Raw genomic sequence first — 72,089 nt, 5'->3', positions numbered from 1 at the left:
TCTATAGCTGAAGTATTTTGGCTCATGCTAATTAGAAATATTTCATCAGCAAGTTTTGCTAGATCTTGCGTAGTAAAGCCTTTGGTAGTTAACCCAAATTCATCATAGCAGTTCCATTCTTTTTTCAAGTAGAGCCCTTTGTTACGTAAAAGCAAAGGAAATTCTTTTTCTCGATATGGGGCAGGCAACTTTTTAGTATTGATAAATGTATCGAATCTTCGTTTACTACGAGGAGGACTTATTAGAACTGGATCAATTTTTTTTGGAATATCAGTTGAGGCAATAACAACAATATTTTGTTTGATGGTGGTTTCTTTTTCACCATCAATCGGATTATATGGATCCCCAAGGAGTTCTACCAATAATGCAATAAGATAAAAGTAATCATTCAGTTCATGAATGCTTGGAATCCATATGACGCAAGGAGACATCAATTTTGCCAATTTGAGTGCAAATACGAATTGGATTACTCTTCTCGCAAAATACTCTGGAGGGTTAGGATTCAAAAATCGATCATACAAAAACTTATGAGGTTTTTTATCATAGTACTCCTTCTCAGCTACGTCTTTTGGCCTGCCTGACCAGCCGAGAGACCTGAGGATATTTTCATGCTCAAGGTATGATTGTTTAGCTGAAGATGTATACTTGGGTTCATAGCGAGACAGAAGTTTTTGCTGCCTCAAAAAACTTTTAGGAGATATTCTTATTAAAGGTAAATAAGAATCTGCTGCCAAATTTTTAGCCAAGTAGGATCGTCCAGTTTCCTTAGGATTTTGGTATTTGGATTTCTCAAAATTTCCACATGTGTTTAATCTGTCTTCTTATGATATTCGGAGGAAAAACGTCACCAAGTTTGTTTGCATTTTTGATTTTTTTTCTAATATCTGGGAACAACCAGAATTGGAATTTGTAATATCGACTTTTCTTGTAATAGTTTTTTTTAGTTGCCGCGCAAAATTTATCGACAGTCATCTTTTTCTTTTTGGGTTTGGAAGAATCACAATTCTTTTTTTTCTTTTTGGAAGAAAAAAAATTTTTCCAAGAAGAATCATTTTTCTTCTTCTTCCTCTTCTTCTTCTTCTTGCAAAAATTGGGATTTTGAAAATTAGTAATAGCTTGATAATCCGGTTCCGGTATATATTGAATTGCGGGTCCATGATTATTCTCTTTCATATGATCCAGATAACTATATGCCAAAATATCATATCTGTGACGTTTGATCCGGTTCTTAAGTCGTGCCATAAAAGTGGCAAAGCGCTTCTCTCCCAAAAACGATGCAAATTCAGTCCATCCCAACCGGTTGCCAATAACATGTTTACGTTTTTTATTTCTGTGTGGAGCTATTCTGTAGCCAGCACACCATTTTAACCATTGCTTCCAATGGTTAATCGTTAACTCTCCAGGATGCTTGCAATCCAATATTCCTTGTGAGCCCAAAAATTCTTTCACATTTTTTTTTATAAAAGGGGACGATGCTCTTGATTCTATCAGATCTTTGACATATAACCCTTTCATATTTCTTATTTCTTTCCATATTTGATGAAAAACGTACGCTTGGGAAATTTCTTTTCCTTGGCATTTGGATTCGACGTTTTTGCTAATTGGATGATTGCTATTGAATAGTTTTTTAATTGTTTCAAAACTTCTACTCAATTGCATGCAAAATTCCAAATTTGAATCGATCATATTGAACATACTTATTTTGAGATCAATAAGGAGCAATTTCACCCTAAAATGAATAACTTTCATAAAAAATGGCAATTTCTTCCTGATGAAGCGAAGACTTTTCTTTTGTAAACACGAACGCCAAATTTTGATTTGAACCCACTCTTTTTTCAATTTGGATTTTATGTTAGGAGAAGGTTGATCCATTCTCTGTTTAAAATAAGCTTTCAATTTATTATAAATATCTAGATTGAAGCGATACTCCTCATTCATTTGGTTGATTCGATCATTCATTGTGATTGTCCAATCATCTGGATCTGGAAGATCCAAATTTTGTTCCATCTGAATTGAAAATGGTTCATCTTCTACTATTTCTAAAGAAAATTGAATATTAGACGTAGGCCTAGTCCGAATAGTTTTTATTTCTTTCCTAGTATATAGGTTGATTTTTTGCTGAAACTTTTCCTTTATCGCGTTTACCGTCTCTTCTATTTCTTTTAGAAATTTTACTATCTTTTGTATTTCATTTTGTATTTCATTTATCAATTCGCAGATAGAATTTATCAATTCGCGGATAGGTTCGATAATAGGTTTTGCCCGATCGGACGTATAATTCCAAATGCATTTGCCAATAGGTTCCCAAAAAGAAGGTACGTTTGGTGGATTACCAAAAGGTGATTCAATTTCTGTACCATAGATAGTTAAGTATCCTGTTGTTTTTTTTTCAGTCTCAACAGAATTAGGTTCATGCCAAGGTTTTAAGCGAAAAGGATATAAAATCTTGATTTGAATACCTTCTTTGATGTAATCTTTTAGGAACTTTTTCGGGACATCCGGGTCCGTCAATTCATATCCATCATAATTACATTTGAGATATGATTCCTTTTCCATGATTTTACAATCTTGCTCCCATTCAGAAACTTGAAACAGTAAAATACGACCAATATTTTTAGCCATTATCAAAGTAGGCAAATACAATCATTTCCTTAAATACGTATGAGTAAACAAGAGAGCAGCTCTGACATAGTGAACCACTTCCCCGTCGAAGGTTTGCTGTGTTCGGCGGCGACGATCTTCTTTTCGTCTTTCGCGTCTTTCCAAAAATTGTTCGCGAATTCTTAAGGATCTCGGAGTTCTTCTCTTTTTTTCGTCCTTCTTAGGCACAGGTTTGTGATGTGATGACTTTTGAGTCATTGATTTTAGTCTCCCGAAAAGAATCGACTCTGGTCTCGGTATCCAATGGTTGATTGCTAAAACTTTTCGTCGTTGAAAACGGACAGCTCCTTTTACCAAATCTCGACGAAAATCTCCTTCATAAGGATAACTAAAGACGTATATATCTTTGGATACAAGATCCTCTTCTTCATCCCCCCCATTGTCCGCTTCTTCTTGTTCAAGAGTTTCTTCTTCAAGATCTTTTTGTTTTAAAGGTTTAAACAACCCTTTTTTTGTTGTTTCTAAGGCCTCATTCTTTAGTTCTTCCTCCTCTTCTTTCTTCTCTTCTTCCGTTTCCTTGAGCTTCTCAAGGGGCTTTATAATTATTAACTGCCGAGCTTTTTTTGGGCGAACTTCGAGACAATCTTTGACAGCCATAGGGTCGTGAACTCCAGATACTAGGGTAGAGGGCAATTTAGGAACAACAAACCTGTTAAAATCTCGAATTCGAGGTTCGTAATCATCAAGACGGGTTTTTTCCTGTTCTATTAATTTGCTATAAAGAACATAAAGTTCATGAAAATCTGCGAAATCCCTCATATCTTGCTCAGATTATTCTTTTTCAAAGAAATATTCATCAAGATGAATATTTGATTTATCGCTCTTATGTTCTTTATCCTTAGTATGTTCCTTATTAGAAGAAGGTGGATCCTCTTCTAAAATATCTGCGAAATCCTTCAGAATATCCTTCTCTGATATTTCAATATCCATAGATAATCGATAGTTTGATAATTCGTCCGAATTAATCAAAAAAAGTCGCTCATAAAGCAAAGCCTGCTCGGTAGGAAGAACACTAAGAAGCAATTCCCATTTGGTACCCGTAGTTTCAAGAAAAATATGCAACAAATAATTTGTTAACAATTTTTTCTCACAAGAAGCAATGTCTTTTTCTATTCTTTCCTTTAAAGGCGCCGGGACCAATGTGTTGAAAACATATTCTAATGAAGAGAAATTTTTAGGATAAATTTGATCATATTTCTTCTTTAAGTCCTCCAAAGTAGATTCATCTAACCATTTTCTTCTGTTCTGTTCTTCTAATAAGACCATACGAATTTTATCTATCCACCATTTTGAAATAAGTTTGATTCGCGGTTGAATGATTCTTTCTTTATTTTCTGGTCGAATTAAAGAAAATCGAAGAAGTCGGTTGGTAGAATCATCGTTCTTATTGGTGGAATCATGGTTCTTAGTGGTAGAACCCTGGTTCTTAGATTCTGACAGTTTCTCTTTTTGCTCTTTCAAGTATTCCTCCGAATAAAGCATCCAAGGCGACTTAAATTGAAATTGATTCATTGACCCACGGAATGGCCCGCTAAGTAAAGGATCATCAACTTCTGAAAGACGCTTTTTATCTTTTGTTTTTTTAAATCTGATTCTCTTTTCAAGAATTTTGACAATAGGAGATCCATTGCTTAGAGCTCTCACCCTATTTTCAAGCTCTTCGCCTAAAGAAGTTTTCCTCTCCCATTTTTTTTCTATCCATTCATCAAGGTGATCCTGATTTGAATCAAGACTTTGATCACCCAAGTTTGCCATTTTGGCAAAAAAAGAGATACTTGGCGGAGCTGTGAAAGAAATTTTTTGATGGCCATCACTGAGACAAACATCAAAGAAATATTCAGCAACTTGGCTCCTCACAGGGCCACGCAGAATATAATCTCCTATACTCACGTATCGAAGGGGGTCGTTAAACCGATTAGAATCCAACACTATTAATGGCCACCTTTTGATTATAAAAGGTAATATTTTTTTTTTGTCAGCATGCAATTTCAATTGATCAGATAAAAAATTCACTAGCGGTCTAAAAGAAGAAGGCAAAGGAATGGACGGCTTCTTAACATTCTCCTCATTTTTTTGAATATTAATAGGGGTCTTAGGCGGTGTCTTAGGCTTGTGTTTCTTATGTTTTTTTTTTTTGTTAGATTTACCGCTAAAAGAGCCTTTCTTACCAGATAAGTCTAATGATAGTTCTTCAAGTTCTTCTCGAGGACCGTGAATGAACGTCCTTGAATCGTTCCATTTTGTAGCAACGAGAAAAGGATTCCTCCCGCAGCATGCCACCATGGCATAGCCGAAGAAAATAATTTGAAAACTGAAGGCGAAAAATTCTCCCCTTCTATCCCTTTTTAAGGGAACATCATTTTCCACCCGTGAACAAAAAATTTTCGTCATTTTTACAAAAAGAATTTTTCCGCTCAACCATTCGGCTGCGGTACTCAGCAGAAATAAAAAGTTTCCGCTATATCTGAATAGCATCAGATTGATTAATCGGGTATAGATAGATTTACCAAAAAGGGCGGGGTTTAGCAGTTGTAAAGCGACTCCAATAAAGAATTCTACTGCCGAATTTTGAAGCCAAGGGTGTTTCCGAAAAAAAGCTCTTTGAAAAATAACAAAAAATAAAACGGGAAAAAGCATGGTTGTCATCAAATGGGGTTTCCAAATACTCACATAAATAGGCGCTACGTATATGGATGAGAAGACCACCAGTTGTGCCACAAAAGAACCACTAAGAATCAAATTCCCTGCAGGAACAATTTTTCTGTTGTCGATGACTTTGTTTTGAATTAACAAAGATCGAATAAAATACATCTGGGCCGGGCCAATTGGCAATGTTGCTAAAAAACCATAATAAACTCCAAATAATAGAACCGGAGTGGATCTTTCAACCCACGGTATGATGTAATTAAGCATAGTCTCTTTTCCTCCTGCCGTTAGACTATATTAGTTATTTATAATAGAACTTTTTTTTTATTCATTCATGAGACTATGATTTTAACGTTATTAACATAACATTCGGATCATTTTTTTATTTAATATGACAATTTTTCTATAGAATTAGATTACTAACCTATTTCTATTTCATGGAATATTTAGAAACTGTCTTAGATAGATCATTAGATAACACTCCAAATCTATATACAGAGATTAACGACAACATCGAATCTACTCCGTAACTGTATTACATAGATCAATATATTACCATAGATCATTTTTTGTATATGATAGCACTATAAGTATATGGTTACTTATCTCATATATGTGTCCTACCTGCCGAATCTTCTTCTATAAGTATATCATTACTTTACTAAGTATTATAAGTATATCATTACTTTACTAAGTATTATAAGTATATCATTACTTTACTAAGTATTATAAGTTTACTAAGTATTATAAGTATATCATTACTTTACTAAGTATTATAAGTATATCATTACTTATCTTATATATGTGTCCTACCTGCCGAATCTCCTTAATTAAATCAGATGGTTTTATTTTTTATTTTTCACTTTATTTTTAACTCTTTCATAACTGAACTTAAAAAAAAAAAAAAATAAGAAAAATGAATGATTTACAATTTATATACTATATTGCATACTATAATAACCACTGAGTAAGGATTCCTCGCGAAGTTAAGGATTAGTTATTCTTTATATCAATCGAATATATTCAATCTTATACATACACGAGGAAGGTAATAAAAAAAAGAGAATCAAATGATTCTGCAAATTTTTTTATCACTTAGGAGCTGTGCGAGAAGAAAGTCTCATGCACGGTTCTGAATGAGAGAAGGGAGAATTCCTCTTTTCGACTCTAACTCCCCCACTCCAGTCGTTGCTTTTATTTCTGTTATTTCAAAAGTAGCTGCTTCAGCTTTAGTCACTAGAATTTTCGATATTATTTTTTATTTTTCATTGAACGAATGGCATCTTCTTTTGGAAATATCAGCTATTCTTAGCATGATATTAGGAAATTTAATTGCTATTACTCAAACAAGTATAAAACGTATGCTTGCATATTCATCGATAGGTCAAATTGGATATATCCTTATTGGAATAATTGATAAAGACCCAAATAACGGATATGCAAGTGTGATAACTTATATGCTACTCTATATTTTTATGAATTTAGGAACTTTTGCTTGTATTATATTATTCAGTCTACGTACAGGAATAGATAACATTCGGGATTATGCAGGATTATACGCGAAAGACCCTTTTTCAGCTTTGTCTTTATCTTTATGTCTGCTATCGCTAGGAGGGATTCCTCCATTAGCAGGTTTTTTTGGAAAACTTTATCTATTCTGGTGTGGGTGGCAAGCAGGCTCCTATTTATTGGTTTCAATAGGACTCTTTATGAGTGCTATTTCCATATATTATTATCTTAAAATAATTAAGTTATTAATGACTGAAAGAAACAAAGAAATAACTCCCTACGTGCAAAATTATAGATTATCTTCTTCAATCTCAAAAAATTATATCGAAACGAGTAGGAGTAGTAAAAAAGAAATTTATAAAGAAAGAAATCTAACAATTTGCTTTATTGTATAAAAAAAAAAAAAAAAATCAAATGAATATTTGTACCAAGTAGGCTACGGCAAGCAATTTAACCCATTCCATTGGAATGTAGGTATTCCAGTTCATATTAAAAAGCAAAAAAAGAAAATGATGAAAAAAAATTGGAACATCAATTTGAAAGAAATGGTAAGAGTAGGAGTTAATTTTGGTCATGAGACAAAAAAATGGAATCCTAAGATGGCACCTTACATTTTTAAAGAACGTCAAAATAGTCATATTATAAATTTGACTTATACCGCTCGTTTTTTTTCAGAAGCCTGTGATTTTGTGTTTGATGGAGCAAAAAGAGGAAAACAATTTATGATAGTTGGTACAAAACATCAAACAGCTGATGCAGCTAAATTAGCTGCTTTAGCAGCTCGATGTCATTATGTAAATAAAAAATGGCTCGCGGGTATGTTAACTAATTGGTTTACTACAGAAGCAAGACTTGAAAAATTCAAAAATTTAATGAAAAAAAAAATACGGGAGGATTTGATCAATTTACGAAGAAAGAAGCAGCAATACTCAGGAGAGAATTGAACAAATTACAGGAAGATCTGGGAGGTATTAGATACATGAAAAAATTACCCGATATTGTAATAATTCTCGATCAAAAAGGAGAATATACTGCTATTCGGGAATGTAGAACTTTGGGTATTCCCACAATTTGCTTAGTTGATACAGATTGTGACCCGGATCTCGTGGATATCCCAATCCCAGCCAATGATGATGGTAGAGGACCAATCCGACTGATCCTAAATAAATTAATTTTAGCAATTCGCACGGGTAAAGCATTGTAATTCTATAAAAAGTGAATAAACAAAAAAAAGAGAAGCTAAAACTAAGTTGGCTACTATTCCCAAATCTTATAGAATAGATTAAGATATATTTAGTCTAGAAATACAGAAATCTTCTTAATCAATGAAATAATCATTTCATTATTTTATTTCGTAACCTAACTGATGATAGTGAAATAATTGAGGAATCGGTCATTGAACCAAAATCATTTTTTTTTTGAAATTCATCTTTAATATAGAAAGGGTAATATGAATATTGTACAATTTCCTATTAACACGCTGAATTTTTTCTATGAGATATCCGGTGTGGAAGTAGGTCAGCATTTTTATTGGCAAATAGGGGGGTTCCAAGTTCATGCACAGGTACTTATAACTTCCTGGATTGTAATTGCTGTATTATTAAGTTCAGCTACTCTAGCTATTCAAGACCCACAAATTGTTCCAAACGGAGCTCAAAATTTTGTGGAATATGTTCTCGAATTTGTTCGGGACTTGGCTAGAACTCAGATTGGCGAAGAAGAATATGGTCCTTGGGTTTCTTTTATAGGAACCATGTTTTTATTTATCTTTGTTTCTAATTGGGCAGGTGCTCTTTTCCCCTGGGGAATTTTTAAATTACCTCATGGGGAATTAGCCGCGCCTACAAATGATATTAATACTACAGTAGCTCTAGCTTTGCTCACATCAGTAGCTTATTTTTATGCAGGTCTTACAAAGAGGGGTTTAGGCTATTTTGGTAAATATATTCAACCAACCCCAATACTTTTACCGATTAACATATTAGAAGATTTTACGAAACCTCTATCACTTAGTTTTCGGCTTTTTGGAAATATATTAGCTGACGAATTGGTAGTTGCTGTTCTTGTTTCCTTAGTACCTTTAGTGGTACCTATACCTGTAATGTTCCTAGGATTATTTACAAGTGGCATTCAAGCTCTAATCTTTGCAACTCTAGCCGCAGCTTATATAGGAGAATCCATGGAGGGTCATCATTAATTGAATTAATTGGACTTAGTCTTTTAATTCAGATTCATAATAATTTGCTCATTTATATTTATAAAACGTTAAATGTTCTTTCCATTTTGATTCCCCCTTAATTATAGTCATAAATGAAAATACTGAATCTCTAAGATCTTAGTAGAAAGATTAAGGATCACCTCACCCGTCGATAAAATCGATAGATAGAATAGATCATATTTGTAGATTCATATCTACATTAATAATATTAATAGGTTTACTAATGGGAATTAGTTTAGTAAACTATGTGTGTATCCCGGTTTCGAGCAATGACTCGAAGGGATACGTTTTATGTACATAGTTTGTCTATATATTCTATCTCTAAAGAATTAGAGGTAGAATATTTAATCTATCTAAAAAAGGATATAATATAAGGGTAGAGGATTTACCTATTTTGTATTATCAAATAATTTTTTAATACCATTTCGTCGAATCAAAATTGAGTTGTTTTCAAAGAAAAGAAATTGTTCTCTAGTTGAACGTGAACAATCAAATCAATAGAGAAAACTATCATATTATCCACCATTATTTAATCTAAGAGGAGATTACCATGAATCCTTTGATTTCTGCTGCTTCCGTTATTGCTGCTGGATTATCCGTAGGCCTTGCTTCTATTGGACCTGGCATTGGTCAAGGCACTGCTGCGGGACAAGCTGTTGAAGGTATTGCGAGACAACCGGAGGCGGAGGGTAAAATACGAGGTACCTTACTGCTAAGTTTAGCTTTTATGGAAGCTTTAACTATTTATGGATTAGTTGTAGCTCTAGCACTTTTATTTGCTAATCCATTTGTTTAATCTCGGAGACTAAAATCCGTATCCTTCGGGATTTTAAGGACCCCCCTTTATCAATTTTCTTGTTCAGCCAATAGGGGAGGGGCTGATCCAAAATAATGGACTTATACGTCACTTGTTTTGGTCAGAAAGACTTGCAACACTCGGAGAAGTAGATAGATTGAGCAAAGTTTTTTTTATTATATCCTTATTTATCGTTATGCAGGACCTGGGACTTACTAAGTACTCGAAATCTGTTTATCCAGAATGAATCGAGTCGGAGAAAAAACTTTGTAAAAGTATCCTTATCTATGAGGGGAGAGCGTATGAAATTTTAACCGGGAAAGAGCTATGATTATGGTTGCTAGGGAGAAAGACCTCATGATGGTAAGTATGGGTCCTCATCATCCATCAATGCATGGTGTTCTTCGACTTATTGTTACTCTAGATGGTGAAGATGTTATTGATTGTGAACCTATATTAGGTTATTTACATAGAGGTATGGAAAAAATTGCTGAGAACCGAACAATTGTTCAATATCTCCCCTATGTAACACGATGGGATTATTTAGCTACTATGTTCACAGAGGCGGTAACGGTTAATGCACCAGAAAAGTTGGAAAATATTCAAATACCTAAAAGGGCTAGCTATATTAGAATGATTATGCTAGAGTTAAGTCGTATAGCTTCTCATTTGTTATGGCTTGGACCTTTCATGGCTGATATTGGTGCGCAGACTCCTTTCTTTTATATTTTAAGAGAGAGGGAAATGATATATGATTTATTTGAAGCTGCCACGGGTATGCGAATGATGCATAATTATTTCCGTATTGGAGGAGTAGCTGTAGATTTACCCTACGGTTGGGTAGATAAATGCTTCGATTTTTGCTATTATTTCTTTCCAAAAGTGACCGAATATGAAAGACTTATTACACGCAATCCTATCTTTTTGAGACGAGTTGAGGGAGTAGGCATTATTAGTAGAGAAGAAGCAATAGATTGGAGTTTATCAGGACCCATGCTACGAGCTTCCGGAATCCAATGGGATCTTCGTAAAGTGGATCATTATGAATGTTATGATGAATTGGATTGGGAAATCCAATGGCAAAAAGAAGGAGATTCATTAGCTCGTTATTTGCTTCGAATCGGAGAAATGAAAGAATCTATAAAAATAATTAGACAGGCCCTAGAAATAATTCCGGGAGGTCCCTATGAGAATTTAGAGGTTCGACGTTTAAATAAGGGAAAAGATTCGAAATGGAACGATTTTGAATCTCGATTTATCAGTAAAAAACCTTCCCCTACTTTTGAGTTATCAAAACAAGAACATTACGTGAGAGTAGAAGCTCCCAAGGGGGAATTAGGAATTTTTTTTATAGGAGATGATAACATTTTTCCCTGGAGATGGAAAATCCGACCACCTGGTTTTATTAATTTGCAGATTCCTCCTCAACTGGTTAAAAGGATGAAATTAGCCGATATCATGACGACTTTGGGTAGTATAGATATCATTATGGGAGAGGTTGATCGTTAAAATGGTGATTAATATAGCAGATCTCGAAGAACAAGCTATCAATTTATTTTCTCGATTGGGATTTTCAAAAGAAATATATAGTCTTATATGGATTCTAATTGAAATAATTATACTTCTATTGGGAATTACGATAGGAGTATTAGTTATTGTATGGCTCGAAAGAAAAATATCTGCGGGAATACAACAACGCATTGGACCTGAATACGCTGGTCCTTTGGGAATTATTCAAGCTTTGACGGATGGAATAAAATTACTGCTAAAAGAGGATATTATCCCATCTAGGGGGGATATTTGGTTATTTAGTATTGGACCAGCGGTAGTGGTGATACCTATTTTTTTAGGCTATTTAGTAATTCCCTTTGGTCGCCACATTGTTTTAATTGATCTTAGTATAGGCATTTTTTTTTGGATTGCAATTTCAAGTATTGCTCCCCTTGGACTGCTTATAGCAGGATATGCATCCAATAATAAATATTCTTTTTTAGGTGGTCTCCGAGCTGCTGCTCAAGCTATTAGTTACGAAATTCCTTTAGCTTTATGTGTGTTATCTATATCTCTACGTGTGATTCGTTGGAATATGAGATTCATTTTTCCCTTTTTTAGTTATAGTTATAAAAAGAGGGAAAAACAGAACTTAATGGGATGAATATTCCGATCAAAAAACTAGATAGTCATATGGGTGAGATCAAACAGTTTACAAATCTTGCAGTAAGATGATTAAGTCCCATCCCCCATGTACAAGAGTGAGAGCATGCACAATCAGTGAAAACTGTGTGCCCCAGTTCATATATTAGTCATTGGGACCCAATAGCGGGGAGGAAAAGTATAAAAGTATGAAGTTACCGTCATTATATACTAAAAATCAAGCAAAGGTAGATGGTGAGAAACACCAAGATATAAAAAAGATTAGTGAAAAAAAAGAAACTGATATCTTATCTAGACCAAAGATATTTCCATAGAAATGGGATAACAATAAGGACTTGACATTGGTAGGGATGATCAAGTAGTACTTCCCCAGAACCCCGATCTACAATATGTTTCTATCTACTTCAAAAAATGGCTATCCAGAACGAAGTAATCCTTTAACACAGTTTTCTTTCTCTCGCAAAAAGAATACTGAAGGTTAAGATAGGTTCAAAAGCTCCTATTATTTGTAGCAGACGGAATCTCATTGGTTCAATTTATGATCTGGTGCTTTTTTTTTTTATTGTGTTCTTTATTTCTTAATGACCATTGAGAAGCCGTATGAAGTGAAAGTTTCACGTACGGTTTTGGAATAGAGATGAAAACAGTGATGTTTCTGTCGACTATAATTATCGAATAGTTCAAGTATAATTGATATAGTTGAAGCACAGTGCAGATATGGTTTTTTAGGATGGAATTTGTGGCGTCAACCTATAGGGTTTTTAGCTTTTTTCATCTCATCTCTGGCAGAATGTGAAAGATTGCCCTTTGATTTACCAGAAGCGGAAGAAGAATTGGTAGCGGGTTATCAAACTGAATATTCGGGTATCAAATTTGGTTTATTTTATGTTGCTTCTTATCTAAATCTATTAGCTTCTTCATTCTTTGTAACAGTTCTTTACTTGGGCGGGTGGAACTTATCAATTCCATTCATACCCATTCTGGAACATTTTGAATGGGATTCTATTTCTGGAATTAGCGGGGTCGTTAATATAACAATTGGGATCCTAATTATATTAGCTAAAGCCTATCTGTTCTTATTTATTTCTATCACGGCAAGATGGACCTTGCCTAGGATAAGAATGGACCAATTATTGGATCTTGGGTGGAAATTTCTTTTACCTATTGCTTTGGGTAATTTTTTACTAACAGCCTCTTTCCAACTTATTTTATTATAACTAACTCTCTTTTCTTCGTGAAGAGGGTCTTATCAATTTTGCAATATATCCAAATTTGATAGATCAAATCTATGAAGAGAAATAAATTTCTATGATTATTCGAGGAGATTTTACACATGTTCTCCATGGTAACTGGGTTTATGAATTATAGTGAACAAGCAATACAGGCTGCGAGATACATTGGGCAAGGTTTTATGGTTACCTTATATCACATGAATCGTTTACCTATTACTATTCAATATCCCTATGAAAAATGGATCCCATCAGAACGATTTTGCGGGAGGATCCACTTTGAATTTGATAAATGTATTGCTTGTGAAGTATGCGTCCGTGTATGCCCGATCAATCTACCTGTTGTGGATTGGAAAGTCGGAATAGATATGGGGAAAAAACGATTGGAAAATTATAGTGTTGATTTTGGAATTTGTATCTTTTGTGGAAATTGTGTCGAATATTGCCCCACCAATTGTCTAGCGATGACTGAAGAATATGAACTTTCGACCTATGATCGCCATGAATTAAATTATGATCACATTGCTTTAGGACGTTTACCAATATCCGTTGTTGAAGATTTAACAATTCAAACAATTCCGAGCTAAGCATATTAACTTAATATGTCTGAAGAAACTATGGACAAATTTTATGATTAAATCATTTCTACGATTATTCAGATTGAGCTTCGATTAAAGAATATCTAATAAACAAAATATTTCTAATTTTTGACAAATCAGGAATAAATAATTCTATTGGCATCCCATTAATAATGTCAGATGTATGATTGATCGGAATCAATTAATTGAGCTATAGATTAATTAATCAGTGCCCATATCAAATGAAATTACAAATCCAGTATAGCATATAGGTAAATGGGCTCACTTTTTATTTAGTGAATGGGAGGAAATAATATTCAAAGTTATTGTACACATAATGAATCGACCTGAATCTATATCTGATATTCTTTTGTTGGCTCCTCTAACGCTAAGTCTTCTATTAGGAGGTATAGGAGTAGTATTACTTACTAATATAATTTATTCCGCTCTTTCATTGGGGTTAGTTCTAATTTGTATATCTTTTTTCTATATTATACTGAACGCGGATTTCGTAGCTGTTGCACAAATCCTGATCTACATAGGAGCTGTTAATATTTTGATTCTATTTGCTGTGATGTTGATAAATAATCCAAAATATCCCAATTATGCCGCTCCCTGGACTATCGGAGATAGCGTTACTTCAATAGTTTGTACGAGTCTTTTTTCTTTACTAATTACTATTATCTTGAACATATCATGGTTCGGAATATCTCTGACTCAAAAATCAGATCAAATGTTAGAACGAGATTTAACAAACAATATTCAACGTATTGGGGCTCATTTATCCACTGATTTTTTACTTCCATTCAAACTTATTTCTCTAATTCTTCTAATTTCTCTTATAGGAGCCATTACTATAGCTCGTCGAGAAGAAACAGTTTGAAAATGAAAGCTCTCGTGCGGCATAAATATGTTGTTTTATCTTCATAGATCGTTCATGTAAATTAGAAACTACCACTTTTGTTTGTATCTGAAGAGATCAAGGTATGAGGAATTATTATGCTCGAACATGCGCTTCTTTTAGGTGCTTATTTATTCTCTATCGGTATTTATGGGCTAGTAACAAGTCGAAACATGGTTAAAGCACTTATGTGCCTTGAGCTAATACTCAATGCAGTTAATTTAAACCTAGTAACATTCTCATATTTTTTTGATAGTAGACAAGTAAAGGGGGATATCTTTTCGATCTTTGTTATAGCTATTGCTGCTGCTGAAGCAGCTATTGGATTAGCTATTGTTCTGGCAATATATCGTAACAGAAAATCAACTCGTATCGATCAATTTAATTTGTTAAAATGGTAATAAAGATCTCCTTGCATATGAAAAATTTGTATATCTATTTCTATTCAAATAGATACTAGGTTTGTCTCCCTAAAAATAGATATAAATCTTTTATTTAATAGAGATATTTTTTCTAAGATCAATCAAGAGCATAATTCATATTTAACTCATTATCCAAATGATCTGTTTAAGACCAGATTGGGTAAAAATTTTTATAAAGCAAAAAGATAGAATCCGAATCTATTCATTATATCACCGATAATACAATTATTGATTTGCTTGATATTCATAATATATCATCACTGGCCATATATTAAAAAAATCTTATTCAATGAAACACTTTTTCTACTAATGGAGTTCTTAGATTCAATGGCACATTCAGTCAAAATTTATGATACATGTATTGGTTGTACCTAGTGTGTACGAGCGTGTCCCACAGATGTATTAGAAATGATACCTTGGGAAGGATGTAAAGCTAAGCAAATTGCTTCTGCTCCAAGAACAGAAGACTGCGTAGGTTGTAAGAGGTGTGAATCGGCTTGTCCAACGGATTTTTTAAGTGTACGTGTTTATTTATGGCATGAAACAACGCGCAGTATGGGTCTAGCTTACTGATCCATCAAAAAAGAAAAATAGTTAGATTCATCCCATACATATTTTTCATTCTCCTTTTCCTCTTTCACTGATCAAAACCCATACTCAACCCAAAAATGAAAGCATGGGTTTTGATATAGAAAGTCTCTTTTCTCTTCATTATGAGTAATTTACCTTGGTTAACAATAATTGTGATTTTGCCCATATCTGCGGGGTTATTAATCCCTTTATTTCCCCATAAAGGAAATAAAATGATTCGATGGTATACTCTAGGTATTTGCTTATTAGATCTTCTTTTAATGACCTATATATTCCGTGATCATTATCATTTTGATAATTCATTAATCCAATTGGAAGAGGATTATAACTGGATAAGCCTTATTCATTTTCATTGGAAACTGGGAATTGATGGATTTTCCATTGGACTTATTTTATTAACAGGATTTATAACTACTTTAGCTACTTTAGCTGCTTGGCCAGTTACTCGAAATCCGCGATTATTATATTTCTTGATGTTGGCAATGTACAGCGGACAATTGGGATTATTTGCTTCTCGAGATATTCTTCTTTTCTTTCTCATGTGGGAGTTGGAACTAATTCCTGTGTACTTACTTTTATCCATGTGGGGGGGAAAAAGACGTCTCTATTCAGCCACAAAATTTCTTTTGTATACCGCGGGTGGTTCCATTTTTATTTTAATGGGAGCTTTAAGTATGGGTCTCTATGGATCTCATGGACCAGCATTCGATTTCGAATTATTAGCTAAAAAATATTATCCCATCACACTTGAAATGCTATTATATTTAGGATTTTTGGTCGCTTATGCAATAAAATTACCAATCTTCCCTTTACATACCTGGTTACCGGATACTCATGGGGAAGCACATTATAGTACATGTATGCTTTTGGCCGGAGTTCTATTGAAAATGGGAGGATATGGGTTGATTCGGATCAATATGGAATTGTTACCTCATGCTCATTCTTTGTTTTCGCCGTGGTTGATTATCATAGGAGCAGTGCAAATTATCTATGCAGCTCTAACTTCTATGGGTCAACGCAATTTGAAAAGAAGGATAGCCTATTCATCAATATCTCATATGGGTTTTGTAATTATAGGAATTGGTTCCATGACGTATACAGGTCTCAATGGAGCCATTTTGCAAATGATTTCTCATGGATTAATTGGCGCTGCACTTTTTTTCTTAGTAGGAACAAGTTATGATAGGATACGTACTCTTTTTCTTGATGAAATGGGAGGAATCGCTATATCAATTCCTAAAATCTTTACTATGTTCAGTAGCTTTTCAATGGCTTCTCTTGCATTGCCAGGAATGAGTGGTTTTGTAGCAGAATTTATGATATTTTTGGGCATAATTACTAATAATAATTATTCTTCGACCTTTCGGATCATTATTACTGCAATAGCGGCAATTGGAATGATATTAACTCCCATTTATTTGTTATCTATGTTACGTCGAATGTTTTATGGATATAAGGTTTTTAATGTCCCCAATCCTTATTTTAAAGATTCGGGACCACGCGAACTTTTTATTTTGATCTGCCTCTTTCTACCAATTATAGGTATTGGTCTTTACCCCGATCTAGTCCTATTTTTATATAGTGCTAAGGTGGAAGCTATTTTTTCTAAATCTTTATATTAATCAAAATCATTTATATATAGAATCTTCCAGAGGAATTGGAAACTATAAACTATATAATAGTTTCTATTTATTTCTATCTTTATGAGAAGATATTAATACGAATGAAATAGAGAAAATTGCTCTCTAGTTCGAGTTATTTCAAGTAGTTTTTATCCCCTTTGAAATAACTTGGACGAACTCCCTATTAATTCAATAACATAGAATTACTGATGACTATTCGTAAATAATCAATATTATTTATTTTATTCTATTTAAATAAATATAAAATAAGGTCTACTTATCCTTTTTCATACTTATACAAAGTGTATATGCCAGAAACCAGATTTGAACTGGTGACACAAGGATTTTCAGTCCTCTGCTCTACCAACTGAGCTATCCCGGCTGTTCCCCTGTGCATCATACTAGCACAGTAACCAAACTCCTGTCAACTAGCAAAAAGGGTAAAAGAATGACCAGAATAAACACGAACAACTCCAAATTGGATTAGTTTCTCCCGAGCAGATTCTCGCTTGGTCTGAAAGAATATTACCTAATGGAGAAAGAGTCGGACAAGTGACTGCAGAATAGATTTTAGATTATAGAACTTATGAACCAATAAGAGGTGGATTACTTTGTGAAAGGATATCGGGAGATTTTCATTCTCGAAAACGTCCTGTAATCTTTAACCGATTTTGTGCTTCGATATAATTGCTTGGAGCAAGTGCTATAGCTTGCTTCCAATATTCAGCAGCTTGATCAAACCAAGCTTCCGCAATTTCAGGATCTCCCTGTTGAATGGCCTGTTCTCCTCGGTCGGGATAGAGTAACTTCTAAAAGTTTTCTTCCCTTAGAACCGTACTTGAGAGTTTCCTACCTCATATGGCTCAATTAACTATTCTTTAGTCCTTGTACCCAAACTTCCAAAATAGGGTAGGTAAATACGTTCAGCTTAATCGAAAGAACAGAATGGGTCAATGACATGAGTTTCAAACTTCACTTTCGATAAATGATTAGGTTTTCTCTTTTCTCCCACCGTAAAAAGATGAAGTATTAGAAATAAAGAGGTCTACTTCAGATTATCCAGATAAAAATCTTTTTAAGAGGTAACTATCTATGTTCTATATAGAAATTTTTGAAGTAATACTTTCCTACCAGGAAAGTATTACTTCACGTCTTTAGGATCTGATGCTACACCGCTGCTCAATAACCTAGTAAATCAACTCTACTACATAAATAGATTCCTTATTTTTGCCCATGAGCAGATTTGATCGTATCAGCCCGAACTTTCAACAATTGATCTTTATGGTGCTTTCTCCATCAATTGAATTGATTTTATTTTATCCATGGACTATCCAGGCTATATTTACCCATTCATATTTGGGCTCCTATGAGGGGTATTCTTTTGACTACAGCTAATAAAAAACCATTGTTTTGGACGGTGCATATGTAGAAAGCCTCTTTTTTTTTCGTACTAAACGAATTCATTCTATAGTACAGATAGCCGCACGTAATGACAGATCAAGGCCGTGTTATTAAGAGCTTGTGGTAAAGACGGGTTTCGTTCTAATGCCTGGAAATAATATTCTAAAGCCTTAGTATGTTCCCCATTACTTGTGTGGATAAGACCTATATTATACAATATATAACTTCGGTCATAGGGGTCAATTTCCGGTCGCATGGCTTCATAATAATTTTGTAAAGCTTCCGCATATTCCCCTTCGGATTGAGCTGACATTCGTTACGGTCGTTCATTCAATTGAAATGATCTCCGCTTCAAAACCGTACATGAGAATTTCACCTCATACGGCTCCTCCTTTTTTTACAGAATAAGTACAGAATAAGGAAAGTAATCAATTCAATTGACAAGAAAAAATATTTTCCTTATGATTATGAATTAGCAGGAACTAGTGTATTTCCAATGAATCTCTAGCTATCCTTCTTGCAAAGATTTTTTTATTATTTAGAATCAATTAATAAAGTATTTTAGCTTAGCACTACAAACATAACCTCTAACAATTTCTTTGTCCTTAACGCATTGTATTTTACGAGAATTATTCACTCCAACAGTCTCCGATGGTTCTAGCGGTATCCGAAATACAAACGAGATGGATGTTTGTTGCCTCAACCATTCTAACTAACCCTTAATAAAAATAAAAAAAACAAAAATGTATTCTATATTCTTATTTTATTTATTATAACGAAGCATTTGTGTTGTCGATTTTAACGCGTAGTGCTTTTTCCCTTATGCACACCTATCATATAGATTTGACCATTAACATCTATGTAATAGATATAACCTTTCGCTTAATACTAGAATCTCAGAAGATCAAAGCATCTAAGGTTGCATAAATCGGGGATACACGACAGAAAGAATTGTTCTATTTAGAAAACTCACCTTCACTAAACGTCAGTTTTCACTTTTTTTTAATAAATAGAATATAAAAAAAAGTAGAAAGAAAAAAAATCAAATCACACCATCTCTGTAATAGGTAAATGCCTTTTTCTCCCCTGAGGCCATTGGGATTATCTGCAATAATATATCCGCTACAATTGTGAAAGTCTTGTCGATAAAATTGTCATTTCTCTGAGATCTAGGCATAGTCAATTTATAAATTTGATAATTTCTTTCATTCCCCATACGGAAATGATTCCATGAACAAAATTATTTGCCAATGCACAATAGCATAATAAATTTTCTTACGATCGCAAATATGTAAACTGAATAAAGAAAAATTGGGAATATTTGAAAGAGTTTATTCAAATTGATAGGAATTGATGAAAAAGAAGGAGTTGTATGCCTTTTTCGCTGGGGATTTCCCGGAAGAAATCGTCGTATTTTCCTCCGATTTCTTATGAAGGATATTCAGGCGATCAAAATGGAAGTTCAAGAAGGTATATTTCCTCGTCGTGTTATTTATATGGAAATAAAGGGCCAACAAGACATCCCCTTAACTCGTACTGAAGAAAATTTGACCTTGCGCGAAATGGAACAAAAAGCTGCCGAATTAGCCCGTTTTTTGCGCGTATCCATTGAAGGATTTTGAAATGAGGGGGAAAGACCATATAGTCATTTTATGTTCCACCAACACAAAATGTTACTTATGGAACCATAATATTTTTTGGCAGTTAGCAAAAACTCCACTCCATATTATTCTTTATCTATTAGAAAGGGACAAAAGGTTTTAATAAACATGGATATAACATCTCAAAAGAATACAATGAAGTAAATGACTATAGTTTTTACACCTTTTTTTACATATGCGCTTGAATAAATACATATAATAAATTTCCTATATGTATCAAAGAAAACAAAATTGATATTATTAGACTTAAACTTTCATTTCTTTTATTTGCCAATTGAAGCGATTCTTCGGGTCAAGAATTCAAAATGAAATTAGTCCAGATCCAAACGATTTTCAAGGATTTATCCTTTCTTTTTTACTCTACTTCTCACTCGGAACAAACCATCCCTCATCCGACCGAAAGATCTCTCGAGGTCGAATAATTATGCAAAAATTCTATGGATCTCATACCTCGTTCTATAATTCGTACTTTGTTCAGATTTTGGGCAGAGCTAACGAGCCAATCGAGTTCGTTAACGATTCACGAATTGGAAGTTGCCAAATATAAAGCATTAGCTTCTCTACAATATCTTACATGTTTAATAGTATTGCCTTGGGGAATTTCAATTTCATTACAGAACGGTTTAGAACCTTGGGTTACAAATTGGTGGAATACTGGTCAATCAAAAAAAAATTTTGATTATTTACAAGAAGAAGACACTATAAAAAAGTTTGAAAAAATAGAGGAACTCTTCCTGTTAGAAATAATGATGGAAGATTCTTCGGAAACGCATTCGCAAGATATTCGTGTAGAAATGCAGAAAAAAATGATCCAATTAGTGAAAATATATAATCAAGATTGTATCCAAATCATCTCACATCTAATAGCAAATCTAATAGGTTTGGTTTTTTTAAGTTTTTGTCTCATTCTGGGTAAGAAGAAACTTGGCATTCTAAATTCTTGGATCCAAGAAGTCTTTTATAGCCTAAGCGATACAATGAAAGCCTTTTCTATTCTTTTAGCAACCGATCTATGTATTGGGTTTCACTCGCCCCATGGTTGGGAATTGATAATCGATTGGATCTTCAAAAATTATGGATTTGCCCATAACGAACGAATAATATCTGGTCTTGTTTCAACTTTTCCAGTCATCTTAGACACAATTTTCAAATATTGGATTTTCTGTCGTTTGAATCGTACATCTCCTTCACTTGTAGTAATTTATCACTCGATGAATGAATAACAAATGGTTTCTCACCCGGGCAATACTTCTTATTTTTTGGCTTTAGGTTTAATATAGTAGCAGAATTGCAAGCAGGTAACTATCATAGTTACCTACTACCATTTATTTGAAATAAAAGAATTGTAACAAAAAATTGAACCATGCAAAATAGAAAAACTTATGATGACTGGATGAAAAAGTTGATAGCTCAATCAATTTCCGCCTTAATATTGATAGATATAATGACTCGCACATCTATTGCAAATGCATATCCCATTTTTGCACAGCAAGGTTACGAAAATCCTCGAGAAGCAACTGGGCGTATTGTATGTGCCAATTGTCATTTGGCTAAAAAACCTGTGGAGATTGAAGTTCCACAGTCCGTGCTTCCTGATACCGTTTTTGAAGCAGTTGTAAAAATACCTTATGATAAGCAAATAAAACAAGTTCTTGCTAATGGCAAGAAAGGAACTTTAAATGTAGGAGCTGTTCTTATTTTACCCGAAGGTTTCGAATTAGCTCCTCCAGATCGTATTTCTCCTGAGATTAAGGAAAAAATAGGTGATCTTTATTTTCAGAGCTATCGTCCCAATCAAAAAAATATTCTAATAATAGGTCCTATTCCTGGTCAAAAATATGGTGAAATTGTGTTTCCCATCCTTTCACCAAATCCCGCTACTAATAAAACAGCTCACTTCCTGAAATATCCCATATATGTAGGTGGTAATAGAGGAAGAGGACAAATTTATCCCGATGGGAGCAAAAGAAACAATACAGTGTACAACGCTTCAACAACCGGTAAAATAAGTAAAATTGCACGTAAAGAAAAAGGTGGATATCAAATAACTATTGATAATCCATCGGACGGTCGACAAGTGGTAGACTTTGTACCTCCGGGACCGGAACTTCTTGTTTCAGAAGGCGAATTAATCAAGGCGGATCAATCGTTAACGAATAACCCTAATGTAGGTGGATTTGGTTAGGAAAATGCAGAAATAGTACTTCAAGATCCTTTACGTGTTCAAGGTCTTTTATTATTCTTAGTATCTGTCGTTTTAGCACAGATATTTCTGGTTCTTAAAAAGAAACAATTTGAGAAAGTTCAATTGGTCGAAATGAATTTTTAGGCGCATAAAAGATTTGAATCTCTATCTTATGAATGATTAGATTAATGCAATTAATGTATAATAAATACAAAATGGCAACAATAAAATAATACTTCTCCATAATCCTTCGTTTTCCCCTTCCCTCTGTTCGAATATATTGTGAAGGATGAGGAGATATTAAATAAATATTTGCCTATTTTAATAATGAGTGATTCCGGAACAAACTTGGAGTTTTGGAGTTAATTCCCTAGTTATGCGCGATATTCAATATTAATCAATATTCATATGCATGTTATCTTTTCTCACCTTCATTTATCATATTCAAAACAAATAAACAAATAGAAGAAAGGAGAGAATCTAGTAATCTTGGCTTGCTATTTTCGCTTATTTTATAACTTATAAAAAAACTTAATAAGTAAAGATAAAATCTTACCCTTCTTTGTGTTCAAAGAAAGGTAAGATCTTATCTTTATTTTTTAAGTTTTCACTTTTCTATCTCTTTTTTATCTCTTTTCAGAGTTTTGCTTCAATTTTTATAGTATTCCTTACATTGTCTATCTCTTATCATAATATAAGGCAGTTTTTTCGCTACAAGGAGGAACCTAAGCCGGAGTAAGAACCGTAAAAAAAAAAACCTATTAAAACAATAACGAGAATACCAGCTAAAATACCTATCAACCAAAGAGGGATCCTTCCGCCCATTTTTATTATTTCCTTTCACATTTTAAAAAAGTATTCATGAGGCATAAATAATACATAGAAATATTAGAAATAATACATAGAAATATTAGATCTCACCAAATTCAATTGGGTAAGAAAAAAGATTATTACTGTTCCTAATTGAAAAAGTAATTAGAGAATAGAACAGCAAGTACAAAAATAAGTAACAACCCCCAATAGAGGCTAGTACGATTCAATTCAACATTTTGTTCATTTGGGTTTGATTGTGTCATAAATAGCTCCGTGATTTAGTTTATAATAAAGTTTATCGCTGTATGAACTGCATTGCTGATATTGATCCCAAGAAAAAAACCGTAGGTACAGCTAGCCCGTGAACGGCCAACCATCTAACTGTAAAAATTGGATAGCTTCTATCTATAGTCATTAATACCTCCTAAAAAGATCGAGATCTAGTAAATTCATCGAGTTGCTCTAATGAATCGAAACGGCCAGTTACTAATGGAACCTCTTGCCGGCTTTCTGTGAAATACTCATTTGGCCGAGGACTCCCGAATACATCATAAGCTAAACCCGTACTGACAAATAACCAACCTGCAATGAATAGAGAAGGTATAGTAATGCTATGGATAACCCAGTATCGAATACTAGTAATAATGTCAGCAAAAGCGCGTTCTCCCGTATTCCCAGACATGCTAAGCTCCCTATATTATTCTAAAATCAAGGGTAAATTGATCCCATGAAAGAAAGAGATCAGGAAATGGAAAACTACTGATATTTTCTACAATCATTGCTTGATTGTCAATATGATACCAAGGGTATATTTGAAGTATATTAAGTATAGCTAGCCTGCTTCTAACATAGCAATATAATTTTACTTAATATAGAAAAGGAGTAGGATCATTAATTAAATTACTACACAATTGGTATTTATTTTATAGGTGGGGATTTCATTTTTACTTTTTTATAACAGAATATCTTTTTATTGTATATTCCTTCTATGTTTGTTGATAACATCATTATCAGATATTCAATACTAACTTTGTATCTATTTATTGAAACTATTTTTTCTACTCCTAAAGGATAAATTGAGGTAATTGCCTGACAAAAATACGTATCAATCATTGTTTTTTTTTTTATTGATTTCTTCCATGCTTACTATAATTAGTTATTTTGGTTTTTTATTAGTTTTGCTTATTTTCACCTCAGTCTTATTCATTGGGTTAAACAGTATAGAACTTATTTGAAATAGAAAATAACCTCAATAGGAATTGAGATTCCAAGTCAATTTGAGGTACTATGTAGATTAGCTATTAACCCTTACCTATTCTTTTTCATAATAAAAAAAATATGATTGAAGTTTTGTTATCCGGAATTGTGTTAGGTCTAATTCCTATAACTTTGGCTGGATTATTTGTAACTGCATATTTACAGTACCGACGCGGCGATAAATTGGATATTTGATTTAGAACCATATTATGAACGGGTCTCCTACTGATTCTGAGGGATCAGATTCCATTAGCTTTTTCAGTCTAAGTGACAAGAAGATCGATCAGAAAAAAGAAAAAAAACACAGGATCACGCTCTGTAGGATTTGAACCTACGACATCAGGTTTTGGAGACCTGCGTTCTACCGAACTGAACTAAGAGCGCTTTTTCTTCTTTTTTTTTTTTCTTGAAAGAAAAGATTATTTCGATGTTTCATTGAATTAAATAACTATCACTCGAATTTTTACTTTTTTTATGGAAGATTTAGGATAAAAAAGGGTAGGGATGACAGGATTTGAACCTGCGACATTTTGTACCCAAAACAAATGCGCTACCAAGCTGCGCTACATCCCTTTTAATCGTGAGTATTTTTTATTCAATATTTTATATTAAAAATATTGAATTTTGTTTTCCACATTTATCTACCTTCGCACGTGAATAGACTGTATATACGGAAGATATAATGTAAAAGATGTCTATTTATTGACAGTACTTGATTACTTACTATTACATAGTTATTACTATCATTCATATCATATTGTAAAAAAAAAAAAGAATTTGTACCAAATACAAATATCTGTTTGCAGATAGTCGTAAACTACGGGTGTAGTTGACCATATGATATATCTATCATTCTTGAGAAGGAGAACTTACGAACAATGCAAGATATAAAAACATATCTTTCCACAGCGCCTGTGTTAGCTACTTTATGCTTGGTATTTTTATCCAGTTTATTAATTGAGATAAATCGTTTTTTCCCAGATGCTCTGACTTTTCCCTTTTTTTGACTTTCATTTTTTTTGCTTTCCTGCGAACCCAAAATAATAAAAATGATGTTAGATTCATTTCCTTTTCTTATTGGATAAAGAAAATTTTAGAAGGTGAGGGTGAAGTTAGGATTAAGATAAAAGTAAAAATATAGATCCAAAAGTTCCTCAAATAGTAAACTACTTGAAAATCTTAATTAAAGATTTTATTACGAGAATGAATTAAGTAATAAAATCTTTAATCATTTTTAAGACAACTTCTATCCCTTTCTCTTTCTTCTCTTTTTTTTTCCAAATTGAAAAGAAGTACATATAATACCAAAAGTAAGTTATATGGCCAAGGGTGGAAATGTAAGAATAACGATTACTTTAGAATGTACTAGTTGTACCCAAGACAGTGTTGAAAAAAAATCAACGGGTATTTCCAGATATACGACTCGAAAAAATCGCCGCAATACTCCTAATCGATTGGAATTAAAAAAATTTTGTCCTTCTTGTTACAAGCATACCATTCATGGAGAAATCAAAAAATAGATTGAATCTAACATTTCTGCCCAGAAATAGAAATATATATTGAAGATATTGATTTCTTTATCTTTGTATATATATATATTAACAAGTCACTGTCAATATTTCTTTTCGAAATATTTTGAAACAAAATAAATAGTATTTGAAAGGTTCATAAAACAAACTATGAATAAAATGAAGCCATCTTTTCGGAATACATATAAACCATATTCTCAAAATAGATCTAATAAGTTTAGAAATATATCTAAATTGAGAAGTAGATATAAATTGAGAAGTAGATCTAAATTGAGAAGTAGATCTAAATTGAGAAGTAGATCTAAATTGAGAAATAGATCTAAGTCATCTTTTTGAAATGCATCTAAGCGATTTTCTCCAAATCAGCATTCTTTTCGAAGACGTTTATCGCCAATTCAGCCTGGAGAGCAAATGGATTATAAAAATATTAGCTTAATTAGTCGATTTATTAGTGAGCAAGGAAAAATACTATCTCGTCGAAGGAATCGATTAACGTTGAAAAAACAACGCTTAATAGCTAGAGCTATTAAACAAGCTCGTATTCTATCTTTGATACCCTTTCTTTCTTTCAATTCAAAAGTAATTAGAGCTTAAGACTCCTCCATTTAATTCGAGCTGGGATATCTAACAAAGATAGTGCAGATTTTTTTCTCTTTCTATAAATAAAATGAAAACAATTTCATTATCCAAGTCATTCCGAATTCATTTTCGTACTGTCTTTAGTTTCCCGGAAAATTTCCCCGGGAGATTGGGTGTTACTATTTCATAATACAGGAATATTTTCGAGCATCATAGAGAAGCAATTATTATTTAATACAGCTATTATTATTATTATCATATCTCTGGAGTCAATAATTAATTCAGAAACTATTGAACTCAATCACCCGCTGTTCTTTATCCTCAGTTTCTCTTTGGGATTGATCCCATCAAAGTATTTTAGTTGGATCAGTGATAGATTTTAAGGTTTTGTTGTAAACCCAATCGGTTATTTCCGATTACGTACAATTAATAATTCAAACCGCACTCAAAGGTAGGGCATTTCCCATTGATATGGGGGCTCTTGCACCGGAAATAATAGTATCTCCAATCATAATCCCTCTCGGATGCAAAATATATGTCTTTTTACCATTTCTATAGTGCACAAGACAGATATATGCACTTCTATTAGGGTCACTCTCTATTGTTACAATTTTTCCCAGTATGTTTTTTTCATTCCGTCGAAAATCAATTTGACGATATAGACGCTTGTGACCTCCTCCTCTATGACGTATGGTAATAATTCCACTGTTATTACGACCTTTCCCACAACGATGCCGGCCAGAAGTCAATTTCTTTTGTGGATGAGATTGGACTTTTTCATCAAAATTTGATAGAGATTTATCACGTGTGCTCGGAATCAAAGTCCTGTACGAACGGGTGTTCATGTTTGACAATTCCAATAAGTTTCATTTTGAAGGAAAAAGTGGAATAGAATCACCTGGTTTTAGTGTAATAATAATACGTTTATAATGCATTCTATGTTTCATTATTTGTTTTCTATTTCCTCTTTTTTCTTTCTTTTGCGGAGGTCGATAACTATTGACTCCTATTACTTTAACATTGAAGAAAAGTTCAATCCAATTTTTGATCTTTGTTTTATTTGATCCCGAATCGACATTTAAAATATATTGGTTTTTCTCAAATAGATTAACACTTTTCTCTGTAAGTACGAAATCTAGACATTGAACTTCATACATAAATATTTCTCCTTTGCTATCATTTACAAATAAAAATACAAATGCCTATATCCACCTTTATTATAGTTCAATAAATAGAATTAAACTATACTTATATATGATACTCTAGTTGCATAGAAAATTATGTTTTTAAGATATTGTAACCGAACCGACTTCTATTGAAAAGAAATAAAAAACAAAATCGATAAACATTATTCAAAATGGTAACATATATATTTTTTTTCTCTCAAATGATTCTTCGTCTTCTTCCTTATAAATAAAATCATCCATCATTGTAGAATCCAATTCCTCTAATTGATTCCTTACTAGCTGTAAGTAAAGAATGTTTGTTATTAGCTTTTGTATAACAAGGCTTAGTGGTTTTAATTTAAATGAGTTATTTCTGTACCTTATATCATCTTGATATAACTTTAACTGGGACAGTTTATAGTCTTTAAGCAGATAGTAGAATTCTACCTCTATTCTTATTAAGTTAAGTCATTAATATCCTCTATTAGAGAGGAAAGGTTATATTTCAATGATCTCCAGGTCATTATTAATATGAATAAATATTTTAATATAAATAAATATTGTTCGATTTACATGTTTGTGTTTTTTTTTAGAAATATACTTGATCTGGACCTCAAGGAAGGAAGGCTCAAATATTAGCCTTCCTTATATTCAATTCATCTCATTATATTCTAATTCAACTCATCGCAACCTGAAATTCAATTCATTACTCATTTGAAAATTTTTCTAACGACAAGGTAAACTATTATAAAAACCATGAATCTACCCATTTTTCATTACCTCCTTCTCCCTAATTATTAATAAATAGATTATTAGAAAATGGAATAGAATAATATTAGCCTTCCTTATATTCAATTCATCTCGTTATATTCTAATTCAACTCATCGCAACCTGAAATTCAATTCATTACTCATTTGAAAATTTTTCTGACGACAAGGTAAACTATTATAAAAACCATGAATCTACCCATTTTTCATTACCTCCTTCTGCCTAATTATTAATAAATAGATTATTAGAAAATGGAATAGAATAAGCAATTGTTTTATATTTACTTTTGTCAAGTCAATTAAAAAAAATAAAAAAAAATAAAAAAAAAAGAAATAAAAAGAAGCAGGCTCTGGTCATCTTATCTTATACGTAAGATATATAAAAAAGCAATCTGCCGATAGAGCGCTCATAACCTTTTTTTTTTTTTTCGATCCTTATAGCTCCCTTCTTCGTGGACGAAGTCGATTTACGAATTATCTATCATCTGTATGATAGATGTATAATCATTAAGAAATTCTGTATCATTAAAATATTATTCTAATTAGAATTCTATTTTATGTCAACATAATTATGCTCATATAGAATTTTACAATATTATTCTAATTTAGAATTCTATTCTATGTCAATAGAATATGGCAAATTCATAACTAGACCATTTATTAATTTAATTCCTATTTTCTGTGCTTGTTTCAGTTTATTCAACCATTTAGTATCTTGAATTTATACATTAGAAAAATAGAAAAATCAGTATTTACTAAAACAAATAGAGACAATAGAGACAATGATTTCAATTTTGAAATCATTGTTTCTATTTTCTTTTTTTGTTTATATATATATCTTTATCTTATATTTAACAATTAATTATTCATTTATTGAAGGAGAAGGAGTATTATGATTCATTTATTGAAGAAGTTTATAACTTTATTCAAAAGACTTATAAAGTTAGTTTCTTATTTGCTTAGGTTAGTTTCTTATTTGCTTAGGTTAGTTTCTTATTTGCTTAGGGCATTGGTTTCTTTATTGAATTTGCTTATGTCATTAGTTTCTTATTTGCTTAGGGCATTTTTTACTTTATTTAAGAAGCTTATGGCATGGGTTACTTATTTATTTAAGAAGCTCATGGCATGGGTTACTTATTTATTTAAGAAGCTTATGGCATGGGTTACTTATTTATTTTAAGTAAGATTATGGCATTGGTAAGTTCAGTTTAATTATTGAGAATTATAGAATTAATAAAAGAATACATACAAAAAGAAGGTATAAAAAAACAAAAGGCAAGCAAGTGAGCTTGAGGATTTCTCTTGCTTTTGGCAGGCATCCCCTACTACTGGGGGGCCTACTGGGCTATTAGCTCAGTGGTAGAGCGCGCCCCTGATAACTGCGTCGTTGTGCCTGGGCTGTGAAGGCTATCAGCCACATGGATAGTTCAATGTGTTCATCAACGCCTGACCCAGAGATGTGGATCATCCAAGGCACATTAGCATGGCGTACTCCTTCTGTTTGAACCAGGGTTGAAAACTGACTTTTTTTTACCAGGAGGATAGATGAGGTGATTAAGGTGAGATCGAATGTAGACCAAATTTTCTATTCATTCGTGGGATCTGGGCGGTCCTGGGCAGCCATGTATTTTGGCTACTTTTTTCGAGAATCCATGCATATCTTATCAGTGTATGGAAGGCTATCTCTCGAGCACAGGCTGAAGTTCTTATTAATTAAGCCTAAATGTTAAAAAAACACCTAACAACACATCTTCACAGACCAAGAACTACGAGATCACCTTTTATTCTAGGGTGACGGAAGGATCATATCATTCGAATTCATGCTTTTTTATTTGCGTAGGATGCGCGAAATATAGTAAGTATAGGTCCGGTCGGGAGACTTTTTCTTTCTAAACCTAAAATAGTGGATAGTTAAATACTTGCTCGGTCTTCGACTCGTTCAATTACTATGAACAATTTCTGGATCAGTAGATTAGGAAATCGTTATTCGTCTCCTAATAAACGATGAGAAAAGCAGGATCGAAAAAGGATCTTGGAGTGTCTGGGATTGGGTTAGGAGGATCTTATTAATACCTCCTTTTCTCTTCTCATCCAAATTTTGACTTCTTTTCTTGCCGTTGGTGAAGAAAAAGGAAGGAGAGCAAGTACACTTGGAGAGCGCAGTACAGCGGAAAATTGTATGCTGTGTTCGGGAAGGATGAGTCGCTCCTGAATGAAGAGAGAACTTATTCTCCTCAAATCATAGGTGCGATTATTTACTTCACGGGCGAGGTCTCTGGTTCAAGCCCAGGATAGCCCACCCATTATGTGCTATGTAGTAGGATTGTTGTCTGCTTCATTTGATATCTACGGGGATATAGCTCAGTTGGTAGAGCTTCGCTCTTGCAATCGGGTCGTTGCGATTACGGGTTGGATGTCTGATTGTTTAGGCGGTAATGATAGTATTTTTACCTGAACCAGTGGCTCACTTTTTATCAGTAATGGGAGAAAGGACCGTAACATGCCACTAAAAAACTCTATTAAGACGAAGATAGACTGTCAAGAATGTAGAGAAGGTAGGGTGGGTAGTTGGTTAGATCTAGTATGGATCGTACATGGTCCATAGTTGGAGTTGGCGGCTCTCCTAGGGGTCTTTCTTATAGGATCCTCAGGGAAGAGGATCAAGTTGGCCCTTGCGAACAACTTGATGTACTATCTCCCTTCAACCCTTTTTAGCCCAAAAAACGGGGGCAGAAGGAAAAGTCATGCCATGGACCGACCCCATCATCTCCACCCCGTAGGAACTACGAGATCGCTCCAAGGATGCTTTCGTCATCCAGGGGTCACAGACCGACCACAAACCCTGATTTGAGAAGTGGAACGCATTAGCTGTCTCTTCTGATTGGGCAGGAAGGGTCGGAGAAGGGCAATCTTTTTAAGATAAGACCAAAGAGTCGGTGGAAAAAAGAAGAGCTTTTTGTTCCTGGTTCTTCCGGAGTTTTTTTTCTTAAGAACTTCAAAAATTCCTAGGGTCAACAACTTATTGCTTTTGGGAGGAGTTGCTCTTTGGAGAGCACAGTACAATGAAAATTGTGAGCTGTGTTCGGGGGGAAGGCTATTGTCGATTGTGGACCTTCTATGGTAGACTTAATCAAGAGGGTTCAATAGACAGTGGTTGACCCTGTGGCGGATGCCAGCGGTTCGAGTCCGCTTATCTCCACCCCGTGATGATTCTGCGGAGCAGATCAGTCATAATCGGCAGTTTTATCTATGATTTATTTTATTGTTCATGGACGTTGATAAGATGCTTTCATGTCTTTAATATTAGTAGCTCCTTAAGACGGCCTTGAGCGGCAAGGTTCAAAAAACTAAGGGCGTACGGTGGATACCTAGGCACCCAGAGACGAAGAAGGGCGTGTTAATCGACGGAATGCTTCGGGGAGTGGAAATTGAGCATAGATCCGGAGATTCCTGAATAGGTTAACCTTTTTAACTATCTGTTGAATCCATAGGCAGACAAGGGACAACCTGGCGAACTGAAACATCTTAGTAGCCAGAGGAAGAGAAAGCAAAAGCGATTCCCGTAGTAGCGGCGAGCGAAATGGGATCAGCCTAAACCGTTAAAACGGGGTTGTGGGAGAGCAATCTAAGCGTCATGCTGCTAGGCGAAGTCTATTTGAAATAGTGGAATACAGCACCCTAGATGGTGAAAGTCCAGTAGTCGAAAGCATCGTGACAGTTTACGCTCTAACCCGAGTAGCATGGGGCACCACATAAAAACATTCCTCCTAGAGTAGCTGTTAATATGAATAACAAAAACTCTGTTACAGCCATTTCTGTACATTGAATGTATTCCACGGATAGAGGAATACACAAAGTGGAACATAATAAAATGAGAAACCGAAATATTTTATTAAAATTGTTTGTTTGTAAATTGCCAAAAAAACTAATCGTGGGTTCTTCTCTCCATTGAAATAACAAAAAAGTTATGCTTAGCACTAAACTTGTTAAAGAGATGAAATAAAACCAAGTTGTCTTTTTCTGATCAAAAATGACATCGATTACTAGAAGAAGAAATAGGCCGAAAATCAGGATGCATTCTGGGAAAATGGAACTTCCATAGAAGAGAAGCAAATGAAATTCTTTCATAAAAATGATTTTAAGGTATAAAAAATGCATTTTTCATTTTGTCCGGATCATTAGTTACTAACTTCAATTAATATTCGAGCAACATTTTATTTAAAATCTCCTTATTATACATTATATCTATGATTTATATTTCATTCTTCTTTTCCTTTCGTTTTCGTTCCAATAAAATTTGTATCAATTTTTAGAAAGTAAGTTTTCTTTTATTGATCAAAATGGGATATTTTATTGATCAAAATGGGATAGATCTGTGGATCTATTTATACTAATTAGTGGATTAACGGTAATGCGCAAAAGCTTTATTAGATTCTGCCATAACAACTATCTATAAATAGACTAGTTACTAAAGAAAATCATACTATTAGTCATGGAGTATTCCCTACAATATTGATTGAGGATTTTTCTTTTTTCTTGTAAGAGTAAAAACAAAACAATAAGGTAAGGAACGGAAGAAGTGAAAAGAAACTATCTCTTATTAAGTTTTCAGGAATAGGAAAATATGATGATCGGAACTTGCATTAGATTCTTATTAGAATGATCGGAACTTGCATTAGATTCTTATTAGAATCTAAAAATTACTTTTTCCTATTGGACAAAAAATCGATCTGTATGATACAATGAAATTGTGGCGGGTATAGTTTAGTGGTAAAAGTGTGATTCGTTCTATCATTATATTCAACAGAGTTGAAGGATCTTTCAACTCTCATTTATATTTTTTTATATAAAAAACTCTATTTACTATATAGGTTCTAAACCTCTCCTATGAATACCCTGGGTCAGGAAAGGAATTGTGCGCATTCTCGTAATTTGAATTTGGAATGAATGATAAAATGACGATATTTTCCATTCAAGATGGCGAAACAGAATGTAGAATTTTTGAAAAGATTAGACCGATCTATCTAATCGGATCAATCAAAGATCCATGGATATCAAAATATTATTTTTCATCGTAACTAAACTAAATGTTCAACTACTAGAATAAAAAAGTTGGAGTCAAATAGCTAGGTAACAGTGACTTTGGTTTACTTTAGTCACCGTGATTTTGTTTGAGCTTGGTGAAATTTGATTTCCTCTAGGATTGCAATCAGTAGAAATAGAAAACGAAGTAATTAGAAAGATTTTTGAGCCCAATATTAAGAATTTTTCAATCTTATCTTTCTATAGGGATCATCTATCAAGTGAATAGGTATTTTCTATTTAAGGTTCTTCACCTGAAGTTAAGAGGAAAGAACTACAAATACAACTAACATAGATGTTATGGAGCAGAGCATAAATAATTTATGTATTATGTGAAAAAGCGTTTTTTTTTTTTTTTTTTTTTTATCAGACCTCCCTTTCTATCTCTCTCTCATGGAGGAGCCGAATGAAATGAAATTTTCATGTTCGGTTCTGAATTAGAGGCGTTAATCAACGTCGACTATAACCCCTAGCCTTCCAAGCTAACGATGCGGGTTCGATTCCCGCTACCCGCTCATTCATATTTCTTATTCTTATTTCATTTTTCATGCCCATGTTACCTACCTATTCTTTCTCTTTCGTTCTCGAATCTCGTTGTGAATAGAGAAAAAATCATACTTTTTTATTCCCAATCGATAAAGTAAAGGAATAATGAAAATAAAGCGTCCATCGTCTAATGGATAGGACAGAGGTCTTCTAAACCTTAGGTATAGGTTCAAATCCTATTGGACGTAATAATTCGTCGTTATGCTTTGTTAAATGTTGCAAAATGATTATTTAGCTCTTTTATACTATTTCGAGCATAATAAAAAGTTGGAGATTTTCTTGAATAGCTTCTTTTAAGAGATCTTCTGCTTGTTGCGTGAATGTCCCAGTAGAACGTATAATTTCTCCAAATTGGGGTTTCTTTTTTACTAAATACTCGCGCAGCTTAAGAATAAATTTTTTAACTTGTACGATCTCTAATACATCTAGATATCCATTCGTTCCGGTATAAATCATAGCTATTTGTTCTTCCACTGTCAAAGGATCTGATTGAGATTGCTTGAGCAACTCGCGTAATCGTTGGCCTCTTGCCAATTGATCTTGCGTAGCTTTATCAAGATCAGAAGCGAATTGTGCAAAAGATTCTAACTCTGCAAGTTGAGCTAATTCTAATTTTAATTTCCCAGCTACTTGTTTCATAGCTTTCATCTGAGCTGCGGATCCTACTCTAGATACGGAAAGACCCACATTAATGGCAGGTTGAATTCCTGCATTGAAGAGATCAGCTGACAAGAAGATTTGTCCGTCGGTAATGGAAATGATGTTAGTGGGGATATAAGCTGAGACATCTCCAGCTTGAGTCTCAACTATTGGTAAAGCAGTCAAACTACCTCCACCTAACTGCGAATTTAATTTAGCTGCTCTTTCTAATAAGCGAGAATGTAAATAGAAAACATCTCCTGGATAAGCTTCCCGGCCAGGTGGTCTTCTTAATAGAAGAGACATTTGTCGATAAGCTTGTGCTTGTTTGGAAAGATCATCATAAATGATTAATGTATGTTGTTCTTTATACATAAAGTATTCGGCTAAAGCTGCTCCTGTATAAGGAGCAAGATATTGTAATGTAGCAGGAGAATCTGCAGTTTTCGCTACCACAATGGTATACTCCATTGCGCCACGTTCTTGGAACGTATTAACTACCTGAGCTACCGAAGAAGCTTTTTGACCAATAGCGACATAAACACATATTACATTCTGATTTTTTTGATTTATAATCGTATCTGTAGCTACTGCCGTCTTACCGGTCTGTCTGTCCCCAATAATCAATTCTCGCTGACCGCGCCCTATAGGGATCATAGAATCAATAGCAATAAGACCCGTTTGAAGAGGTTCATATACAGAACGTCGTGAAATAATACCTGGAGCGGGAGATTCGATCAATCGAGATTGGGAAGATGAGATCTTCCCCTTACCATCAATAGGTCGAGCTAGCGCATTTACAACTCGACCTAAATAAGCATCACTTACTGGTATCTGAGCAATTTTTCCCGTTGCTCTCACGGAACTACCTTCTTGTATCATCAAACCATCACCCATTAATACAGCTCCAACATTATCTGATTCTAGATTTAGGGCAATACCTACTGTACCATCTACAAATTCTACTAATTCCCCTGACATTACTTTATCAAGACCATGAATACGAGCAATGCCATCTCCTACTTGAAGTACAGTGCCAATATTAACAACCTTGACTTCGTTATTATATTGTTCAATCTGTTTACGTATCATACTACTGATTTCATCGGGTCGAATAGTTACCATTAACACTAGTTAATTCTCTTTTGAAAAATAAGACCTAGTATATATATATAACGTTAATCAGTTATGTTTTTCATGCCTAGCAGCAAGTCGATATTATGCTCGATCGTACGTAAATGTAACTCACTATTCAGACGATTATTCAGAGTTCCTAGAGCTCTTTGGACAGCTTGGCGAGAAATTTGTTGTCGAACCTGTTCAATTACTCTTTGTTGTTCCAATTGAACGGTTTCATTCTTTAAATTTTCTAATTGTTTCAAATTAACAGAAGCAACATTGATAAGATCCTCTTTTTCTTGTTCTATTTGAGAGTATCCATTTTCCCGAATTTCACGCGCTCGCATTTCTACTTCCCGTAAGCGAGCCCGGGCTTGCTCAAGCTGATTAGCAGCTCCTTTACATAATTCTTCAGAACTCTGAATAGTACTCACTATTTTCTGTTTACGGTTATCTAATAAATTACTTAATGAAAGTAGATTATCTATTCATAAGTTGAACGAATAATCTCTTCCCAAACCGAACACGAATCTTTCGATTCATTCGGCTTTCCCGCTCGGCTTTTTTTACCAAGCCTACCCTTTTCGTTCATATTATGTAAATTAAAAAAAAAAAATCAATCTATCAAAGAATACAGAGGTTGCAGTCAATAGGGTAGGAATCATCAAGACACCAAACCATCCAATGTAAAGACGGTTTTCAGTGCTAGTGATCCAATCGCAAAAATGATTCCATAGGCTTGCGCTTTCGCGTCTTTCTAGAATTGCGGTCATGGTTATAACTTGGTTTATTTAATCATTAGAAGCTCCCAAGCATACACATAAGGCTTGTTATTCAACAGTATAATATGAGTCATATCTGTATGTCAACCAACATTTTGACATGGTTATAAATATTCATAAAATTCATAGTATCCTCTTCCTTCCATAAACTATATGCACATATATTGAAATGGTTTTCAATAGTATCCGTAGATATTAATACCTACGGTATTAATGCGCTCTATTGGCATTCCTTCTTTCTTTATGATTCAAGGTAATAAATATTATTACCTTGGAGTTAAATGTGATTAGACAAAACTCTTTCGATGGGTAAGAAAGACCCTTTCATTTCTTAAGGATGATTCCCGAATAGTGGGATGCTACCTATCTTGCTTGTTAAGAGCAATGGATAACATTGAATTGCATTGGATCTGCAATAAGTAGACAAAATACTTTTAGGTGCTAGATTCTGGTACTCTGGGTTGCCCGGGACTTGAACCCGGAGCTCATCGGATGGAGTGGATTATCTGCTCTTTTTAATAGGAGCAAGAAATCTCTCCCCAAACCGTGCTTGCAATTTTCATTGCACACGGCTTTCTCCATGTAGTGATTTGATCCATCATTTGGTTGGATTTCCGGTTGGAAAAGATCTATAGCATCATAAATTGATCCTGGCAATTGCTCAATAAGCATTTCATTGGTCAAAATCAGTTTTCTATTTGTTTTTTCCGCATCTTTTGCCAGAAATTAGCCAGGGGGTTTATCTGGCTAATTTCTGAATTCCAAATTCGTTCTCTCTGTGAACGAGTTTTTGAAAGGGACGAAGAAATGGATTCTCTTTCTTTTGAAAATGATTTTGTAAAGAGTTCCGAACCTAATTGTTCTCGAACTACACGTATAGTACTTTTATGTTTACAGGCCAAAGTTTTAGCACATGAAATTAAAAGTATATACTTTATATGATATAAACCATCTTGATTGATGGATCCACTGTAGTAATGAAAAAGATTTATCCAAATTTGATCGAATCGATCGAGAATATCATCATCTGATAGACTGGACGCCATTAGACACCATAAAAACCTTGCAATTCCACAAGCATAGACTACACTAGTGACAATCAATACACCTGTGCATAGCTTATAGTATTCTGCACCAAGGTCACAACACTCTATAGATGGCTTGGGCATACAAGTTGGAGATGTTAGGATCATAGCTGAGGGCCTTGATAATTTTGGTGAGGAGTTACGAGGGCTTTCTGAGATTGATACTAGTCCGAGCATGGGATTATCATCGTATATGGACATGTTATTCAGATCCAACATTGATTCTACACCATTACCCAACCAGTTACATAATCCAGTTCACTCATCATTACTAGCAATTGGAGATTGTGGTGTTGAGGGTGGTTCAATATGTGTAAAAGTTTCAGGATATGATGCTAGATTATTAGGATGTACTGATGTTTTAGGCAGTAGAGGTACATCAATAGATGATATGATGGAATCTTCTTCAAATCATCCTCCACCTCTAGAGACCTAGGTACACACACACACACACACACACCCATATATATTTTAAATAAAAATATTTGAAATTAAAAAATTCAGCTCAAATAGATAGTTAATTTAAGAACTATAATTAATCATGTAGGCATAGGTCATCGAGCACATGATTACATCTAGTGTTGGGTCAAGGCATTACATCAAAGAAATGATTTTATTGAGGCACCCAATAGTGCTTAGGTATAAGTTTGAAATAGTCTGTAAAGTTATTTATGTTTCAAACTAGATATATATGCACTCATATTTAATTTGAACATGTACATATGTGTGTGTGTTTCTAGATAGTTCTAATGTACATATATAAATATTTATAAGGTTTGGTTGATGCACCTCAACCATAGGATGTACAACAGACTTGATTAGAGGGTCATTCTGTTTGTATGCATCTTGAGGGGTCCTTCTAGTAGTAGTAGATTTATATATTAGATGCATGCATTTATATATTGGAGACTTTGTATATATTCTAGAGACTTACATGTTACACATGTGTATTTTAGTACCTCGATGGAATACATACATGTTTCACTATTTATTTGACTATTAAGTACTTTAGTAGTTGGATGGTCACATGTATATGACTTTTTATATTTTGTTACATGTATACATGTTTATTTGAGACTTACAGTTTGCATATGTATGCATTTCAATATTTAGTCTATATTATATGTACAGATGTTTATTCTTGAGACGTACATGTATGTGTATTTTTTTAAAATTTTAGTAGAACATTCTTCATCAATTAGATTATAGATTTTAAACTTTAGATTTTAGATTTTATTGTGATCATTATAAAATAATCAAATAATGTATTTCATGTGATTAATTTTGCCATGGTAATTAATATTATTATTAATGTAATTAATATTATTATTAATGTAATTAATATTAAAATGTAAAAGCTCAAATTAATTAACATGTAAAAGTGAAATTAAACACATGAAAATACTCTTGAGAATGTAGGGAGATCAAATGTAATATTCATTAATACACAAGTTACCCTAACAAAGTGCATTCTATTCCAAATGTGCAAGATTAGAGTAGTTCACTAGTTGGAATGCACATAATAAAAGGACATTTGCATTTAGATAAGGGTTATATGCATAGCAAGATTAGATGTATGCATGGGGAAATAACCATATGTGTAGTTCTATCAAGTTTGAGGCAAAATACATAAATCTAAGTACTGATACCAATGTGTAACCTATATCTACACCAAGGAGTACCAAATATACTAAATCAAGGTGAATTACACTTAATTACATCTATAAACATTATATAAACATAATTCAATAATTAGAATTAAAATATGGGTATATAATTAGAAAAGAGAGAGGAAGAGAGAGAAAGGGAAGAAATAACAATCCATTTCACACAAAGTCTCTCAATAAAGTTCATCATCTATGCATTGGTTCCTAATATTTGTTGATCATGTCACCTAACCATATGGAACCCACTTGCTCACCCTACCATGTTTGTAGAGATAGTTTCACAACCTAGATAAGGAATAAATCACATAAGGGAATATAGGTATACACTCATGCCAATTAATGAAATCATTGTAAATAGTCAATAACATATGGAGAATACTCAAGACTTGAAAAACACCCATAATGCAATACCAATGCAATAAAATCATAGTACACTAGGGTTACTACTCAATACTATAAATGGTTTGGATTAGGGAATCAAGAATGGAGTTTCATGACAAGAATGTGGAGGCCCATGTAGCATTAATTCAATGATCAAAATTTGAAAATTATTAGAATCATTATATATCTTCAATCGACTTATAGAAAGTGATAGTTACCATGCCTTCAATTAAAGTTACTAGATGACTAGTAGCAATACCTTTGATCAATGTCCTCAAATTGGATTCATTGACTTACATTCAATCAATGTCCTCAGATTACTAGGTAGTCATATTAATTATTATTAAACTTTTTACCCGATATATTTATTTATTTTTTACTTCATTTAGACTTCTAACTTATCATGATTACCCATATGTATTCTAGACTAGCATGGAGGGATACTCCACTCTATTACCCAAACACCAACTAGGCCCATCTTATTATCAAAAAAAGGCACAAAGAAAAATAATACAATAATCATAAAGATATGTAAATCCCCCATATATCCATTTGACTTCGCATGACAATATGCATACATCAAGACCTTATAAAGTCAATTTCATTATAATCATTTGTTTTAAAACAATCCTTAATCCTCCCAAATGTCATAAATCTGATGAAATTAGTTGGGCCCAAAGTGGGTCTGACTAAAAAAAAATTGTTTTCATATAACTGAATTTCCAAATTGATCTACTGAACGCCTGATTATAATTGGAATCAATCTATGTCATTGATTCAACTTTTGAAAATCACTTTACCTCTTTTTACCAACTATCAATTTAGTTCCAAGGGATCTGTTGACTGACTTTAAAAACTGATCAAAACACTTGACTAGGCTCTGAAACCATATAAATTGATTCTTTGTTCTACAATCTCTTACCTTGTCGAATCTTGTCTCATGAAGAATTCTTAGTCAAAAGATATTGATTGTCAAAGTTTCCTTCTTACAATTACTTGCATGAAAACATGTTAGAAAACCATAAATCGTGCTCGGGTTTAGCTTTGAAAATTGGGTAAACCGACATTTGGGAAAAGAAAAACTGGGGTATTGGTTCACTATCATGAGGACAATATAAATCTATAATTTGGGCTAATGATGAATAATTGGGCGTAAATGGTGAGGGATCAAAGTAGGCTACTCAAAATTTGTGTCTTGGAAACAATGGTAGAAAAGTTTTTTTTGCAAATGGAATTGACCTAGAAAAGTGTGTAGACAGATTTGTCAAGACTTGAAAATTGGCACACTTAAATTATTTTTAGAGTAGAACATAGTGGTATAATTTTTTTGATCTCATCTATCATGGATTTTGAGATATGACATCATGAACAAGGGTTCTAACAAATCTGCACTTTTTGACACTAGTAAAAAGTTACAAATTGCATTTGGAATCACATTTGAAAACTAATCCAACGGATTTGTCATAGGCTCAAAATTGAAACATAGCAAGTCTCTAACCTCTAAAATGCAATGCAAAAGGAATTTTAGCATTTTGGTCAACTGGATCAAAGTTATAGCAAGTCAAACAGGGTTTTCCAAAATTCAAAATAATTCACATCAGCATGACATCAATAAATGACCAACTTTGAGGGATGCAAAAACTAGTCAAACAGATTCAAAATGACTCAAAATCTGAAACAAAGGCTCTCTGGTATGGAAAATAAACATTTCCAAAGTGGTGATTCATGACACATTACTAGTTGCAAGATATTCAGTTGCAAACATAGCCTCTTGTCGCTATTTGACACGAGCAAAAATGTAGAATTGGAAATTGCTAAAAATGGGACTTCATGAAATGGCTCAAAATGACAATTTATCATCATGAAACACATAAACACACTAAATGCAAGGTATTAGAAACATTAAACACCTCTTAGCCCTCAAATGGACGGTCGGGTATAAATGCATCAAAAAGCACTTATAGGGCTTGATTTTTCATTGGTACTCAAAATCAAGGCTTCGATTTTCAGTCCCAACAACCACAATACTAGAAGAACTCAAGTGGTCATATACCAAGAGTACAAGAACCTCAAGATCCCATCAAGTATAAATATCTCAACTATGATAAAGGTTTTTATTCCAAACACATGCATTAGTCAATCTAACTTGAACCAAACATGGTCATAAATAAATCCAAGAACACAAGGCAATAAGATAAGATAGTTCACAGAACAATATATTAACCTTATTGCCAAGAGAATGGATCGCAATATGATCCATGGTAATTAATACTATTAAAATGTATATACATTTAAAAAAACATTAATAAACTAATAAACTAAGAGTTATGACCCTGTATAGTAAACTAACAACTTTAAATTAATTCAAATTATTATAAAATAAATCTCAAAGGTTAGTTCAACCATGATGTACACTTATAACATGTAATATCTTCTCATGATCTTCACTGTCTAGTCTCCACTTGTGATGTACACACTTATGTTTGTTTGGATGTAGACAAATCTCGATAGCAACGGCTAGGTGGTTGTATTGTAAAACCTTGTTGTCAGGTTGATAATCAACAAAGTGTATTCCATGTTGGACTATTTTGACTTGCTTCAAATATGTTCCCTCTAACACAATAGAACCTGCACCACAAATTTAAATATTTTAAAATTTGATAGATATAAGGTTACCTGTGTGTGTGTGTGTGTGTGTGTGTGTGTGTGTGTGTGTGTGTGTGTGTGTGTGTGTGCACATGTATTTATAATACCTATGGGGAACAACATTTCATCACTTTCTTTAGGATCATATAACTTTTTCATCTCTGCAATACATCGCAATAAATAATAACTGACACCTTCATGATTTTTAGGCTTAGCAATCACTGTAAAGACATCTCCTACATAACAAGTATACATACATGTGTAAAATATATATAAGATAGTTCAAATTGATAATTAAATAACAAGTTGAAATTAATTGACAATTTGATATTAATTTTTATGATACTTACCCACTTTTACCAATCCAAAGATGTGATTATAATCATCAAAAATCAATGGAATATCATCAAAATTTTCATCATCTTTAACAAATATATCGGTAACATCAAGTGGTACCAAAATCCATGCACCTGTATATCCATGTCTTTGATTGATGCATTCTTGATAGTCTTCATCAATGCAACTGTCACAAAAAAATGAGTCTTATCTTGTCTTCAATGTCCAATTGCAATTATCTATACTCATGACTAAATGTAAGGAACGTGTCTTTTCTATCCTCTTGCAACCATGCTTTTTTTTCTATTAACACCTAAAATTTCATTAACTTGAAAATATGGACAAATTAAATTTAAACTTTAATGAATTGAAACATAAAACTTAACAATAAAATTTTATAACTTGATTTCATAAAATTTAAACAGATGTACACATCTATACCTACTATCTCCCAAAAGACTCTATATGGTACCTATCAACTCATTATTGATGATGTCTCGATCTCGTCTGATGAAAAATGTATCTTACACCATTCAACAACATCATGTACATCATTTACACAAACTCCCTAATAATTCATTTGATACTTTCGCAAAGCACGTTTGATGCAAGCTCTAGCACCATAATGTTCACCTTTTCCATGGCCACTCTCAAAGAAATTCCATGTGTTTTATATTATCATTGCGATGAAATCTACATAATTCATAAAATGATCTACATGATTTGAACTGTGCAGCACATCCATCAAACCAAACATAATGTTTATCAACATTTATGTCTCTTTCTTTCAAATAAGAAAAGAACATATTGAAGCAATGTTCTACATAGTGAATGTCATGTTCTTTATCATCACTTATATAAAAATCATATTCCTTTTTAATTACTCGTGCTTGAACTATACTCTAAACACCATCCAAATCTAACTGTGCATGTCTATAACAAACATGTACCATAATAGTGACCTACTTAGAAAAGTAATAATCTCATTGAATTGCTTTCTATGAGCAAAGGAATAGTTCTCTACAAAATCAACAATTGATACAATCATTCCAAGTGGGAAATTATCTCTCAAAGTTTGAAACTGTTGTGCTTGCCACTTTGCAAAAATTACGTAATGAATCTAAGGTTGTATCAAATTCTTAAATCTATCCATAAATGTTAGAATAGGTAACTCCTCTTCAACATATTCCAACCTTTTTATCTCTTTCCCCAACTTTGTTTCATTCTTCACATACTTGTAACTTTTGCAATTCAATTTTTTTGTTACATCAATATTTTCAATTTTTAAAGGAAATAGAGCCAATTCACCACATGTTTCACATAATCCTTTTATGCAATTTATATTGGATCATATATTTTGTCACACAAGATGGAAGATATAAACTCACTTCGCCTACTAGGAGGAGTAGCATGAAAACCATATGTGTCTTCTACAAAATTTTGAAATACTTGATAGTGGAGATCAAACTCAAAATGATGATGACAACAACATGTTTCAAACACTTTGTTTGACCTTGCAAAGTATGGCTTCAATTTTTCAAACAACATTTTCCCAACTTTTACGTTAGGATGTTCACTACAAAACAACACATATAACTCACATTGTGTTGTGTCCAACCAATGTTTTGTATGATGTTCGTATTGACCAGATGCAATCCTATGCCTAATAACATCTCTACTATTTGATGAAGGATGAGTGTTATCAATCCAAAATGATATGACTAAATTTTTTGATAACTCTTCAATCCTATCAAAACAAGGTGCTCTACACATGTTGCCCAATTGCCCTCCATAGTACTATCGTACACAATTAATCTTCTCTTAACATATTCTCTCATCATTTTCCTACTAAAGCCCATTTCAGACAAAATTGAAGATATTTGTCTATTTTGGGTCATATTCTTATTTACAATAGACATCAACATCATTTTTCTTGCCATAGACTTCTTTTTAGTTCAAGATTGTTTTCCTATTTTTCTCAAACCTTGTTTAAAATTTTCAATCACATCAGTTTGCATGTTAGAAAATTTTCACTTCTTTGATGTTGTGTCTACACCTAACAATTTCAATGCCTCTTGCGACTTCTTTTGTGTAAGCAAAAGTGAAAGCAATTGAGCTTGTTCAAGTGTTTCAATGTTATTAAATTTAGTTATAATTTCTCTTATCTTCTTATTCATTGACCTTTTCTTAAACAAACTTAAGGGTTGAATAGTAGCTGCAAGTCTTCTCAATTTATCCACATCCATTTTAAGTAAATGATCTAAATTTTTATGACAAATAACCATTCTTTATAGATTGGAAAATATTTAGGAGTTCATCCATACCAATTCTTGCACCTAATCTCGACCCTTCTCTAATTTCTGTTACTAGAATTTCTATAGGGAGCAATCTTGAGCCTTCTTCAACATTGATTTATTGATACTCTACAGTGAAATACTTTGACCATTCTCCAACTTTTGTTATTTGAACCTCTATAGGGAGTGATCTTGAACCTTATTCAACATTCATTGTTTCAAATTTCGTAGGGAGTGTTCCTGACCTTTCTCCCATATGCACTTCTTCTACTTATGTTAAGCCTTCTTCAACATTTCCTTCACCTTGTTAATTGTCTGCAAACAATTTATAAATAAATCAAATTAGATTAAAAAAATAATATTGAAACATAGTTAAATTTAAGACCATAAATATATATATATATATATATATATATATATATATATATATATATATATATATATATATATATATATATATATATATATATATATAATTACATACTTTGTTTAATTCGATGATAACATGCAATAGTCTTCTGAAGATTTCTTTTTTCTGCTTTATCAAATCTCTTCCTTGCATATTTTCTTTGCCTTCCTTTCTTGCTTCCCATTCTAAAATCATTAAAAAAAAAATTTACCCCTTGCCTCAAGATAAATTTTGCACAATAACTATATAAACATGTCACCTAGTATGGCTTCACAAGTATGGCTTTTCAACTATAGCTTCACATTATTTTAAAGCTGACCTATCTGCTAGTGATGTCAGCATTTTTTAAATGTTTGCACAAACATAAACAATGTGACATGTTTGCGTGAACATGCTAAATTGAATTTTTGGTGGCTAGAAAACTTAGCTATGTATGTTTATAGTGAACATGTGTTCACAGTGAACTCATAAAACATGTTCGCTGTGAACACCATGTTCACAACGAACATTTTAAATTACAAACTTTTGACCCTCTTTTCTGGAGGAAAAAAATTTTTTTTTGGCTCTTTTGACACCCAAAATTAAAAATGACTAATCTCCTACTGTAAAATTTAAAATGTCAAGTTATGCTGCTTGGAGCAAGCTTTCCAATGACTATAATTGTAATGCATATTATATTCATTAAGACTTTCATATATGAGTTTAACTCAATATAGGTTCATTACCGATTGAACATCAACTAACTTTGACACTTTGGGAAAATTAGTAAATTAGGTCAAGAAGTTTTGAAAAAGATCTAGGAAATAGGTTATTGAGATAGCTTTCTATTAAAAAAAAAATAGATTTATGATAAATTGTGTTCAAGTTATCTGCGTCGAAACAAACGTATGTCTAAATTATGATTGGTGTCACTTCAAAACTTCATAAACTATACAATATTCAACCAAATTGAACCAAACCAAATGCATCCTCTAGATATTGATGTTATAAGTCTAACACCAAAAGAATTACCTCATTATCTTTTCTAGAAAATAAGTTATGTGTGTCAAATGAACTGTTACTCTTTAAAAATATTGAATTTTAACATGTACCACTTTTCAGTGGAGAAGAAAAAATTGACATAAATATTTTTTTTTTAAAATTAAAAAATATGGTTACAAAGTAGGAACAGAGTACTACAACTCACTAGTTTATGTCATCTTAAAATTATTCATAGTTTTAAAGATATAGTCACTCAAACATGAGGTTTGTTTCAAAAATATTGATTTCAATGTCAAAATTGGTCAAAAAGTGGAACCCATTATTATGGGATCACCCTGTCTTGATAGGATTTGACAATACTGGAGTGCCATGTTTGGTATGTTTTCTAAACAAAGTACTCTTGTCAAATTTTGTAGAGAAATTGGCACCATATTTGATAAGGTTTAGGAATATTTTAGCTTTATTGATCCTAATGTATTTTTCCAGCATCTCCAAGTTATATGGGTATGATAGAAACTCTTGAACATCATCAAGAAGGTTAGCATCCTAAGTTGGCTCTTTGTCTTGATAAGGTTCTTCCTAAGTTTTTGTATTAATTCATGTAGTGGTGTTTTAGAAGGGATTATCATGTTATATCGTTGATGTCAAGCTAGGCATACCACTATTCAAACTAGAAGGAAATGGGTCCCTCAATTGATTGAGGAGGGAAAGAATTCTCCATCTCTTGTTGTCTTAGTGATTCCAACAAACGAGATATGGGATTAAATATGAATTTATCAAATTGCATATGTACCATATAATTGTGACCAAATGATGGGTGAAATATTGTGGATATGGAGAAAGTATGAGAGCAAATGAGCCTATGTGGAAAGGAGGGAAACTACCTCAAAGATTGCTATTTTTTATTGATTATCAAGGACTTTATTGAATTGATGATTGGATATGATTCTAAAGATTATCTAGGGTATAAAAAAACTTATGTTTGAACAAGAGAGCTTGTGAGTTTGCAAACCAAATGGATATAGGATAATAGTATCTTTTTTGTACTAAGATGGATAGATGATCTTAAGAAACATAGCAAACCAAATAGAGGACTCAATATCTAGAGATGGACTTGTGATCCCAAATGAATGAGTGCAACTATGATAAAATATTTCTATAGATTAAGTTCTAATATTATAAGTTCAAATTTCTTATTATCTAAGCATGGATTTGAAAATGTTTATTTTGATGTTTTCTCTTGGATAAAGGATTTTGCTTAACGTGCTCTTTGACTCAAGGATTAAGGTTCAAATGATGATTCTCTCTAGAGAAAATTTTGAAAATGGAAGACTAGAAGGTTTGAAAAGGTGTTAGAAATAGACTAATTTGAAAAACATAGATGGTGTAATCACTATGTAGGTGTCTAATCAACTCTCTCTAGAAATAGGGATATCTCATTTACTCCTGGATAAGTGGACCATTGTAAGATTTTATAATTATATTCAATGTTTTCATAACATTCTCATCTATATTTTTTGGATTTGGTATCCTTAATGACATATCAAAATTGTTTATCACTATGTGTTAGGTTATTTCCTTCCTTGTAGGCAAATGATTCCACTAGTTTTACCTTCTTATGTTTGATCACTTTTGACATGGAATGAACAAAACATCAAGTGTTGGACTAAGCATAAGGACTCTAGAAAATTTTTGAAGATCAAAAGGACCCACTTAAAAACTAGTTTTGTTCACTATTGTTCAACTCGCTATTTCACTCCTTTTGACTTATTTGATAATTGGTTTTGAAAATACAATGTAGACAATAGTCAAAAGAAATCCCACTATTGAAAAGGCAACCTAGATGGATAATGTGAAGGCAAGTGATAGTTCATTTTAATATAAGTAAGAAAAAATTAGACACTTATATCCTAGGCCAATTGGTTTCAATATGTTTTTTACAAGCCCACAAATTGGTGACTTCTAGTTCTAGTGTGATATTTTTCTTTCAATCTAAGAGGCAAGTCAATACAAGAGTCAATAAAAAAACTTACACATCAGAGAACCTTCAAGGCATGACAAATACAATTCCCCCTTTTGTTAGGACAATGAGTCTTGGTGATGAAGTCAAAGTAACCTTATGCATCTACCAAGTAGCAGAATGGTGAGTAACTTTAGAGGATGTTGTTTCCCATGCACTGTTTAAACAAATGTAACATGACAAAGTACAAACTACACTCATTCAAATAACATACCAAGGATAAGGAGTGGCTACTAGATAGTTTGTAATAAGATCTATGGTGTCCCCCCAATCAGTTTGTATATGTGTTACCCACTTAAGAGTCTAATAAACCATTCCAAAATCATAGAAATTTTTCCTACCTTAGGCCACCATTTACACAACTTTTCTAAGATTGTGGGGATGAGAAAAAATTTACCTTGCTTCTCATTTATATACTAGCTAGGGGAATTTACCAGTTTGAGATCACTCTCCAATGGTTAATGTGTATCCCAAAGGATTGTGTTAGAAATATAAGAGGCATAACTAAGAGGGGAGAAGTGGATTAGTTTCCACTAAAATAAATCTCCCTGATCCCTTTAGATGCCAATAAAAAATAAACTCTAAAAATTGAATACTGTTGATGCTCAACAAACACACATAAAATGTTGTAACTCGATAAATGTTGAATATGCTCAGTAAGTACTTAACATGAAAATCTTAGATATTATCTATGATTGCTATTATTTTGACTTAGATGCAAACACATAAAAGAAAATAGCATGAACACAATTGACACCAGGATTTAACGTGGAGACCCAATTTGGGAAACCCACCAATTGCAACTAGTTATTGTTTTCACTCTTCTACAGTGAGCTCTATTAGGAGCCAACAATGTTAAAGGTTACAAAACACACTGTTAGGTGTGACCCTATTAAAGGATTTAATCACCCTATTAGGAGTGGCCTTGTTAGAGGTCTTTAAACAATTTGATAGAACTGCCACCTTTTTAGAGATTTTACAAATAGTTGTTAAGCCAACTCTATTAAGAGATTTAGATCACTGCTACAATGGTTAGAGAGTAAGAATGAGATGACCTAATTTTTGATGTAACTAAATTATTGATTATAGATCTCTATTCTAGCTTGTACTTGATCCTTTCTAATCAAATATATCTTTTTAGTTTCACAATGATATTCTTCTTATCCTTCTGATTTGCTTCCTTACTACATCATTAGATCTTTAAAATCTTCCATGTATTCACACTCTTACACTTTCAAATTCTCGACTTGACCTTATACTTATATCATTCATATTGTCAAGTCAGCTCATATACAACTTAGAATAACTAATATTCATCACCTCAGTTAGCTAGAACCAATACATAAATCAATTAAACTCAATATGCTAAAATAAGAAAATCCTTTGTTAGTCAACCCTGCTTAGTAGACATTAACTCAGAAATGATTTATCTGTGTTAACCAAGTGAACTCAATTAACACTATATATTCACAAAGGTCCTTTGGTAACTGAGTGAGCTTGGTTAACACTGGCTCCATCCAACATTTCCTTCATTAATCAAGTGAGCTTGGTCAACACTTATCTCCTATAAACATTCCTTTGATGCTAGAGTTAACTCGGTAGATATTGCCTTCTAAACTAGACAAACACAGGAATGCTCGACAGACATAGAAAACTGTCTCCACTTCCCAAGTGAGCTTGACATGCACTAACTAATAATGATATGACATTTGTTTAACATCAAATACAATACACAATTAATCAATTATATCCAAAAATCTCCCTCTTTGGTATTGATGGCAACACAACATGACATAACATAATGGAATTTTGGAACAAGAATAAAGTAAGGAACATATCCTTAGTTTCATTCTAATTCTCATCTATGAGAACTTTCTCTAACAATTTGAACTCTTTCTATCTTTAGTTTCTCCCTCTATTAGAAATTTTTTGTCTAAAACAACTTCTTCCAAGTTCACATCTCTGTGATAGCATACTTCTCCCTCTTACAACAAACTTCTCCTTCTAATTAAAATTTCTTATGAGATATGATAGTAAAACTTCTCCCTCTCTGGCATGAATTACCAAGCAATGAATAATGGAATTCCTTGACTATAACCATAATAATAACTATGCCTAGGCCTATTCATTCCCATCATATGATCATGCATCAAGCAATTTAAATACTCCTTTATCAATTTTAGCTACGACCCCACAAACTCCTTTATGTTCCCTTGTGACCTAATTTTTCATTCACTTACTTTTTCCCATTACTGACAACACACATATTCATGTATCTAGGCATTCTCTCTCTTAGGATTTTGAGATATATTGTAGGAGGAGCTTTAATATTCACACCCCCACCCCTCCTTTAATGATAATGATATGTACACATACTCTTTTGTTAGCAAGAAAGCATGTTTATGGTGATTATTTTCTTACACATATGTACACTAGCCTGAGGAAGTTCATTTAAGATTGGCAATAGGATTCATTTATGCTCATCTTTGGTCTATGTCTCTCCACACATCCCATCCCATCATATTTTTGCACCTCTCCTAACACCCACGTAAGAAGTCAACATGATATCTCCCAAAAACCCACATATCAAGTTTTTTAAAAGGCTAAGTGGGTAGAATGAGAAGATAATTCAATAATAGAGGCTCTTAACTTTAGTTATAGTTATGATAATAGTGATGCACAACTACATCCTAGGTTCAGGTTTCATCCCACTGATGAAGAGATCATAACACATTTTCTCATGAGAAAAGTTTTAGATAGCAGTTTTACAAGAAGGGTTATTGTTGAAGTGGACCTCAAAAATTATGAGGCTTGGTACCTCCCTTGTATATTCAATTCCCTCCTTTATTGTTCACCATGTGCATAATCCCACAAAACCATTTGATCTTGAATGATGATATGTGCATACTGGATGTTGATTGTCTATATTGAGTACTCCAAAATCATCTATTTTATACTTTCATATGTACATGATGTCTTTATAGTTTCCTTCTACTCACACGCTCATTTTATTTCATATAATAATATGAAAAATGTGTCAATCTAAGTTCTCATTTATTTCATCTTGTTTGATCATCTCATAATTGAAAAATGATGATTATTGTAGAGGAATAGTTCCAAATGTTGATGGAAGTTATTAAAGACTAGCCTTGGGGTCTTCCCCTTAGGGAATTTGACCAGTGTTGACACATGGACTTGACTCTTGGTCTACGGGACCTTATTGGGTCCAAAATAAAACACATCAAACAGCATGATGACCCTAAACACATCAAACATTTTTTTCCATGCTACTTATGTTTCTAGAAATATAATAATGTCATTCAAAAATATGTTTATTTGATTATAGATTATTTTCTATAACATAGTTTATATAAGGTTAATGATATGAGATTTCTTAATTCAAAAATATAAATATATTTGATGATATTTCTAGATTAGATTGTGTCTTAATATTTTAATCCAAGTTTTAAATTATACTAAGTGTGATATATTATTAGAATGATAGTTGAAATATTGGTAAAAATTTGGGGTAGCTTTCTATATTTTGATGGTAACTCTCTCTCTCTCTCTCTCTCTCTCTCTCTCTCTCTCTCTCTCTCTCTCTCTCTCTCTCTCTCTCTCCTCTCTCTCTCTCTCTCTCTCTCTCTCTCTCTCTCTCTCTCTCTCTCTCTCTCTCTCTCTCTCTCTCTCTCTCTCTCTCTCTCTCTCTCTTCTAGCTCATTGTCCTCATCATAAAATTTTGATAGATAAAACATACATAGTTAAAATTAAGCAACAAATAAACTATAGAACCTATTATCTTTGATACTGATACTATAAATGTTAAAATTTTAAATAAATGTATTTTTATTCTACCAAGATCATGTTAAAATTGCTCCTAATTATATGGGTTGTTATGTTCATACCTAGAACCATTGTAGCCTAGGTAAACACGGTGTTGATAAATAAAGGAAATACAGTCAACAGAAGCATGGACCCTCACTTTTGAATACCCTCTAGCTCCCTCATATAATTTTTGACTATGTCAATGTTGGTGTCCATTGTAATCTATGAGAGATTACTAAAAAAAATTTATCAAAAAACACATCTATTGACCCAACTAGTCAAGTGGCATTATGAATTATTTGGTGTAAGTGTGTTATTTTTTATTAGAAATAGGTTGAGGAGCATACATCATCTCATGAGTACTAGTAGAAATCTTCACCCGTTCACATAGAATCATAAGAAAAAATAGAGACTATCATAGTTTGCATAAGGAGTCATCACCATGACTTGGTAGAGAAGGTATGGAATGAATCTAAAATTTGTTTGTACTCTAACAAGAACAGTGGAGCACATAAAGGACAAAAGGAATCGAGGCATGACCTAGAATAGATAGAAAACTCTACAAATCTAGACCCTATGTCATAGGTATCACAGGTTTCTTGTGAACCACACAGTACTTTGAGTTCAAAATTTGAGTGGGATAATCTTCTAGGGTTTTGACACCTAGAGATATAAGAGAAATCTCACTCATTCAATATTTTTTATTAGTGTATGTATAAAAAAATCTTAGGAAAATAGAGGGAGCTAGGGTATGCCAATAGTGAACAAGATAAAGGAAAGAGCAAAAGGCATGAATGACACAAAAAGCCAGTTAGTCTTAATAACAAAGTGAAAGAATAGAAGTAGTTACTTAGAAGACCAAGATGAAAGGTCACATATAACTAGAGGAAAAATAATGCACTATAAACAAGGATAAGGAGAGGACAAAAGTGAGTGATATAGAAGGGTATCATCGAGTGCACCCAAGTGGGAAAATTAAGGAGATCACCACATCTCTAAAGGTATTGACTAGAGATCTATCAACCAAGAAGTTCTTTATTATATAGATCACATGTTATATCTCTTTAAACAATTTAATAATCTTGTAAGCTCTTAACCAAGCATGCTTCAATAGCAAGCATAGCTTAAATCCTTTAAAAATGTGCCTCTTAGAAGGAGTGTTAAATCCAATAACTAGGCAGTTGTAATAGGCTGACTATAATCCTAACAAGTTACTAACATTCCTAACAAGATGTTTTCTTAGAAGGAACAAGTCACAGCTCTTGATTGTGCAACCTTTTAACTACAATAAAAGGCTAGTGGGTATATTAACCCCATAGTGGTTTTCATCCTCTCATTGAAGGTTTCCACATGCAAAATCCATGTGTTCATTGATGAATTCTTTTGCATGTGAGTTTTTTTTTTCCTATCTTAACCCTCCCCCCCCCCCCGCCCCCTGATACTAGTTGGGACCAACAATAGGTATCAAAGCCCAAGCCCTGATAGTCAAAAACCTTATAGCTTCGGGGTACATCAAACAAAAAATACAAAGTATAAGAGGTTGTATAAAGAAGATCTTTACACCATAAAGGATCTAAAAGACAATTTGAAAGATTCTTTAGCAAAAAGAAAGAAGCTCATAAATAAATTCAATGAGAGCTATGAGAATATTGAATAGATGGAAGAAAAAAGTAGCTTAGATGGATCTAAAGAAATTATCTATGATCTCATGACTAACAAGAAGTTGAGGAAGTCAGTTGCAAAACTAAAGAAAGAGTTGGAAGAAGTATTAGAGAGACTGAGTCAAGCACAAAAAGAGAAAATAGATGTTGCATAGATATTGGAAAAAGATGAAAGAGAATTAAGTCAATCCATGGAAGAAAAGAAAGAAAAAGAATATAATTCCAAAAAAATAGACAAGAAGAATCAAAGGCTAAGGAAACAAAAAGCACCAATGAAAGAATCAAGAATCTTAAAAAGTCCAATGACAACTCTAAGAAGATAGATGAGAAACTCAATGCTCAACAAAGGACCAAGGACACAACTGGTCTTGGCTATGAAGGTTTCAATGAAGAGTGGTGAGACATTTGAAAGCAAGAACTGGACCAAAAAAGGACAAGGGAAAACATCATCTAAAGGTAAGAAACCTAAGAAACCCACTTGTCATTGTTGTAGTAAAATAGCTCACATCTCAAATGCATGTTGGTACAGAAAGCTCACACATAATGAACAATATAATTTCCACAAGTACTAAAAACACATGTCACTAATATGGCCACTCTTCTCAAGAGTGAAAATCCTACACTCTTGATAAAAGGTCTGATGGGTTTAGTTACTATTATAACAAGTATAAACAAAAGGTTTAGGTATGCAAATCAAGACAATGGAAAAATTAGTAGTCTTAGAAAGTCTCTAATCCTAACTAGAAGAAAAAAAAAATACACCTTTATGTTCAACTTGTGAGAAAAGAGGACATATGACTAGTCATTACCAAATGGGAACTGGTCAAAGGAACTACTCAGGACCATGGAGAGGAACATGCATGACCTATTACAACTACAGAAAAATATTTCATCTTTCTAAAGATTTCAATTGAAGAAAATTTATTAACATGCACACCTTGGACAACAAAATAAAGACCAAGATAGTGGATGAAGAGGAAGTCAAAAAGGACTTCAATAAAATATGGGAAAGGTAAGAAAACAAGAGAAAAGAGGTCAAGTCTGAAGAAGAAGAGAGCTCACTTATTAATGTTGAGACTTTGGGGGTAAACTAAGTTAATCCAAGCTTAGAAGGGGTTGCATACCAATGCACATACCATACCCCAATCCCCCAATCACAATTGGTAAAAAGAAACACAAAGAAAGCATAAGGAACCTATATTGAAGTAGGAGAATGTTGAGATTGTGACTATTGTTGCATAGGTCACTCACATTAAATATGAAAGGATAGGTAGGTATGCATTGATTTTACCATTTCTCATTAACAAAAACCTAACCATGGATCATCAAAAGGCATAAATAAGGTCAAAAGGGTTTAATCAATCACTTTGTGAATTCTACATCTTTAGTGAAGCAAAATATGAGAAAACCTAAGTAATTGCACATCATTTTTGCCTTTGACAAAACTTCTAAAACTAAGAAAACAAGAAATCATATTCAATGGTGTCAAAATCTTGAAAAAGGCATAAGGTACACTATGTTTGACATCATTCACAAGAATGAGATAGTCACTTGTAGAGAACTTGTAGAACCATAGTATGTAGTTACCTTGCTAAAAGAAGAGACAAGAACCAAGTGGAAACATTATCCTTACTACCCATAGATCTTCTACTTTTTGAAGATGTTGGTGAATAACTAAAGGAAAATATTGTGGATTTGGGAGCATACAAAGTGTATCGGGAATTCTCTTCATTCTTGGAAGATGGTAGATTAAAGAAATAAGGGGGACACCTAATAAACACAACATTGCATCCACAATAGAAATTATTGGCTTCACCCATGAGGACTAGTGAGACTAGTACTAAGAAGAGTACATGTAAAATTCATGTGTTTTGATAACCCCTATAAAATCACAAAGTAATTTCTCCTTGGGGTAATAAGACTTAATGACATAAGAGCAAAACTAAACATAGGAAAGGTCACACTTGAAGAAGTTTCCAAACTTATCAAAGAAAAGAAGGGAGGATGAACACTCACTTTTTCCTCTTACCATGGCTTTACCACATCAAAACACTTCTCATATCTCAATACTAAATTTTTAAACTCACATCACAATAATCCCTTTAATCACTTAGTTCCATTCACCAATCTTTCTTACTTATCACATTCACAATCACTTTCATACATAGCATTACTTTATCACAAGGAAAATAACTTTCCTTTATACCATTTCCTCAAAATAATTCATTGAGTCAGCCTTGAGGCTTCCCCAATTACAATTACAATAGGACATCATTAAGATAACACATTGCATTACATCTTTTCATAATTACATAATAATGTTGGCTAACAATATTTACAACTTCTCACATGTGTGACCTCAAACTCCACACACTCTCTGACATCATCATCATGATGTCTTTTTTATGTATCTAACTACACTTAACTAGATTCTATCATGTTAGAATATATGATCCAATTACTAGAAACCACTTCTCATGAACTCTTTCTACAAACCTTCTTCTATAAATCTTGAATAACTCTCACCAGTCTTCAACTTTCTACATGTGCTCTTAGCCATGTCATCATGACACATTTTACAACATGTCCCCAACTATGCTTGATCTCATCTTCAATACTTGATCCATGTGACCTAAATCTTTATCTAGTACTCTGCCAATCTTTGTTGTATGTCGACATCAATGACAAATATAGTCACAAATGCAACATTCAGTCATGTTCTCAATCTATCTGATGTTCTATTAATTCTAGGATACTCCCCTATAGGAATATCATCAACATTAATGCTAAAATTCTCCCCCTTTGGCATTGATGGAAGCATAGATGAAAAACATCTAAGTTCCAAGAACTCTCATCATCAATCAAATCCAAAACTCTCAAGAAAAAAAAATTCTACCTCATTGATATACCTTTCTCTTCCTTATTGACATCAATATTTTCTTCACAACTCTCCCCCATTCATAGGAGATGTTTTTTATGCACTTACTTTTCCCCTAAGATACTATTGAATACCAGCTACCAAGAGTCCTATACTTCCCATTGAGGAAGCATCAACATTCGGTCTTGATAAACAATAGTGCTCTATACAAATGGAATAATGCAATCTCTACATCATTTACTTAGAAGTGAGCATGAGCATAACCCTAAGCATACCTCACAAGTACTCAAATGTATCCTTAGGAAAAGGCTTTGTAAATATATCTACAATCTATTCTTTTTTATTAATATATCTCAATCTGATCTTTTTCTTTGCAACTTTATTTCTCTAAACATGATACATAATCAATATGTATTTTTTCTTAGAATGTAACATAGGATTCTTAGACATGCTCACTACTTATGTTATCACAATGTATGATAAAAGGTTCTAAAAACTCTATCCTAATATCCTTTAGAGTAAAGTCATTTGATCTATCATACCACAACCCAAAATTAGGTGTACCCTTCAAATATTTGAATATCTTCTTTACTGTTGCATAGTGTGATTCCTTAATATCTTTTTGAAACATTTCTACTATACCAACTGTATTTTGTATATCTAGTCTTTTGTGAGTCAAATACTACAAACCTCCAATCATGGATATGTACTTTTTTTGCTCAACTATAGGTGTCTCATCTTTGATAGATAAGTTATGACCAGTTATCATAGGTATACCAATAGGTTTACAACTTTCCAAACCAAACCTCTTCAATAAATCTTTGAAGTACTTAGTCTGAGAAATGAAAGGAACTTCACTATTATGCACAATCTACAAACTAAAGAAATACTTCATCTCACCAATCATTCTCATCTCAAATTCCTTCTTCATTTCATCAGCAAAATTTTCAGTTACTTCATCATCATCTCTAAAGATTATATCATGCGCAAATATCACAATAATCAACAAACCCTTCTCAACTTCTTTTAAATACAAATTACTATCTATAGTACCTTTAGAAAATCCCAGTTTTCTCAAATACTTTTCCAACCTGACATACCAAGTTCTAGATGCTTTTTTTAATCCATATAATGCTTTCTTCAACCTGCATACAATATCTCATTCTTCTATACAAGGAAATCCTTTAGGATGCTCAATGTAGATTTCTTCAAGTTCTCCATTTAGAAATACTGACTTTAGATCCATCTGATAAACTTTGAATTTCTTATTTGTTGCATAAGTTGAGAATGTTCTTACTGATTCAATTTTGGTAATAGGTACAAATGTCTCTTCATACTCTATACCTTCTTACTATGAATATCCTTTGCATACTACTCTTGATTATTTTCTCAAAACCTCTCCTTGTTCATTCATCTTATTTATGAAAATCCACTTATTTCCTAGAACATTTTTGTCCTTGGGTCTAGAGACCAATTTCCATGTATCATTCTGCATAATCTAATCTAGTTCATCCTTCATTGCTTGAATCCAATGATTATCCTTGTATGCCTCATTTTTACTCTTAGGTTCAACTTAAGAAATCAAACATAACTCTTCATGTACTCTATTTCTTTTCATACCTCCTCTATTTTTTCTTCTAATAATGTAATCAATAGGGTGATTCTTTGTCAAATTCTTATGTGGTGTTGGTGTCACTATCTCAACTCTTTCATCTGGTCTAGGTTTAGATCTTGGTCCCTCTCTTTATTCTACAACTTGAATTTCATTTTGTAAATCATTGTTAGCTCCACAAAATAAGTCAACATTCTCATGATTAGTCTTAGGATTAATCTCTTCATCAGAATCATAATCAAGTATTCTCTCTTGCATTCCAAACTTCTCATCCAATTTTACATTTGCACCCTTAAGAATAGCCTTAGTTATCTAATTAAAACATCTATAAGCTTTGGTTTTCTATGAATAACCAAGGAACATACCTTCATCACTTCTTGAATCAATCTTACCAATATCATCATCTCTCTTAATATAACATTTTCAACCAAAGTGTTTGAAATACTTTAGTAATGGTGCATGTCGAAACCATAATTCATAAGGAGCCTTGTTTGTACCTTTTTTTTTATCTACACTCTGTTCATTGTATACATTATTGTATTAACTACTTCTCTCCAAAAAAGAATTGATACATCATTCTCAAATATCATAGCTATAGCTACTTTAGTTATAGACCTATTTCTTCTCGTAGCTATACTATTACACTTAAGAGTCTTAAGGGTTGATAGATATCTTTTAATACCATTTTTTTCACAAAAATTGTTAAACTCATTTGAGGTAAACTCTCCACCTCTATCCAATCTCAAAACTTTAATTTTTAATCTAGACTCATTCTCAACTCTATTCTTAAACACTTTAAACTTTTCAAATGCTTTAGAATTTTCTCTAATAAATGATATGCACATCATCCTAGTAAAGTAATCAACTATAGTCATAAAGTACCTCTCACCATATAATCCTCTTTTCTTTGTAGGACTACTCAAATCAGTATGAACAATCTCCAACTTTGTTGTTGTAGTAAACTTGTTGCTACAAAAGGAACTTTTCTTCTTCTTACCCATAACACATTCCTCGCACACAACATTAGTAGGCTTTATAATTTTAGGAAAATCTCTCACATAAAATGTACTAATTTCTTTCAAAATATTATAAAAAAATATTTCTTACAAAAAAAATTTATTTCACAACAAACTATTTTCAACCTTAGCAATTAAACATGTCATCTCTGTAGGATTCAGTTGAAAATAATAACCTTTGGATCTTGTGCCAATGTCAATCATCTTACTAGTGTTGGAATTAACAATGAGAAAGTAAACTCTGAGAGGGGGGGTGAATCAATAGGTCAAAACTTTAACCATAAAACATTCACCACACAACCATCTCATCATTTAGCATGCAAATTTAAATAGCTAGCTACACATGTTCATCCATAGCATGAAACAAATAACACATGACACAATAAATTTGTTATCCAAAAACCCTCTAATGACAAGGTAAAACTGGAGTAGGGATGATACCCACAAATCTTCACTACTATAGTTGTAAAGTGTATCCAATAAAGGTTACAATTGTTTGATCATAAACAATGATCTACCCTATGAAAGGTCTGCCTTGTTAGAGGCTTACAAAGACTGTTAAATCTTACCTTGTTAAAGGATTTACAAAAGTTTGCTAGAACTACTCAGTTAAGAGATTTTTATTAATCTTCCTATTAAAATGTTTCATCCTTGATCCTTTAGTTAAGACCTCTCTACTAGATATCAAGTCTCCTCTTTCTTGATGTGTACTTGATCCTCATGATTAGACGTATCTCTTCTATCCTTTAATTGTTCTACTCTATTCTCTCTAACTAATTTTGCAATTTATATCTCTCTCACAACCTCCTTATTCACCATGAGTACTCTCTTTCTACTTACTATTCACCCTTCTCTTTTCATCTATGCATACATGATATTGCTTACTATTTAGGTTTTTCCTCCTTGAGAAGACTTTGTTGAGATAGGGTTAGGTAGGAATCGATGATTGTGATTCACCCATTTTGCCTCTTAGAACATCCCTTAATCTAATTGGTTGCATGTACTGCATAGGGATTCTCAATATACCTTCATATATATATATTCTATAATTCTAAAATAATCCTTAAGTCAGCCTAAAAGCAATTTACGTAGGAGTTTGTTCCATTACAAATAACTATGTCCAAAACTATTTACTCAGCACTTGAAAGTTTTGATGCTTATCATTCACTACATCTTTAATGTTGTAACTTAGTTCCTAAATGACTTAGTATCCACTATTTTACTTGGCATATGAATCACTCAGCATATATGTCTTTCTTGGCACTTAATCGACTCAACACATACCATCTGCTCAACACATACTAGTGTTTGGCACTAACTACATATATTGCTCAGCATACACTACTTACTTGGTACATACATAGTTCTGTTAAGTAATGACTTAAGTGTTTTGTCACTGCCTTGTCAAAACCAAAATGAGATCAACAATCTCCCCCTTTGACATCAGTGGTAAAAACAATTTTCCATGCACATACAACCTAACTTATTTGCATAACTCAGATAATCTCTATCTCATACAAATTTTCAAATTTTCAAAATTTTGCACAACTAATGACTTAACTATCATACCTCTCTAAGATTTTCTAACTCCTCCTAAGTTGAGTGTTCCTTATTGTATTTGAATTATATATAACTCCTTTTGAGTAAATATGTTGTACTATTGGTGTCCCCTATTTCTATCTGAAAACTATGTTCCCCTTACATCTTCATTCACCCTTTTTTTGACACTTATGTTATTTGGGTCATACACTTATACTGTGTTTATCAAAAAATGATTTGTGGACCTCCATAATTATTTTTAATGTTTCATCCTAGTTGTTGCATGCTACCTATAGAGACTGATATTCTATATTTAGCTTAGCGAAAAGGTTAACTAAGTCATCATGTGTGGAAAGTTAAGTATCTTTCTTCATCAATGTTTTAGCGAAAGGCTAGTTCCTTTTGCAAGACTTCCATGTGTGGAGATAACATGGAGTAGATACTAATCAAGATAGCCCTTACATTTTCATCTTGTGCATGTAATGTGGCTAGGTGACCTTGAGTAGAGAGTAATCTCTAAAAATGATTCTAGCTTTGATTTGGAGATAGATTCAATGTTGTACATATGGATTGTAGATCTCCTTGTAGTCAGTCAATAGCCCTCTATGATTCTTGTGTGAATAAATTCACATCAAAAATATTTGTGTATAGAGAAAATATATTCTCCAACACATTTTCCACATCTTCCATCTTGGTTTCTAAGTCAACATATCTTAGTGCAATGGCACTAGATATCTATTCAAGAACTTTTGTTTGAAACTTCTTTTCTAACCACTTTAATAGTTTGGTGTTTGAGTCGAGGTCATCATCATTTATCTTGTCAAAAACATTTACTAGTTTCTCAAGAATAGGTTTCTCTTCATTAGGGGTTGGAAGACTAAAAGCATTAGCAAATATGTCTTTGATATCATGAAGCACTTGCTTTTGCTTATGCTCCCTTCTTAGCAACTTTTTGTGTTTCTCCCTATGTAGAGCTGCTTGCAAAATGCTCACTTTCTCAATGGTGATTGTAGTAAGATAAAAATTTGGTAGTTCAATCACCTCATTAAGACTCACATTTCCATAAGATATATCTTCTGATCTACTTGATGTTTCTACACTTGGCCCAGATATTTACAATGGTGTGGCCTTAGTGCTCAGTCTTTGAAGAAATTGACTACTAGTAGGAGTGACATAAACTAGTAAGGTAACAAGAGTTTGGATAGAAATTTGTTCTTCTAAAGTAGTAGTCACCTTAATTTCTCAATCTTGTCCATCTAACTATCCTCTTTTTACTCATCACCTTTTGTCTATGGTGGAGGTGCAAGACTTGCTTCCTAACCTAATCTGATTTTTCGTTTCATCCTTTTCAATTGAAAGTAAGGATTGCTTGTGAGAAATGAATGGCACAAGAGGTAATACAACTAGTTTTTTAACAATACCTTGTTGTTCAATTCTTGCACTCTATGTTTCTATAGTTTTTAGCTCTAGGGGCACACTAGATGTGTCAATTTTCTTCTCGCCTTCTACTATCATTTATGCCTTTTTAATTTCATCAATTCTCACTAATACAAGATTTGTGCATAAATTCACTATCATGTTGGATATCTTCTTAAAATCACTATTTGTCAAGGGATTGATGTTCTGAGTGGAGTTGTCAAAAAGTCCTTGATTTTCACTAAGTTTTGTTGACTTACTTGGTCTTCATGTGGAGGAATGGCACTTGGCACTTGTACCTCAGGTACACTTTGATCATCTTGTTGTTCCTCCTCAACTATGGCCTCTTCTTATACTACTTCCTCAGTTCCTTCCACATGACCATCCTTGACTAACTCATCTTTTGGAGTCTTAGTTGCATATTGTTTATCTTTCTTATGATTTTGCATTTCTTTCTCATCTTTCTCTGTTATAGCAGGAATGGGTAACTTGTAAATAGATCTCCATATTGCTTCACTCTTATTTACCACATCCTCTATATTCTTCTTCAATTTGATAAATGCTTTGTATTTTGGATTAAATTTACCTTTGTGCAACTCCATAGCCTCATCTATCATTTTTTTTTAGCAATTCAGGCATGACTTGGGATATAGTGGTTTCCCTAATTTGTCTTTTTGTTTGTAGGTTGTGTTGCCATTTCTGCTCAACTTAGTCATAAAGACTCTTAGGTAATGAGTTGGAAGTCTCTATAGGAGTTGATTTGAATGTATAAATCATCACATATATGACTTCCTCTATAGTATTTTGTTCAACTTTTCCTATCTTATCAAAATCTATGTGTGCAAAACTAGAAAAATCTACATTTGATTTTATATTGTCACACAAATTATTTAAATTAGAGGAGAAACTATGGCTTACCACCTTGAATTCACTCATGTCATCAAATTATGTCTTCTCCTCATCTAACTCAATTGGAGCTACATATTTTCTCCTTTCACATGTCTTCTTGACTAGTTGGCTCAACTTTGCTAAAGCAATAGTCCTTCTACCTTTAGGTTTCTCAGCAACCTTGACTTTCTTAGTGGTTGCCCTTCTATTAGCTCTAGTAATAGGAGCTACTAGCTTTTATTGTGATGGTTTCACAACTTTATTCTTGGGTTTCTCCACTATAGACTCCTTAGCCTTTCTTTTCTTTTTAGCAGACTTGGGTGCTTCCTTGGCTTCTTCTCCCTAGGCATCTTCTTCATTAGCTCCCTCATCTTCTCCTTATTCTTGAGTAATTTCCAAAGGGGCTTAGAGTTTTCCTTTCTCTTCTTCTTCTTCTTCATCATCTTCTTCTTCATCTCCCCCTTCCCCAAATCTTTCTTTTAGCTTCTTTACAAGTTTATTCTTCTTTCTTACCACAAAAGTTGTCTTCAAATCAATTATAATTCTTGACTTGGCTTCCTCATAGTTCCCAAATGAGGTGTAACTTGTATCTATTTCCTCTTCCAATAAAATTTTAATAGTTTTTAATGCCTCATCAATATTTATCTCATATGGCAAGGGCTTAAGCCATCTGACCCTAGGTAAGACTGCCTACACATATGTATAATCAACATCAACTAGAAAGAAAACATCATCATAATGCTTCTCAACTAGTGACATTGGAATCCTTAATCTTTGCTTCATATACTTCTTAAAGTCTTCAAAATAACTTTTCATTACTGACTCAAAGTTGTCTCCAAGTTGCTCCATAAATTCTACAATATGAATTGTAATAGACATGTTAGTCTTCCAAGCAACTTTACCAAATGAAGGAAATGTGTTCTACACATATAAGAATATACAAACTAATGAAGAGCTAATTTTTCAAGATGCACTCTTAGTTTTCCTTATGGCCTACAAGTTTTAAGATAGTTGCTAAAGTTGCAACTCGACAAGGTCATAGGTGTGGTCTCTCTTTACTATTTTGAATCCCAAATCTATAGCCATGCAGGACACACTATTCAATTTGTTAGATTGAAAGAACTTGTGATCTATCATTCTCGTAGAAAAAGAAATTATCGGATCTAAGATAGAATCAATAGGCATTCCCTTTTTATTCCATATTGTGCTTGTGTTCTTCTCAATTGTCTCCTTTAAATCACTCTGCATGCTCTTGGGTCGGTCAAGGGTAGGATACACTAACACTTGAAAAATCATCCTTTTTGTGATCTTAATGAGTCCATTTTCTTGTCAAATGAAGTTTTCATGTGTTCTACTGAGCATAATCTTGATCCATTTAGTCTTGAATACATTAGGGAAATATAGGGCATAGGTCAACCCTCTCCTTTCTATGATTTTATTCTCTTCCCATAAAACTCCATTATCACAAAGTTTATTGTACAATTCCCTAATCTGCATGTCACCTATATGTCCAACTTTACATGTATAACAACACCTGACATCCTAAATCATTATATCTTTTGGTGGTATCATTGATAGCACATGAGATGAGTCTCCTTTGTATGCAATTCCAAGTATTTCCTAGAAGGGTGGTTGTCTAATCTCATTACTACTTAATTGCATATTCAATACTTCCTTTCCCTCTTTCTTAACACTTATAGAAGAGATTGATGTCATATTTGATACCTAGGGTTTATGAAAACTCAAACAATGAAGCTAAACACCAATAAAATATCTTTTCAATTTGATGAATATGTCAAGTTGTGGTTGAATTTGGCTCGCAAATACAAGAATCCCCCATTGCAATTCACCTTCATGCTCTTTGTGCACTCTTTGATCTTAAATGAATGCAAATGAGTCAAGAAATGACTATATAACCCTTTAAAATTTTCAATAAATTCTTAATTCTTACATAGCTATAAGCTCAATCAATATAGGGTGTCCAACTCACTTAGCTTACGCATGACTTCCAATTCACTCAATTCACATAGCATGCTCGACAAAAACATGAAAAATAACAAAAATAAAGATTTCTTCCAGGTTCTAATTGTTCCATTGCATCATAATTCATGCATACATGGTATTTTTAGAACTTAGATTCTTGGAACTGATGTAAAATATTTTATTAAGATATCAGTCCCACTCATACCTTTTGATTGCCTAGTTTTGGGTGATGTGATCACTTGACCCATTCGATGAAGTGACCTCATCTGAACTTTATGTGTTGTAATCTTCCTTTTTCTTCCATGTCTTGTTCATCTACATTTTGAAATTCTCAGCATCAACCTTCTATTTGCATTCATTGAATTCATTGCTTGGTGCCTTTGACCTTGTTGAACAGTTTATGTTGATATCACTAGTCTTCAAACAACTAAAACATGTAGTTTAACTCAACCATCTACTATAATCACTTCCAAAAATATGTTCTAATATAATTCCCAGGAACATGTCCATGCTCTTGATAATAGTGAAAATTGTACCTTGTATTTTAATCCCAACTGTAGGATTTTTCACTATGGTGTACATTTGTCTGCTTGTTTGATGTCCACTTGGCATTAGATTTGTATTCATATGCTTTATGTCCATACTTCTAAAAATTGTGGTAATATCCCTCAATTTTTTTTTTTTGTGCTTAAGGTCTTGGACCTACATTCATGTACCTACTGTCCTTGCTTGTTTCACTTATGACAATAACCCATGAATTTCTGCTTAGGGTTCTGATTTGCATTGTTTCTCCTGCAAAAATTTGTTCTGTGACCTAACTTTCCACAATTATGACAAGTGGATTTTTAGTTCTTACATTTATTTTTTCTTTGTTCACCACTTTAAGATAATTCTCCTTCTTCACTAGGTTTATTGAAACTTTCAAAAAAAATCTTTTCTCTTCTTCTTCTTCTTCTTCTTTTTTTTGAGGGGTAAACACTTTGACCTGGACCTATGAACCAGTGAAGCCACAAACAAGGGACCTCATCCCCATGAGATTTGAACCTTGATGCCAAGGATAACAATGCAACAACTTAACCATCACAACATTCCACCATTGGCAATTCTTTTCTCTTCTTAGTTCATTTCTCAATTTTTAATTCTATAACTTTAGGGTTGTGATCTCAATGTCCTTTCCAATCAATTCACAATTGGTAATCATCAATTGATTCATTATTTCCAGTTGCATGTTAGCAATCCTTTATACCTTTGCTATCTTTTCTTCTAGTATGTTTGCTAGTGTTCTTTTGTCATCTTCAATCATGACTTTTTCTTCCTCAGCTTTCATTTTCTACTCGATCACCTCACATAGCAATATTGATTGGACTTCTTGTTCTATCTTAAGATTTCTAACCTCTTCAATTATAGCACCATTATTTTCCATCAGATCTATAACTATTGCATCAAACTCACTTGATTTTCCATTTGCAAACAATTTAGTGGATTCTTCCTCTTGGTAATGTGTTTCATTTTTTTCAATAGCTATATATTTCCTTCTCTTTAATGAGCACTTCAACTCATCTCTTTCTTTATTGAGTTGGTGTAGGGAAAGCTAGGTTTCAATCTTCTAGTTCTCAATAGTCTTTTCCAACTTGTAGACTTCCATCTTCAAGATCTTTCCTCAAAGCTACAAATATTTTCTTTCCAAATAACAAGGCTCTAATACTAATTGTTGGAATTAACAATGGGAAAGTAAACTCTTGTGGGGGTGGGGGGGGTGGGGTGGTGGGGTGTTGATGGTGAATCAACACTTAAAAAATCTAACCATAAAACACTCACCACACAACCATCTCATCATTTAACATGCAAATTGAAGTAGCTAGCTATACAAATTCATCCATAGCATGAAACAAATAACACATTGCACAATAAGTTTGTTACCTAGAAACCCTTTAATGTGAATGTAAAACTGGAGTGGGGATGACATCCACAAATCTTCACTAGTTTAGCTGTAAAGTGTATCCAAAGAAGGTTACAATTGTTTGATCATAAACTATGATCTACCCTATGAAAGGTCTGCCCTATTAAAGGCTTACAAAGACTATTAAATCTTACCTTGTTAAAGGATTTCAAAACCCTACAAAAGTGTGTCTTATTAGAGGACTTCAACTTACAATAAAGTAAGCACACTATTAAAGGATTTATAAAATTATGCTTGGACTACTCAGTTAAGATATTTTTACTGATTTTCCTATTACAATGTTTTAGCCTTGATCCTTTAATTAGCACCACTAGATATCATATCTCCTCTTTCCTAATGTGTACTTGATCCTCCTAATCAAATGTGTCTCTTTTATCCTTTAATTGTTCTGATATGTTCTCTTTAACTAATTCTATAATTCATATCTCTCTAACAACCTCCCTAGTCACCATGAATGCTCTCTTTGTACTTAGCATTTGCCCTTCTCTTCTCATATGTGCATACATGATATTGCTAACTATTTAGGGTTTTTCCTCCTTAAGAAGACTTAGGTATGCTAGAATTAGGTAGGAATCAACCATTGTGATACACCCATTTTTCCTCTTAGAACATCCCTTAATCTAATTGGTTACATGTACTACATAGGAATTCTCAATATACCTTCATATATATCTTCTAGAATAGTAAAACAATCCAAAAATAGTTTACATAGGAGTTTGTGCGATTACAAACAACTATGCCCAAAACTATTTACTATGTACTTGAAAGTTCTTGGTGCAATACAAGGTAGGAGTATCCCCAAAGGAGATGTCCTAACCCCCAGAAATATAACCATATAGTAGAAACACAATAGCATGAAATGATAATGCAAGATCTGATACCAAATTACAACAATTCATTCATAAAATATAACTGATTACATGCAATATGCCCAGTTGTAAGGCCTTCTGGGTTAGGGCCAAGTACAAATAGTAATTACAAAATTAATTCTGCAAGATCCAACAAGATCCAACTTACAAAAAATCTTAGTTGTTCTAGATCTTTAACATAATAGCAACCTTAAAGAAAACTACCAAGGAAATCTAAACTTGTGCTCGCAAGCCTACCAAGCAATCTCCTTGTTTTCAAACCGTAGCCCTAGCTCTGCTCTTCGAATTTGCATCTGTCCTTCCTTCTATCCCAAATCCTTAATGAATAAAAGAATCCCCAATACCCCCACTTATACTAATATAAGCCACAAGTCATCCCATAACACAAATTAAATACAAATACAATAAATTAAATGCCACAAGTTGGCCTGTAACAACAATTAAATGTCTATAAATAGATATCCGAGTAAAATTGCAATATCTCCTCACTCTTATTGAATTAGAACTTGTGCTTCAAATTTTAGGTATAAATATAGGTCTTCTACAACCCCTTAAATTCATAAAGGTATATTCCTCAAGGAAAAGTATGCATCCATTCTAAAAGTTAGGTACAGAAAATTGTCGTGTAGTCTGCCAGAAATTGATACTTTGAGAGAATTGCCATATCTCCGAATTCCTAAAGAGTTAGAACTTTTTCACTTGAAACAAGTAATTAATCTAGGCCCTCTTCAATCCTTGAATTTTTTAGCTTCTCATTCATTAAGGATAAATAGTTACATTCTCTACAACAAGAACCCATAAATCAAAAAAATGTAGTTCCAATAGCAAGGTTCAAACAATTCAAACTTCAACTCAATCCATCCAATCTCTATGAAATCATGAGAAAATATTCCCTAATGTCTCTCCAACACATACCTAACCATGAAAACATAACTCCACCAAAATCCAAGCTTGATTCTCTTTAACACTCAACCAAAATCCTTCTAAACATGCAGGATTGCAAGAAAGCCTAGGATGCTCCTGCATCAGACACCTCAGGTTTGAAAAGATGTTCTAGTAAATGGAAGAACATCTTATAGGATTCAACACATAAATACCAAATGGTTTATTCACATACACATCCTCCATGTCTTCAACTTGTACACTCTTTCCCTTGTTTTTCATCTTCTTCTTCACATCCACCACAGGTGTTCCATAAATCTACTTTCCATGTTGATCCTCAACCTTCTTAGAACCTACCAACTCAACTTGGCTACCAATACTCAGGTTGCTCCTACCAATCTCTTCATTCTAAAAAGGAATTAGGGAAAAATTCCTACCACCTTTCTCAACAATAAACACATTTATAACACAATCATACATAGCCCTACAATCATACTGCCAAGGTCTGCCAATTAACACATGACAACTGTTCATATCCACAATATCACACAACACTTGATCCTTATACTGCCCAATCTAGAAATCAACAAGTCATTTCTCCCTCACTTCCAAAGCATTCTCACCTTATAACTAGCCAATCCTATAAGGAAAAGGATGTCTCATTCACTTCAAACCAAGTTTTTGAACCATCTCTTCAACAACAAGGTTATCAATACTACCACCATCCACAATCACCTTGCAGACTTTACCATTGGACTTATAATGAGTTTTGAATAAACTAGTCCTCTGAAAATAATCTAATGTCCTCTCACTAATCAGTACTCATCGAGGTATCAAACTCTCTCCTTGCTTTGGCTGACTTCCCTAGACTTTAACCTCATTCAGAATAGCAGTTGTCCTACCAATTGGACATTCAAAAGATCTATGCCCTTCTTAACCACACTTGAAACAATTAACTCTAAACCTACCTCCACCTATCCTCTTTTTTTCATTATTGGGTTTGGGTTCACCTTCTTCTTTTGGTTTAGCTTGTGTTAAACTATCTTGCTTCTCCTTCCCTTGGGAACTAACTTGATTCTTCCTCTTTAGCTTCTTTTCTACTCTCCAAGCATATTGATAGGCATCCTTAACTAAAGAAATATTCAACATACCAATCTCATCCTAAATATTGAATCTCAATCCATTAATATAATGAGCCACCTTCTCTTTTGACAATTCTCTATGCCCAGACTAAATACTCAACTTGTAGAACTCCTCTATATAATCTTTCATAATCATATCCTTCTGCACCTTTTAAACAACTCAAGTTCATAATCAACAGGAATGAACTTAGCCTTTAACTTAGTCACCATCAATTTCCATCTAGTTATCTTTATTTCACCTTCCTCTTCTCTATCTCTTTATAGTTTCGTCCACCAAAGAGCAGCATGTTCCTTCAACTTAGTTTCTGCCAACCTTACTTTGAGTGGATCCTCAATATCCTCAAACTCAAAGTAGTCTTCCAATTCACTAATCTAATCAATTAGGTCTTCAAGATTCAAAGTACCTAAAAAATTAGTAACCTCCATCTTATGCTTCAGCTTCAATTGAGATCTAGGTTAAGCAAACTGACCAGCCCTAGTTTCCATAGGTCTCTTCATATGATCAATTCTAGCCTCACCACTTGATTTATAAAATTCAAAGTCTTTAGTAGCTTCTTCATAACCATATTCAATACCCAAATGTCTAGGTACTGTTAGGATAAACTACGGACAGAAATAAAAACTACATGCAAATATAACCAATAACAGAAAATAATAGAACACATAGAAATGAACACAAGGCACCAAGATTTAACGTGGTTCACCCAATCCCTGGGCTACGTCCACCAAACAGCAAGTCCGATCTTATTACAATCCAGTGATTACAACCTGATTACAATCCGTAATCCCTTACAGCTCAATACCGCCGCAAGAACCAATTTCGTATCACCATATCAAAAAATACCCAACCCTAAGCCCTTTTTATACAAGTATTAAACCGCTTTAGGGTTATAACATGTCGGCCATAATATGTCGGCTACCATGTCGATGTCGGCTACTTCCAAAAAAGAACCCCACTATTTATGAAGTATGTACAGTACTTTCCTGATTAGTCACCACAATCTAACAATCTCCCACTTGGGGACTGATCAGGCTCCACACTAAACAACAATCTCCCACTTGGAGACTGATCCTATAGCAATACAACTACCGCATGGGGCTCCCACTGGATCAAACCACCCTGGAATCTGCTGTTCTTTTATTCACATTTAGTCTAAAAGACCAACTGAAGCTGAAGAGGAGTTCAGCTTCTCCCTTGTGACAACCTTTGTCAACATATCTGCTGGATTTTCATTGGTATGTATCTTCTCCAACTTTAACTGTCCATCCTCCAAAACTGACCGAATGAAATGGTACCGCAACTGTATGTGTTTGGTCTTAGAATGCAGAGCTGAATTCTTAGCAAGATGAATGGCACTCTGACTATCTGTGAACAAAAAATTATCCTGCTGAGGATGTCCCAATTCTTCCAAGAAGAACTGAAGCCATATCATCTCTTTGGCGGCCTCTGTAGCAGCAACATACTCTGCCTCTGTAGTGGAGAGAGCATTAATCTTCTGTAGCCTAGAAACCCAGCTCACGGCTGCCCCACCAACAGTAAAGACATAACCTGTAGTACTCCGCCTGGTATCAATATCCCCAGCCAAATCTGAGTCAACATAGCCCTGTAAATCAGTAGTAGAGCCCCCAAAGTGTAAACACTTATTGGATGTTCCTCTCAAATATCTGAGAATCCACTTGACAGCATTCCAATGCTCAAAACCTGGATGACTCATATACCTGCTAACGACTCCCACTGCATGTGCA

The 72,089-nt window shown here is 33.3% G+C and overlaps 4 non-coding genes across 4 annotated transcripts; 1 reads left to right on the top strand and 3 right to left on the bottom strand.

Annotated features, from left to right (window-relative positions):
- Positions 1-17,636: 17,636 nt before the first annotated feature.
- On the bottom strand, positions 17,637-17,709 carry TRNAF-GAA (transfer RNA phenylalanine (anticodon GAA)). The gene has a single exon. It is a non-coding gene; the product is annotated as a tRNA-Phe (tRNA).
- A 7,245-nt stretch (positions 17,710-24,954) lies between these two features.
- On the bottom strand, positions 24,955-25,028 carry TRNAW-CCA (transfer RNA tryptophan (anticodon CCA)). Its single transcript has one exon. It is a non-coding gene; the product is annotated as a tRNA-Trp (tRNA).
- A 115-nt stretch (positions 25,029-25,143) lies between these two features.
- On the bottom strand, positions 25,144-25,217 carry TRNAP-UGG (transfer RNA proline (anticodon UGG)). Its single transcript has one exon. It is a non-coding gene; the product is annotated as a tRNA-Pro (tRNA).
- A 9,212-nt stretch (positions 25,218-34,429) lies between these two features.
- On the top strand, positions 34,430-34,501 carry TRNAR-UCU (transfer RNA arginine (anticodon UCU)). The gene has a single exon. It is a non-coding gene; the product is annotated as a tRNA-Arg (tRNA).
- Positions 34,502-72,089: the final 37,588 nt, after the last annotated feature.

The sequence above is a fragment of the Cupressus sempervirens genome, chromosome 8 (assembly GCF_028749045.1).
Source record: "Cupressus sempervirens isolate cs-2001-9-10 chromosome 8, ASM2874904v1, whole genome shotgun sequence".
In the NCBI taxonomy this organism is placed as follows: domain Eukaryota; kingdom Viridiplantae; phylum Streptophyta; class Pinopsida; order Cupressales; family Cupressaceae; genus Cupressus; species Cupressus sempervirens.
The sequence above is the reverse complement of the archived record's forward strand: the minus strand, read 5'-3'. Positions and strand labels throughout refer to the sequence as shown.